Source organism: Bombina bombina, chromosome 1 (assembly GCF_027579735.1).
Source record: "Bombina bombina isolate aBomBom1 chromosome 1, aBomBom1.pri, whole genome shotgun sequence".
Lineage (NCBI taxonomy): Eukaryota > Metazoa > Chordata > Amphibia > Anura > Bombinatoridae > Bombina > Bombina bombina.
In genome coordinates, this window is record NC_069499.1 from 139,718,165 (window position 1) to 139,790,253 (window position 72,089).

Sequence of the window (72,089 nt, forward strand, 5' to 3'; positions counted from 1 at the left end):
GGACTATCAGTCCTTAGGCTGTGACAGAAGTGTCTCGGATATTAGCTTGGGCTAAATCCAGCTCCTATCTAAATTCTGTGGTTTTCCCAGGTATAGATATTTGGGAAGCGGATTATCTCTGTTAATCAAGCTTTACTTCCGGGAGAATGGTCTCTCATACCCAGATGTTTTTCAATTTTTCAGATGTGAGCATTTCTAGAAATAGATCTGTTGGCATCTCATCTGAATAAAGAACTTCCCAGGGGCCTATTAAGGTCCGGGGATCCTCAGGCGGAAATAGTATATGCATTGACATTTCTTTGGAATTATCTTTTTGCCTATTTCTTTCCGCCTCTAGTTCTTCTTTCAAAATTCTTATGGAGTATTTGTTTGTTCTGCTAGTGGCTCCAGCATGGCCTCTCAGGTTTTGGTATGCGGTTCTTATTCGGATGGCCAGTTGCCAACCTTGGACACTTCCGTTTAAACCAGACCTTCTTTCTCAAGGCCCATTTTTTCCATCAGGATCTCAAATCATTAAATTTGAAGGGATGGAGATTGAACGATTGATTTTTAGTCATAGAGGTTTCTCTGACTCATTGATTAATACTATGTTTCAGGCTCGTAAATCTGTCTCTAGAAAGATTTATTATAGAGTCTGGAAGACCTACTTTTTTTGGCATTCTTTTAAAATTCATAGAATTTTATAATTTTTTCAGGTTGGTTTGGATAAGGTTTTGTCTTCAGTTCTTTGATAGGACAAATCTCTACTCTTTCTGTTCTTTTTTCACAGAAAGATTGCTAATCATCCTGATATTCATTGTTTTTTACAGGCTTTGGTCCGTATCAAGCCTGTCATTAATTCAATTTCTCCTCTTTGGAGTTTCAATTTGGTGCTGAGTGCTTTACAGGCTCCTCCGTTTGAAACTATGCATTTTCTGTACATTAAATTACTTTCTTGGAAAAGTATTGTTCCTTTGGTTATTTCTTCTGCTAGAAGAGTTTTTGAGTTATCTGCTCTTTTTTGTGAATATCCTTTTCTGATTTTTTTCATCAGGATAAGGCAGTGTTACTTCCTGATATTCATCATTTTTGGTTTTGATTCGTATCAAACCTGTCATTAAGCCAATTTCTCCTCGGAGTCTTAATTTGGTTCTGAAGGCTTTTCAGGCTCTTCTATTTGAGCATATGTTTGCTCTGGACATTAATTACTTTCATGGAAAGTATTGTTCTTTTTGGACATCTCTTCAGCTAGAACAGTTTTTGAATTATCTGTTCTTTCTTGTGAATCTCTTTTTTCTGATTTTTTTTCATCAGGATAAGGTGGTTTTTGCTGTTCTCATTTCAATTCTTACCTAAAGTTGTAAATTCTAACAACATTAGGGAGGACTTAATGTTTTCCTAAGACTTCTTTGGTGAGATTCTTACTTTCTTTGGATATGGTAAGAGTTTTTTGAAATTCTATGTTGAAGCTATTCAGATTTCAGATAGACTTCTAGTCTATTTGTTATCTTTTCTGGTTTTAGGAAGGTCAAAAGGCTTCTGCCATTTATTTGGCATCTTCCTTAACTTTTGATTCATAATACTTATTTGGAGTCGGGTGGATTCCTGCCTCGGAGGATTACGGCTCATTCTACTAGGTAAGTTTCTACTTCCTGGGCTTTTTAAGAATGAAGCTTCTGTTGATCAGATTTGCAAAGCAATGACTTGGTCTTCTTTGCATACTTTTACTATGTTCTACCATTTTGATGTTTTCTCTTCTTTAGAAGCAATTTTGGTAGAATGATACTTCAGGCAGCTTTTTCAGTTTGATTCTTCTGCTTATAATTTCATTTTTTTTCATTATAACAATTGAAACTTTTTTGATTTGGGTAGTGGATTAATTTTTCAGCGGAATTGGCTGTCTTTATTTTATCCCTCCCTCTCTAGTGACTCTTGCGTGGAAGTTCCATATCTTGGGTATTTATTATCCCATATGTCACTAGCTCATGGACTCTTGCTAATTACATGAAAGAAAACATAATTTATGTAAGAACTTACCTGATAAATTCATTTCTTTCATATTAGCAAGAGTCCATGAGGCCCACCCTTTTTGTGGTGGTTATGATTTTTTTGTATAAAGCACAATTATTCCAATTCCTTATTTGATGCCTTCGCTCCTTTCTTATCACCCCACTTCTTGGCTATTCGTTAAACTGAATTGTGGGTGTGGTGAGGGGTGTATTTATAGGCATTTTGAGGTTTGGGAAACTTTGCCCCTCCTGGTAGGAATGTATATCCCATACGTCACTAGCTCGTGGACTCTTGCTAATATGAAAGAAATGAATTTATCAGGTAAGTTCTTACATAAATTATGTTTTTATTAGCTGTCTTTCCCACCCCACACTAGAAGTGTTATTTCTTCTGCTGGATGCTGTTTATATAGCTTTATGTACCACTTACCAGAAACTTTCAAAATAGGTGTCTGTAATAACAGACACTAACAGCTATTTTAATGACAAAATAAAGGTAAAGGAGACATTTCTAAAGAATTCAATACACTCCAGCAGGTAAAATGGATCACTGGGAGCACATACATAAGGACAAAAATTACAGTACAATGTGATTTAATTTTTATTTTTAAAGGAACATGAAACCCATTTTTTTCATGAATCATTTTTTTCATGAATCAGAGCACAGATTTTCCAATTTACCTCTGTTATCAACTTTGCTTCATTCTCTTAGTATCCTTTATTAAAGGAGCAGCAATTTCCTACCGGGAGCTAGCTGAACACATCAATAAGCCAATGACAAGAGGCAGAGATATGATGCAGCCATCAATAAGCAACAAGCTTCCATGTCTTGAACCTACCCAGGTATTATTTTCAACAAATGATACCCAAAAAAAACCCCAAAGCAAATGAGATAATAGAAGTAAATTGGAAAGTTGTTTAAAATTGTATGATAAATCTGAGTAATAAAATAATAATTTTAGGGGTCATGTCCAGCTGATTCTCTGTTTCCCCCGAAGACGTTCCCAATAGGAAATAGCAAACATATGGATTTTCATTAACAAACAACTTACGTCCTTAACAAATATCCGGCAAAATGAAAGGACGGCTCCAGCCCATGTACTGGATTATATCACGGCTGATATAGACTAGCAAGGTTTGAGTTCTATTCCTGGTAAACATATTATAGGGATAGGCAAATAAGTCAAAATTAAACTTGCATGATTCAGATAGAGCATGTCATTTTAAATTCACTTATTTTTTCAAATGTGCTTCGTTCTCTTAGTATCCCTTGTTAAAAAATGAATACGCACATATCATACATTAGTAGAAGCTGCTGCTAATTGGTGCCTGCACACATTTGTCTCTTGTGATTGGCTAAATAGATATTTTCAGCTTCCTGTCAGTAGTGCAATGCTGTCCCTTCAGCAATGGATAACAAGAGAATGAAGAAAATTTGATTATAGAATTAAATTGTTTAAAAGTGTATGTTTTATCTGAATCATAAAAGAACATTTGGGGGTTTACTATCCCTTTAAGAGGGTGTTTAAGCGGTGGTTCCAATCTAGATTTGCAAAACCTACAAACTATGCTAATGAAATGGCAGTTTTAGATTTTGCAAGGGTTACTAGTGTTAAGATTACACACTCTAAATAATTGCAACATGCATATTTTCTACTGTAATGTCTCTTTACTGTCCTTTTAAATACATGATTACTCTAGTTGGTCCTTAAAGGGACATTAAACACTAAATACATTTTATAAGCATGGTATTGAAGTTATTCCCTGCCTCCCTCTGGACACGTGCGCTGCGTATTGAATTCTAGCTTACACTGCATGCAAGTGCTAATGTGTTTGTACATACTGTATGCAGTAACTTTTCTTCACATGTGGGTCATTTACTGAAATTTGACTTACAACAGTGTTTAAATGTATGTAGCCAAAAAGCTCAAGATTGGCTCAGCACTATGGTGGAAAATGGCTTAGCAGCAAAAGGGTCCCTTTAATAACATTCCTTAAAGGGAAATGAAACACACAAAACATATTTTGTGATTCAGATGGAACAAAAACATTTGAAAAAGGTTTCCAATTGAATTGTTTTATCAAATTGTCTTTGTTCCCATGATATTCTGTGTTGAAGAGATACCTAGGTACTGTAGGTGTCTGGAGCACTTAATGGCAGGAAAAAGTGCTACCATCTAGAGCCCTAGATAACATTCTTGCAAAACTGCGGCCATATAGTGCTCCAGAAATAGGACCTGCTTTCCAACAAAAGATACCAAGAGAACAAACAAAAATTGATTAAAAAAATAAATAAATTAGAAATCGCATGCTCTATCTGAACCTATCTTAAATCTGGGGGTACCTATTTTACAACACTGATAACTTTATGGAAACCTAAACTAATCTTTGCTTTTAAAACACCAGTACAGGTAGCCCTCAGTTTACGCCGGGGTTAGGTTCCAGAAGGAATGGTTGTAAATTGAAACCGTTGTAAATTGAAACCCAGTTTATAACGTAAGTCAATGGGAAGTGAGGGAGTTAGGTTCCAGGCCCCTCTCAAAATTATCATAAGTAACACCTAATACATTATTTTTAAAGCATTGAAATGAAGACTTTAAATGCTAAACAGCATTATAAACCTAATAAAATAATCACACAACACAGACTATATAATTAAACTAAGTTAAATCAACAAAAACATTTGCTAAACAGCATTATAAACCTAATAAAATAATCACACAACACAGACTTCACTTGCATTTTTCTGCAAACAGTTCTTTCTATGCATTCCAATCTGGACTGATTTATAGACAGGAAGATCTTGTTCCTTTGAAATCTGCTCGATAGCTCAGGTCTGGTTAAACTGATTAATTTCAGCTTGCTTGGCTTTGCTGCAACACAAGCGGACAGCTCCCCCTACTGACTATTTTAATAAATGCACTGCTTCTCAATGCTTTTCAACAGCAGTCACATGACTGGAAAAAAAGGTTGTTATTCTGAAACAGTGTAAATTGAACCGTTGTAAAACAAGGGCCACCTGCACATCTAACATTTATTTAGTGACCATTAAAACAAGTGATTGATATAGAATTTGTAACATATAAATTAGAGACAATTGAATAAATATCACATACAGTAATAAATTAACAACAATAAGTGCATAGCAGTTAGAAACATCAGCTAGATATTCTGGGGAAAACAACAGCTGGATAGAAAAAGGAAGTTGTTGAACTGAGAGAATGCAGAGAGTGCTGAAGGTCATAGCAGACCTGGAGATTTTTTTCTATATAATTATCATCTCTCCCTTCTTGCTCTTAACTATCTTTCTTGACTCCCTTCCTCCCTTCAATCTCTATTTTCCCCCTCTCCCTTCATTCTCAGGCCATATCTTCTCTTTATACTCTATGGGCAAGATTACATATTTGGCGCATGTATCAGCGCAAGTGCTGCAACCTGCGCCGCCCATAATTTCACTTCGCACATCGGGGTAACTCAGATAAACGAACGATGTCCAGAAATGAGCGTAAATACAAATTTCTGGAGCCGCTAGTGACTTACGGCACTTTAGAAACTTCCAGTGCCTAAGAAAAATAAAAAAAATATCAAATCTCCCAAAAATAAACCTGACACGTAAAACCCCTATATCCCCCATCAAACCCACATCGGAACTAATAAAAGTATTAACCCTGAAACTGACAACCCCCCAACAACGCAATATGCCTAATTAAACTATTAACCCCTATATCCGCCATCAAACCCACACCACAAGTAATAATTAAATTATTAACCCCTATATCCGCCATCAAACTCACATCGCAAGTAATAACTAAATTATTAACCCCTATATAACTGCCATCAAACCCACAACGCAAGTAATAATTAAATTATTAACCCCTATATCGCAAACTACCTAATGTATTAACCCCTAATCCGTCATTAACCCACATGGCAAAGTCCCTATTAAAACTATTAACCCCTAAACCGCCATTAACCCACATCGCAAACTAACTATTAACCCCTAAACCGCCATCCTCCACAATGCAAATAAATAATTAAATTACTATTACATAAATTAAAAAATACTAAAGTTACGGGGGGCGGAGCTAACCGCCGATGTAGATGGCTGCCTTTTTACAGAGCTCCTGACTAAGACTCACAAAAAGAGATCTATCTACCTAATTTACCAGCTGGAAGTGATTCATGTTAAGTCCTTTCTAGAGGGGATACTGTCTGACTGTATTTGGGAGCATACCAAAGCCTCTTCTATGCAAGACCTCAATATGGGACATGAGTGATATGGAGTCAGAGACGCCAAAGATGGCGACTTAAGCAACAAGCAGATTTGGGAAGAGTGATTGCCGGAATAGATTGGAGCGATCCTAATTGTGAATAAAGACAACTTGCCCTGACGATGGTGGAGATACTAGCACTACTCAGGGAGTTCTCTTCGCGGATGCAGACTAATTTTGAAGAGCTTACAACTACACTCAGAGCGGAGAGATGTGAAGATCCTCTTCAGAATGGGAAACCGCAAATTGATCTAGCCATTCCCCCTTCCACGGCAATCCCTTTCGAGTACCACTCGATCCAGACAAAGAGGGATGAAACTACTTTGAGCCCTGCCTATACTACTGGAATTCAGATAACCTCCGATATGCATCTCACCAGAGACCCGCTATACCTCAGCGCAGCCATCACATTGAATCCTCCTCAGTCAATGCTACTGTGGATACAGCAGGCATCCTGCCGCAGGATAGCACTGACATCGGTATACAGCTTTTGGCCGGCTTACCACTAGCAGTGGCTTTACATTTTGAGGCATTTGTCACACGTGCACCTGACTCTACACAATTATTGGCCTCTCTGCTGACCCATACACCAGAGGTAGCGCATATCACTGCTGGCTCAACTAAACCAACTGGTATCGGCTAAGAGATCAGATGAACTGACCACATCGCGACTGGCACAGATGTTTCATTTACAGACATGTGGTCTATATGAACTGGCAAGCATTCACAGCTTTATTTATTGTATGTGGCATGGTTCGATGAAAGGACGCAAAACTTGTTCTATGTGTTTTCCCTAAGACAGATGTTAACACTATATATGCCTTTTGTAGAGTGTTATGCTATTTTCCAGGCCCACAGACTTCCGTTAATGATGACATGTCTAAATTGTCTGATGTGATGTCTGCTAGGTACTGATTGAGATTACTTAATGTGCCGGGGGGCAGTTTCCCTCTGCCTTCTAGCACTTTATATATATAACTTGATATACCTAACTAAGTATACATATTAGTATTGGTTTTCATCTGTATAGAACTTGATTCCTCTTGGCTCCCCCCCTACAAAACCATACCCGGTATTCAACATATATAGATACCAGTATTCTTCATTTCATGGACAGGTTGTCAGTTTGCACAGATTGCCTTGTAAGACCTTGTATCATAAGCACATATACTCCTGTAACATCTATCCCTCAAAATTTGATGTCAATAATTTAATTTCAGGTCATATTCTCTACACAAATAACATAAAAATGAGGTCTCGTTATTCATCCATGATATTCTTGCTGAGCCTGTTATACAATATCACTTTTATGATAATGACATATTTCATAGCTATTATACTCCTCTGTTCTACTTGATGCTCAGAATGCATGCCCAGAGTTTCTATTTGTCTATTTCTTATCTATCTGTGTGGGTATATATGTTATATCTCATTGTTTTGTTTATATTGTCATTGGATGACTATTATATGTAACATTCCTTATAACCTCAATAAAAAAATATTACTTTAAAAATAAAAAAAAAAAGCAAGTTTAAATTAAGCTAAAATAACGGAAAATAAAAAAATCTAATATTATAGAAAATAATAAACATATTATCAAATATTAAAAAATTAAACCTAATCCCTATGAAAATAAAAAAGCCCCCCCAAAATAACCCCCCTAATCTAATGCTAAACTACCAATAGCTAAACAGCTCTTTAAAGTTAAAAATAAACAAAGTCCCCTCTAACAGTAAATGTTAGGTTTTTTATTTTAATAGTAATTTTAGTATTTTTTAATGTAGGTAATTTGGGTTAATTTAGGGGTTGTTAGGTTAGGGGGCTTAGTAATTTAATTATTTATTTATGTTGTGGGGGACGGCGGTTTAGGGATTAATAGTTGTAATAGGTAGTTTGCGATGTGGGTTAATGGCGGTTTAGGGGTTAATAGTTTTAATAGGGACTTTGAGGTGTGGGTTAATGGCGGATTAGGGGTTAATACATTAGGTAGTTTGCGATGTTGGAGGATATAGGGGTTAATAATTTAATTATTACTTGCGGTGTGGGTTTGATGGCGGATATAGGGGTTAATATACTTTATTAGTTATTGTGGTGGGGGATTGCGGTTGACAGGTAGCTAGATATTGCGCATGCGTTAGTTATTTTCAGGCAGTTACGGGAGTTATGGTGCTCCCATACTCAGTGCAAGGCTTGCTGCGGCTGCCTTTGTGTGGTGAGTTGAAAATGAAGTAAAACCTCCATTTTCGCACCACGTAAGTCCTTGCACTGAAAAGTGGATACCGTTTTGCGACGTGGTCCCATGTTAGCTTATGGGAGTAAATATTGCGGCCGACGGGTGAAATATACATGCCGCATTTATATGCGGCGCTGTATATTGGATACCAAAACCGCGTAAAAACTGGCGGTAACCGATAACAAAACCGCGTAAACCGCCGCATATGTAATGGAGCCATATATCTATATCTTTTCCCTCTCTCATATCTCTTCACTCTTTTTTCACCATTGTTTCTTAAAGGGACACTGAACCCAATTTTTTTCTTTTGTAATTCAGAAAGAGATTGCAATGTTAAGCAACTTTCTAATTTACTCCTATTATCAATTTTTCTTCGTTCTCTTGCTATCATTATTTGAAAAAGAAGGCATCTAAGCTTTTTTTTGGTTTCAGTACTCTGGACAGCACTTTTTTATTGGTGGATGAATTTATCCACCAATCAGCAAGGACAACCCAGGTTGTTCACCAAAAATGGGCCGGCATCTAAACTTACATTCTTGCATTTCAAATAACGATACCAATAGAATGAAGAAAATTTGATAATAGGAGTAAATTGGAAAGTTGCTTAACATTTCATGCTCAATCTGAATCACCAAAGAAAATTTTTGGGTACAGTGTCCCTTTAACTCTACCTTCTTCTCTTCTCCAATCTCTCTTTCTCTGCCCCCTTTGCCCTCTCCGAAGTAACAGTCTAAGGACTAATGGGGTCCCTACAGCTCAAGTGGAATAACATATTCTTGCACTGTCATGGCTATTTAATATCCCTTTAGATAATAGTTTTAGCACATAGCCCAAAATGTGTGTTTGTCAGTGCTGCAATAGGAATGTACATTCTGCAAATACAATGTGCTAACTTTGCTAATTACAACATGCCGCCAGACTTCAGACTCAAATAACTTTCACTCGCCACCGTGAAAATTTTGAGCCCTGATATAAATATATATATTGCAAGTAAAGTCAGATATTGGGTAATCCTAGCATTACCCGGTTAATGCTAGGATTACCCAAGCGTCTGTGGGTAAAACCCAATGTAATATCATAAATCCCCTCAGACTGATCGAGCCAGCACATCAAACATATATCCGATGCACTGTAATTCCCCCATCTTCACTAGCCTTTTTGCCTCCGTTTGGTGGGTTCAAGGGGGGCTGATTTGAATTTCACAGCTACTTGGGTAATCCTAGGATTACCCGGATTTCGGACTTTACCCGTAACATATATATATATATATACTGCTTTATAACTGCATGTGAGTTTGGGTCTGAATATGATATGCATACCAATTGCTTATTCTATTTACTGCTGTACAATTTAAGTGTTATGAGGAAAAGCAAGTGATATACAAAATAAAAATATTTTTTTGTTGATGGAAACCACTGTTTAGTGTTTAATAGTGTGCTTTACTAGGAACACTTTATATCAATGAACAAGTGCTGGGTTAATCTATGCTGGTACAGGAGGGAGTGAAAGGGAGTGATTACAGACTCACCATACTATGTGATTAAGTTAACAATAGCGTCATGGCAACAAAATAACCTCTGGCAGCTTTCTACCTTTTCAAGGGAGCGGACCTGGCCTCTTGTATCAGGTTAAACCCGCATTTCCTGTCTGACAAGGAATAGGCACAATCACGTCTTGATTTAAGATTATTGTCTTTTAAAATGCAACATAATTATACAAATTTCTGCACTAACTATCCATGAAAAAAACGTCTTTTCACACCATAGAACATGGCAAAGCAAAAAATGTATAATTCTCTTGTAATGTAAGGGGTAATTTTAGTATAGTTATAAGATAAAAAGCAGTGCCTGATCGATTCCTTTTCTGACTTTGGCCAGGGAGGGTCTTGTGCGCAGGCGTGGTGCATTTATTCAAGGCCACTCCGCTCCTGCCGAGGGTGTGGGAGTAGATAATTGGCCCCTTAGAATAACTAAGGGCTACATTACAAATGGTGCAGTATTTTTTCCTCGCTAATCGCGTAAACTCCACTAGGATTTACATTTTTGCATTTGTCAGATTGCGTTCGTATTACAAGTTCCAACAAAAATCATTTTGCTCTAGCGTTAACACGAATAGCGTGAAAAAGTGAACTTTAGTTTTCGCGTGGGCATGCATGTATTCCATCATAGAAATCAATGGAGAAAAAAAAAAATAGTTAAAAAAACAAACATCTATCTATATTCACATATAGCAAATGTGAAATATTTACAGTAAATACATAGTTAAAATATGGATAGTGCATAAATATGTTTTATCATGTTTTCAGCTACTTAGTGGCAAAGGGATATAATGCACTTATATATATGTCTATATTTGTGTACATATATATTAATGTTTATATGTATATATATGACTGTAAATACATATATACACATATAAATACATTAGTATATATGTACACAGATATAAATATATATATATATATATATATATATATATATATATATATAGACTCCAAGTAAGTGCACTCTCACTCGCCAACCCTAACATAGACCAGGGTGCTTAGCAGGATATTCAGTCAAGATAAGGATAAGCACTCACTGGATTTAAGTACAATAACTATTTATTGGTAGTGACGTTTCGGGGCATTCACCCCTTCCTCTGAGGAAGGGGTGAATGCCCCAAAACGTCACTACCAATAAATAGTTATTGTACTTAAATCCAGTGAGTGCTTATCCTTATCTTGACTATATATATATACATACAAATAAATCTTTAGCAATGTATATGTATGCGTCTCAATGTTAAAGCCATTTGCCTGCCTTTTTTTTATACCCGAGATCTCCAATCTTTGAGCCCTTATAACTTTTTTGTGCAAAAAAATATTAAAAATGTTTAATTAGACAGTGTTAATATGAGTGTGACTGTACTTGTATGTAATGTATTTGAAGTGTTTTGTACAACTTTATTGTTTCGGAAAACAGTCAACCACAGCTCACTAGATGGCAGCACTATTTCCTGTCATTTAGTACTCAGGCATGTGCACGCTACCTATCTAGATATCTCTTCAACAAAGAATAACACGAGAATGAAGCAAATTTGATAACAGAAGTAAATTGGAAACTTTTTAAAAATTGTATTCTCTATCCGAATCATGAAAGAATTTTTTTGTTTTTATGTCCCTTTAATATTGTACTCTTAGGCCTAGATTTAGAGTTGGGTGGTAGCCGTGAAAACCAGCGTTAGAGTCTCCTAACGCTGGTTTTTAACGCCCTCTGGTATTTGGAGTCAGTCATTAAAGGGTCTAACGCTCACTTTCCAGCCGCGACTTTTCCATACCGCAGATCCCCTTACGTCAATTGCGTATCCTATCTTTTCAATGGGATCTTTCTAACGCCGGTATTTAGAGTCGTGGCTGGAGTGAGATTTAGAACTCTAACGACAAAACTCCAGCCGCAGAAAAAAGTCAGTAGTTAAGAGCTTTTTGGGCAAACGCCGGTTCATAAAGCTCTTAACTACTGTGCTCTACAGTACACTAACACCCATAAACTACCTATGTACCCCTAAACCAAGGTCCCCCCACATCGCCACCACTCGATTAATTTTTTTAACCCCTAATCTGCCGACCGCCACCTACGTTATACTTATGTACCCCTAATCTGCTGCCCCTAACACCGCCGACCCCTATATTATATTTATTAACCTCTAATCTGCCCCCCACAACGTCGCCACCAGCTACCTACAATAATTAACCCCTAATCTGCCGACCGCAAAGCGCCGGCACCTACGTTATCCTTATGTACCCCTAATCTGCTGCCCCTAACACCGCCGACCCCTATATTATATTTATTAACCCCTAATCTGCCCCCCACAACGTCGCCGCCACCTGCCTACACTTATTAACCCCTAATCTGCCGAGCGGACCGCACCGCTACTATAATAAAGTTATTAACCCCTAATCCACCTCACTCCCGCCTCAATAACCCTATAAGAAATAGTATTAACCCCTAATCTGCCCTCCCTAACATCGCCGACATCTAACTTCAAGTATTAACCCCTAATCTGCCGATCGGAGCTCACCGCTATTCTAATAAATTTTTTAACCCCTAAAGCTAAGTCTAACCCTAACACTAACACCCCCTAAGTTAAATATAATTTAAATCTAACGAAATAAATTAACTCTTATTATATAAATTATTCCTATTTAAAGCTAAATACTTACTTGTAAAATAAACCCTAATATAGCTACAATATAAATAATAATTATATTGTAGCTATTTTAGGATTAATATTTATTTTACAGGTAACTTTGTATTTATTTTAACCAGGTACAATAGCTATTAAATAGTTAAGAACTATTTAATAGCTAAAATAGTTAAAATAATTACAAAATCACCTGTAAAATAAATCCTAACCTAAGTTACAATTAAACCTAACACTACACTATCAATAAATTAATTAAATAAAATACCTACAATTATCTACAATTAAAACTAACACTACACTATCAATAAATTAAATACAATATCTACAAATAAATACAATGAAATAAACTAAAGTACAAAAAATAAAAAAGAACTAAGTTACAAAAAATAAAAAAATATTTACAAACATTAGAAAAATATTACAACAATTTTAAACTAATTACACCTACTCTAAGCCCCCTAATAAAATAACAAAGCCCCCCAAAATAAAAAAATGCCCTACCCTATTCTAAATTAAAAAAGTTCAAAGCTCTTTTACCTTACCAGCCCTGAACAGGGCCCTTTGCGGAGCATGCCCCAAAGAATTCAGCTCTTTTGCCTGTAAAAAAAAACATACAATACCCCCCCCCCAACATTACAACCCACCACCCACATACCCCTAATCTAACCCAAACCCCCCTTAAATAAACCTAACACTAAGCCCCTGAAGATCTTCCTACCTTGTCTTCACTATGCCAGGTTCACCGATCGGTCCAGAGTCTTGATCCAAGCCCAAGCGGGGGGCTGAAGAGTGACGTCCATCCTCTGGCTGAAGTCTGGATCCAAGCGGCGGCTGAAGAAATCCATCATCGGGCTGAAGTCGGAAGTCCATCATCGGGATGAAGTCTTCTATCAAGCCGCATCTTCAATCTTCTTTCTTCTGGAGTGGAGCGGAGCCATCTTCTTTCCAACCGACGCAGATCCAACCTCTTCAACCGACGCCTACTCGCCGAATGAATCAGCCAATCAGATTGAGCTCGCATTCTATTGGTTGATCGGAACAGCCAATAGAATGCGAGCTCAATCTGATTGGCTGATTGGATCAGCCAATCGGATTGAACTTGATTCTGATTGGCTGATTCCATCAGCCAATCAGAATTTTCCTACCTTAATTCCGATTGGCTGATAGAATCCTATCAGCCAATCGGAATTCGAGGGACGCCATCTTGGATGACGTCCCTTAAAGGAACCTTCATTCGTCGAGTAGGCGTCGGTTGAAGAGGTTGGATCCGCGTCGGTTGGAAAGAAGATGGCTCCGCTCCGCTCCGCTCCAGAAGAAAGAAGATTGAAGATGCGGCTTGATAGAAGACTTCATCCCGATGATGGACTTCCGACTTCAGCCCGATGATGGATTTCTTCAGCCGCCGCTTGGATCCAGACTTCAGCCCGAGGATGGACGTCACTCTTCAGCCCCCCGCTTGGGCTTGGATCAAGACTCTGGACCGATCGGTGAACCTGGCATGGTGAAGACAAGGTGGAAGATCTTCAGGGGCTTAGTGTTAGCTTTATTTAAGGGGGGTTTGGGTTAGATTAGGGGTATGTGGGTGGTGGGTTGTAATGTTGGGGGGGGGGTATTGTATGTGTTTTTTTACAGGCAAAAGAGCTGAATTCTTTGGGGCATGCCCCGCAAAGGGCCCTGTTCAGGGCTGGTAAGGTAAAAGAGCTTTGAACTTTTTAAATTTAGAATAGGGTAGGGCATTTTTTTATTTTGGGGGGCTTTGTTATTTTATTAGGGGGCTTAGAGTAGGTGTAATTAGTTTAAAATTGTTGTAATATTTTTCTAATGTTTGTAAATATTTTTTTATTTTTTGTACTTAGTTAGTTTATTTCATTGTATTTATTTGTAGATATTGTATTTAATTAATTTATTTATAGTGTAGCTTTAGGTTTAATTGTAGATAATTGTAGGTATTTTATTTAATTAATTTATTGATAGTGTAGTGTAAGGTTTAATTGTAACTTAGGTTAGGATTTATTTTACAGGTGATTTTGTAATTATTTTAACTATTTTAGCTATTAAATAATTCTTAACTATTTAATAGCTATTGTACCTGGTTAAAATAAATACAAAGTTACATGTAAAATAAATATTAATCCTAAAATAGCTACAATATAATTATAATTTATATTGTAGCTATATTAGGGTTTATTTTACAGGTAAGTATTTAGCTTTAAATAGGAATAATTTATATAATAAGAGTTAATTTATTTCGTTAGATTTAAATTATATTTAACTTAGGGGGGTGTTAGTGTTAGGGTTAGACTTAGCTTTAGGGGTTAAAATATTTATTAGAGTAGCGGTGAGCTCCGATCGGCAGATTAGGGGTTAATACTTGAAGTTAGGTGTCGGCGATGTTAGGGAGGGCAGATTAGGGGTTAATACTATTTCTTATAGGGTTATTGAGGCGGGATTAGGGGTTAATAACTTTATTATAGTAGCGCTCAGGTCCGGTCGGCAGATTAGGGGTTAATAAGTGTAGTTAGGTGGAGGTGACGTTGGGGGCGGCAGATTAGGGGTTAATAAATATAATATAGGGGTCGGCGGTGTTAGGGGCAGCAGATTAGGGGTACATAGGGATAATGTAGGTGGCAGCGGTGTACGGAGCGGCAGATTAGGGGTTAAAAATAATATGCAGGGGTCAGCGATAGCGGGGGCGGCAGATTAGGGGTTAATAAGTGTAAGGCTAGGGGTGTTTAGACTCGGGGTACATGTTAGAGTGTTAGGTGCAGACGTAGGAAGTGTTTCCCCATAGGAAACAATGGGGCTGCGTTAGGAGCTGAACGCAGCTTTTTTGCAGGTGTTAGGGTTTTTTTCAGCTCATACTGCCCCATTGTTTCCTATGGGGGAATCGTGCACAAGCACATTTTTTGAGGCTGGCCGTGTCCGTAAGCACCGTTGGTATCTAGAGTTGCAGTGGCGTTAAATTATGCTCTACGCTCCCTTTTTGGAACCTAACGCACTGAAAACCCAGCCATTCTGTAAACTCTAAATACCAGCGATATTTAAAAGGTGCAGGGGGGAAAAAAACCCGCGTAGCTAACGCACGCCTTTGGCCGCAAAACTCTAAATCTAGGCGTTATATTCTTATTGAGGGCCAGATTACAAGTGGCACACTAAATATTTTTTCGCTCGCGTGCTAACACTGCTAACAGTTAACTTTTAGTGTAGGCAGGATAGTGTGCGTATTACAAGTTGTAAATAAAAATTTAGCGAGCAAGTTACTTCATTGGTGCCACTAATGTATTTCTGTTAATCTGTTTCTGCACGGTCACCCTCTGGTAGAGGTGTTGCCGTTTTTATTAATATCTTCACCAATACTTAATGACATGTTTTTCTCTTTTCTAATATGCTTATAACAAGCTGGGCACACTTTTATATTTATAGTTGTAGAACTTCTGGTTCTTTCCTTTTTTATGCGTATGGAGGACGTACTTTTGTGTTCACCTTCCCTGTGTGGGAATCGTATATTTGCACCAAATACAATATGTTTGCCATCATTTTTTTATGCAACTATCATTACTGAGTGCTGAAATCCCTGTCTGTTTTGAGTTTAGGTACTATTACTTTCTTATATTCTTTTTAGTTTATAAATAGATTTATGTGATTTAAAGGGTCTGCACGATCTATATAATTCATTCAAATACAATTTATTTTCCTTTCCCCACTTTATATATATATCCATCTAGATTATCATTCGGGAAAAAGTTGCTTTCCACTCCATATTACTAGTCCAGTACTAAAAGTTCATATATATAGGCATCTATTTATCAAGCCGTCAACTTACTTGCATTCAACGGCACCGATACGCTCGCCTAAGATCGCCTAAAATCGCTGCCGCGGACCTGAATACGTTCTCCAAAATTATCAAAAAAGCTGTCAAAAAGCCGTGCACCAAGTACGGTCCGATGAGCAGCGGACTGTTGTTAACTAACAGTCATCGATCTCGCTGCTCTTCGGCTTTTCTACAGCTTTATTGTTACCCTGTCACTAAACACTGCCACTATACTATACTGTTACCCCCTATACTGCCGCTCCCGGACCCCGCCACAACTCTAATAAATGTATTAACCCCTAAACCGCTGTTCCCGGACCCCGCCGCAACTCTAATAAATGTATTAACCCCTAAACCACCGCTCCCGGAGCCCACCCCAACCTACATTATACTTATTAACCCCTAATCTTCGTTCTGCCCCCTACACCGCCGCCACCTACATTATATTTAGTAACTCCTAATCTTCCGCCCCCTACACCGCCGCCACCTACCTACATTTATCAACCCCTAATCTGCCGCCCCCAATGTCGCCGCCACTATATTAAATTTATTAACCCCTAAACCAAAGTCTAACCCTAACCCTAACACCCACTAACTTAAACATAATTTAAATAAATCTAAATAAATATTACTATCATTAACTAAATTATTCCTATTTAAAACTAAATACTTACCTGTAAAATAAACCCTAAGCTAGCTACAATATAACTAATAGTTACATTGTAGCTATCTTAGGGTTTATTTTTATTTTACAGGCAACTTTGTATTTATTTTAACTAGGTACAATAGTTATTAAATAGTTATTAACTATTTAATAACTTCCTAGTTAAAATAAATACAAATTTACCTGTAAAATAAAACCTAACCTAAGTTACAATTACACCTAACACTACACTATAATTAAATAAATTCCCTAAACTAAATACAATTGAATACAATTAAATAAAATTAAATTAAATTACAATTGAATACAATTAAATAAAATTATTAAGTACAAAACCCCCCCCAACTAAATTACAGAAAATAATAAAATAATTACAAGATTTTTAAACTAATTACACCTAATCTAATCCCCCTAACAAAATAAAAAAGCCCCCCCCCTAAAATAAAAAAAAGCCCTACCCTACACTAAATTGCAAATAGCCCTTAAAAAGGCCTTTTGCGGGGCATTGCCCCAAAGTAATCAGCTCTTTTACCTGTAAATTTTTTTTATAAATCCCCCCTCCCAACATTAAAATCCACCACCCACAAAACCAACCCTACTCTAAAACCCACCCAATTCCCCCTTAAAAAAACCTAACTCTAACCCGTTGAAGATCACCCTACCTTGAGAAGTCTTCACCCAACCGGGCCGAAGTCCTCAACGAAGCCGGCAGAAGTGGTCCTCCAGACGGGCAGAAGTGGTCCTCCAGATGGGCAGAAGTCTTCATCCAGACGGCATCTTCTATCTTCATCCATCCGGCGCGGAGCGGGTCCATCTTCAAGACATCCGACACGGAGCATCCTCTTCATCCGGAGTCTTCTTCATCAATGACGGTTCCTTTAAGTGACATCATCCAAGATGGCGTCCCTTCAATTCCGATTGGCTGATAGAATTCTATCAGCCAATCGGAATTAAGGTAGGAAAAATCCTATTGGCTGATTGCATTGAAGTTCAATCCTATTGGCTGATCCAATCAGTCAATAGAATGCAAGCTCAATCCTATTGGCTGATTGGATCAGCCAATAGGATTGAACTTAAATCCTATTGGCTGATTGCATCAGCCAATATGATTTTTCCTACCTTAATTCCGATTGGCTGATAGAATTCTATCAGCCAATCGGAATTGAAGGGACGCCATCTTGGATGACATCACTTAAAGGAACCGTCATTGTTGAAGAAGACTCCGGATGAAGAGGATGCTCTGCGTCGGATGTCTTGAAGATGGACTCGCTCCACGCCGGATGGATGGAGATAGAAGATGCCGTCTGGATGAAGACTTCTGCCCGTCTGGAGGACCACTTCTGCCGGCTTCGTTGAGGACTTCCGCCCGGTTGGGTGAAGACTTCTCAAGGTAGGGTGATCTTCAAGGGTTTAGTGTTAGGTTTTGTAAGGGGGGATTGGGTGGGTTTTAGAGTAGGGTTAGTTGTGTGGGTGGTGGGTTTTAATTTTGGGGGGGTTTGTAAAAAAATGTTACAGGTAAAAGAGCTGATAACTTTGGGGCAATGCCCCGCAAAAGGCCCTTTTAAGGGATATTTGTAATTTAGTGTAGGGTAGGGCTTTTTTATTTTGGGGGGGGGGGCTTTTTTATTTTGTTAGGGGATTAGATTAGGTGTAATTAGTTTAAAAATCTTGTAATTATTTTATTTATTTTCTGTAATTTAGTGGGTGGTTTTTTTGTACTTTAGATAATTTTATTTAATTGTATTTAATTGTATTTAGTTTAGGGAATTTATTTAATTATAGTGTAGTGTTAGGTGTAATTGTAACTTAGGTTAGGTTTTATTTTACAGGTATATTTGTATTTATTTTAACTAGGAAGTTATTAAATAGTTAATAACTATTTAATAACTATTCTACCTAGTTAAAATAAATACAAAGTGGGGGGCGGAGCCAACTACCGAGCTGGTCGGACGTGTTCTGGTGCAGCTCCTGGGCCCAGGATCCTAATTTAGGGTTTTTTTCCACATTCTGCAACAACCCTTGTAAAACCAAAACTGCTGTGGATAGACCCAAGAGCTGGTTTCTTATCACTATGAACTTTTAGGGACCCGGAGAGACTGTATCAGCCCGCCACCACTCTCTACTACTACAAAGCAGAGGGAGAGAGCCGCCATCTTGAGGGCGCTACATTCTATTTGCAGGCCTCTTGCTGCCTATTTAGCTCTGAGGGAGCTGAAATTCTACTTCTCCTCGAGGTTCCCTATCTAGCTTGCAATATGCAGACTCTGTCCCACTTCCTAGAGGAACTGAAGCACCTACTTGAAGCCCACCATGCTAGTTTGGCAAGCGAGCTGTACGCAGCTCCTGACAGCAATGGCGGCTGTCAGTCCCGGCAGGCCGACCTCACTGAGCCTGTTTCCCTTGAACCCATGGAGGAGCGAGAGGTTGACACAACGAAGGGAAAAATCTACTACGATATGTCTACTATCCATGACATACAACACGGTGGAGCATTGCAGGAGGGTGAGCACTCACTAGATGTAACCGCTGAGAGGTCTAACGCCGCGGCAGGAGTAATACAGCAGGACACAAAGCCAAGTCAACTGAGCTCTGCGCAGAGAAGGGGAGCGGTAACCCGACAGAACTTACACTTATACCTTGCTCCCGAACCGTCCTCTTTCAGCGGTGGCCCGAGAGCGGCTTCAGAACCTTCGTTGAACTTACCTTTTACGCCGCCGCAGTGGTCCTGTTGGCACGATATTTCTGAGGTACAGGGTGAAGTGGCAGGACTTTGGGTTGAGACATCGATAGGTAAAACCGGTATAGGTTAAAGAGAACACGCTATCTTCTAACCCACCTAAAACAGAAGCTAAGTGGTTAACCCTGGATGTACTCCCGCATTGGACTGCCTCCCCTATTACTTTGTTCCCTTACATGTGACAGTAATTCAGTTATATCACTATAGACAGATCTGAAGTTATGTCAGTAAATTCAGGGGGAAAAAATATTGTCAGATCTGTGATAATCTACAGGTCTCTATCCTAAGCAAGCTCCTCGTGGTTCAACAAGCACTAATTTTAGTACTAATTAGCCATTGAAAGTATATATATATATATATGATGTCAACAAAGAGGAATTGACTAAATTGGATCATATTGGACTACCTCTCCTATTACTTCTCTCCAAAAAATGTGTTAACAACTAAGTTTTACTATTATAGAAGGATCTGAAACTACGCCAGTAAATTAGAAAAAATATTGCCGGGTCTGTGATAAACCACAGATTTCTATTCTAAGCATGCTCATCGTGATTCAGCAAGCACTACTTTTAGTACTAATCAGCCATTGTATGTATATATCCATATGTTATCAACAAAGAGGTATTGGCTATATAAGTTTAGAGACATTACACCCCTGAAGATCATTGTTTGTTATACTGACTGGTTTTTCGTGCTAGGGTAACCAATTTATGATAAGCTAAGATTTAAAATATTTGTCTGGTTGCCACAGTAGCTAATGTTTTTAGATGTATTTATCGTAGGCATTCTTGTATTCTATTCACATTTACAGCATGGGCGCTGCCAGCGGCCGAGGCTGCGCCCATACATCTATCAAGTCACACCAAATAGCTGCTATATATTGTTTTACTGCTTCATCCCTCTTTCAATAATGATGCAGCTCTATTGTTGTACTATAATTTACACAGAGGGTGCCGTCTGCTCCCTCGCCAACCCTTATTCAAGGTCCCATATTATTTTGGAGACAGCCCTTTACAGTCCAGTATGTTTTACACCATAAGGATCCCACTCTAACTTGTATAGTCTTTCTTTGCATATGTGCAGTACCGCATCCTAGCCAAATTAGACCACATGAGGTTCTTGTGTAACACATCTAATGTTAAACCAAAGAGTATATTATAGTCTTAAGGTTAATCCAAATTGATATACCTACGATTGGGAACCTGTCAGACCTGTTGAGAGATCAGAAGTCCCAATTTATTAGTCACTGGGTCTGACTGCTTGGTTTTCATATACCTCTCTAAATCCTCTACTGTTTTAATTTTAGACAGAGTGCTAATTCATAACCTGCTGGTTCGTACATAGATACACTGAGATTCATAGATTTTGCTACAAGCCCAACACAGTGTTTTTAGAGCAGGCAGGTCCTGCACTGCTATCGCCAATTATACCTTCACTGTACACCACTATTTGAATAGGCTCTATAAGCTATGCCAGCCCTATGAAAATTGAACTTAATGCTCCATTGTGCTAAATATCATATCAGACCAATATATATAGTATATAAGTTGCTTGCTACATATCAATTGCCACCTTTACACCCCTACCCACACATCCACACCATTTCATGATGCGCCTCCTAGCTCGGAAGAATTATTTTTGCGGTTCCTCTAGCCAATGCTGCAGCCTACCCTACTACATACTAAGCCTTTACTCACTTAGCTCACACAATCACCTCCAGTAGTCAGTGACCATGTATAGCATTAGCTAAGTATGCAATATGCCTACTGAACACATATAACCACCTCCGCTCCCCCCCCCCCATAATACACCTCCTAGGATAGGAGGGTTAATTATGCGGCTCATCTAGCCTATGCCGCACCTTCATTACTTTCCTACAGCAACCCTTGAAGTACATAATGTATGATGACCATTTTGCCAGCTCCTTATTATGATTATTGGGATGCCTATTCTTTCTCAGGAAATCAACCAACTGCATTATTATGTACAATATTTGATATCTCCTTATACTACTAATGCTTAGGTAAGAATTCCTCCCCTAAAGTGTTAATAACTTTCCAGGGCACATGAGTGGCCCCTTGGGTAATTGGAGGATTTATTGTTTACTTTTGAAAAATGAGGTTCTTACTATAATTCATACTGTAACATTTATGTTGCTCTAATGCTTTTTGCTTTTATTGTTGAGATATTATTGCAATGTAACAGTTCGCAATATGTTACTTTTCACATTGTATGCATATGATTATATTATTTGATAACCTCAATAAAAAATTATATTAAAAAAAAATAAAAAAAATAAATAAATAAATAAATACAAAGTTGCCTGTAAAATAAAAATAAGCCCTAAGCTAGCTACAATGTAACTATTAGTTATATTGTAGCTATCTATTTATTTTACAGGTAAGTATTTAGTTTTAAATAGGAATAATTTATTTAATGATAGTAATATTTATTTAGATTTATTTAAATTAGATTTAAGTTAGTGGGTGTTAGGGTTAGGTTTAGACTTAGGTTTAGGGGTTTATAAATTTATTATAGTGGCGGCGACGTTGGGGGTGGCAGATTAGGGGTTAATAAATGTAGGTAGGTGGCGGCAGTGTAGGGGGGCAGATTAGGGGTTAATAAGTATAATGTAGGTGGTGTGGGCTCCGGGAGCGGCGGTTTAGGGGTTAATAAGTTTATTTAGTTGCGGCGGGGTCCGGGAGCGGCGGGATAGGGGTTAATAACTTTTATTTAGGTGGCGGCAGTGTAGGGGCGGCAGATTAAGGGTGTTTAGACTCGGGGTACATGTTAGGGTGTTAGGTGTAAACGTTCCCATAGGAATCAATGGGATATCGGGCAGCAGCGAACATAAGCTTTCGCTGCTTTCAGGCTCCCATTCATTCAGGTACACTGGACCGGAATAGTGCAGAGCGTACCTGGTAATTATTTGATAACTAGCAAAAGTAGTCAGATTGTGCCGAACTTGCATTCGGAACATCTGTAATGACGTAAGCATTGATCTGTGTCAGACTGAGTCCGGCGGATCGTATGTTACGTCACAAATTTCTACTTTTGCCGGTTTGTAGGATTTGATAACTAAGGGGAATCAGGCTCGCCACAAATACGCTGCGGAATTCCAGTGTATTTGCAGTTGACGGCTTGATAAATAGATGCTATAGTGTAAAATCAACTTTCCAAATGCTTATTTTTTTGAGTAAATAGCCAAATATAATGTTTGTTTTTTTTTTGTTTTTTTTTGGAAATTATTCCAATGCCTACCTTTTTTATATGGCTAGAAACAATAGGGTCGATCCAGTGTCTGTTTACCAGATTTAGTTCTGTTTATTTATAAATATACTAGTCCTAAAGCACATGTACATGGGCCATTTTTTGCAGTACAGCGGTTCCACCCCTTGCTCTCTCTCTATCCTCCCTCTATTTTGCTCTCTCTGCCCCCTCTCTTTTGCTCTCTCTCCCCCCTCTCTTCTGCTCTCTCTCCCCCCCCTCTCTCTATGTTGCTCTCTCTCTCTCTCTCTCCTCTCTTTTGCTCTCTGTCCCCTCTCTTTTGATCTCTCTCTCCCTCCTCTCTTTTGTTCTCTCTCTCTCCCCCTCTCTTTTGCTGTCTCTCTCCCTTTCTTTTGCTCTCTATATTCTTGTTCTCTCTTTCTCTCTCCCACCTTTCTTTTGCTCTCTCCCCCTCTGTTTTGGTGTCTCTCTCCCCCTATTTTGCTCTCTATCCCCCCTCTTTTGCTCTCTCTTTCTCTCTCTCCCCTTTCTTTTGATCTCTTTCCCCCCTCTCTTTTGCTGTTTCTCTCCCTCTCTTTTGCTCTATCTCTCCCCCTCTATTTGCTCTCTCTAACCCCCCTCTTTTACTCTCTCTCTCCCCCCTTTTTTGCACTCTCCCCCCTCTCTTTTGCTGTCTCTCTCCCTCTCTTTTGCTCGCTCTATCCCCCTCATTTGCTCTCTCTCTCTCCCTCTCTTTTGCTCTCTCTCTCTCTCTCCCCTCTCTTTTGTTCTCTCTATCCCCCCTCTTTTGCTCTCTCTATCCCTATCTTTTGTTCTCTCTCTCCCCCTCTCTTTCTCTCTCTATCCCTCCTCTTTTGCTCTCTCTCCCCCCCACCTTTCTTTTGCTGTCTACCCCTATTTTGCTCTCTCTATTCCCCCTTTCTTTTGTTCTCTTCCCCCCTCTCTTTTGCTGTTTCTCTCCCTCGCTTTTGCTGTCTCTCTCCCCTCTCTTTTGCTCTTTCTAACTCCTCTCTTTTACTTTCTCTCTCCTCCCTTTTTTTGCTCTCTCCGATCTCTCTTTTGCTGCTCTCTCTATACCCCCTCTTTTGCTCTCCCTATCCCCCCTCTTTTGCTCTCCCTATCCCCCCTCTTTTGCTTTCTCTATCCCCCCTCTTTTGCTCTCTTTCTCCCCCTCTCTTTTGCTTTCTCTCTCTCCCCCCTCTCTTTTGCTCTCTCTCTTCCCCTTCTCTTTTGTTCTCTCTATCCCACCTCTTTTGCTCTCTCTATCCCCCCATCTTTTGCTCTCTCTTTCCCCCCTCTCTTTTACTCTCTCTCTCTCTCCCCCTCTTTTGCTCTCTCTCTCCCCCTTTCTTTTGCTCTTCTCCTTCTCTTTTGCTGTCTCTCTCCACCTCTTTTGCTCTCTCTATCCCCCCTCTTTTGCTCTTTCTCTCCCCTTTCTTTTGCTGTTTCTCTCTCTCTCTTTTGCTGTTTCTCTCTCTCTCTCTTTTGCTGTCTCTCTCCCCCTCTCTTTTGCTCTCTCTCTCCCCTCTCTTTTGCTTTCTCTCTTTCCCTCTCTCTTTTGTGCTCTCTTTCTCTCCCCTCTCTTTTGCGCTCTCCCCCTCTCTTTTGCGCTCTCCCCCTCTCTTTTGCTCTCTCTCTCCCATTCTCTTTTGCTTTCTCTCCCCTCTCTTTTGCTCTCTCTCCCCTCATCTTCCCCTCTCTTTTCCCTCCCCTCTCTTTTGTTGTCTCTCCCTCTCTTTTGCTCTCTCTATCTCCCCTCTTTTGCTCTCCTTCCCCCCTCTCTTTTGCTGTGTCTCTCCCTCTCTTTTGCTCTCTCTATCCACCCTCTTTTGCTCTCTCTATTCCCCCTCTTTTGAGCTCTCTCTTTCACCGCCGCCTGGCCCCACCCATGTCACTCCCAGCCCTGCCCACATCATGTCTGGCTCCGCCCCGCCATGCCCGGTCCCGCCCCCTGTCACACCCTGTTGGCCCCAGATGCCAGGAGGTTAGTCTGTTGAAGGCCAGGTGTGTTTGTCCTCACGCAGTCTCTACTGAGAATGACAGCTTCGGACAAACCCCCTTGGCCTTTTATATTATAGGATATATATATTTTTTTTTTCATGTGAAAATAATAATAAAAAAATACCTATGTTTACGGGATGTGTTTTTACATTTCATTTTTAAAATGGAGCTACATAATGGAGCCCAGTAACCTTTTATCACTGTCAGTCCTTGTTTGTACAGGTAGAGTTGGACTCCAGCCCTTACATTTTAGTGATATGTCTGATATTTAGCTCTAAAATCTGGCTTGTGTGCGTCAGCTCAGCAGTTTCTCCTTGGATCTGTAAAAGATACTTTCTAATTTTTAATATAATATTATCTATTTCATTAGAGCATTTTATATTGAAACAAATGCTCTTTCCACAGTATGCTCTAGATTACAATGGGAGCGCAAAAACATTAGCTCTGTGGTGCGCTAACATCATAAGTTAAAGGGCCACTATAGTCGAAAAGTTACATGCTCTAAATCGTAAGAGCACATAATTTTTTTTTTTTTTTACTATCAACCCTGGTCTACTGTGTATATAACACCCACAAACGGGTTAAACACATAGTAGATGTTCAAGTGTGCTCAAACAAATGTCAGACATAATAGGGAAACAACTCCCAAATGATCCACAGATCCTTCTCTACCTATCACTACCGAAACTCAACGTGGCCAGGGCACTGCTGATATTAATGATAAACAGTGCAAAAACCTCAATACCAAAACACTGGAAATCTGACACCACCCCCACAGAAAAGGAATGTGAGGTACAAGTGGAAAATGTACTACATCTAGAGAGGTACCACCACATCCAAACAGGCACTATAGACATTTATGAATTAAAAATGACAATGTGTAACCAACACACAGCCAAACATCAAAAAAGTAGAGAATAAGACAAACAAAACAGGTGGGATCATTAACCACACACTCATAACCGAAATCTATACCTACCCTTCCCACACACACAACACCACACCCCTGATGTTTACAGCTTTTATTGTGAGGGGACCAATGCAAGGACAATTACTGCAATTTCAACTTTACCAGTAACATAATGTGGAAAGTACAAATAGTAACCCCCAATAATCTCAATAAGAATTTACGTCCTGGATAATCCAGGGACCTGGACCGAACAAATCCAAGGACCTGGACCGAACATTGGATAATATCATTTATCATGCATAATTTACGTGAACCTCTCTGTTACACATTGAAACTATACTATAACTCAATGTGACGGGTTTTTTTTGTTTATGTTATGCTAATATACCAAATGAAGAATCTTTTGAAATAAAAAAAAAACACACAGTAGATGTTATGCTCGGGACCCAAAGTGCACTGCTAATCCTGAGCTCAACTTGCCGCTAATCCAATCAGGATCTTGGATAGCGTGGGTGTGCTAAATACCTCATATGGTAGGGCCCTCCCAGGAAGCATAATTATAAATCTAAGCACACTGATCCACTATGTTATGTTGGGTCTCATTTTCTGGTTCCTGAGTAGAAGGTTTTGACCTGGGTAATGTATTCCTTTGTGATGTGTTTTAGATATTTTTTACCTGTTATGTTGCCTAGAGCCATTCCAAGTTGACATACAATATAAGGGAATGCATTGCCTTTTTTAAAAGAACTATGAGACTGTTGCAGAAGAGCTTCCTGCCCAGGTAGAACCATAATTTACTAGACTTGCCTGATTAGATTGATAAGCTACTCTATGGGAAGAAGCCCTCTGCAGCCAAACTGGACTGCTTTCTATATTTATGCCAGAGGGTATGACATCTGTTGTACCCCTTGGTTACAAATAGCTTAACAAAATATCTACAGGACAGGGGCAACCTGACAAGACTGGTAAACAACTTTTCACTGGGGTAATATACTTACATATACAGAGCTATTCAGACGTTCACTTAACAATCTACAGTAAATGTTCCAAAAATGCAAAGATTCATATATATTCATATATAATGCATTTAAGCAGTACATTTTGTGACCCTTTGGTATACTGACACAATGGGCTCCATTTATTATAGGTTGGACAGACATGATTTGTTACAGCAAATCATGTCCGCTGGACCTCGCATACAATGTCTGAATTTAACATTACACAAGCAATGCTGCCCCCTGTGAGTCGTTCGTCACCAATATTCTGCTAGCAGGGACTGTCAATCAACCTGACCAGATTGGGATGGTATGTCTGTCCTAAATATAGGTAAATATATAACGTAAAGAAAAGATACACCATAAAGAGCACTCGCTTGAGCTACTAATCAGAAGAGAAGGAAACAAGGACGATGTAAGGACAAAGATAAAATATAACCTTTATTAGTTAAATAAATAAAAGAAGGGGGGATTTACTCTTCAGTTATAAGGTAAAATACAAAAATAAGTAATATCATACTACCTATTCTCTAAGGTTAATAAGCGATGTCCGCCAGACTTTAATAAATTGACCCCCTAGTCTTAAAATCCTTCAGTTATACTGTAATCTTTTAAGGTAATATTATATTATCTCCTGTTTACTATTTTTTGGGTTGTATTTTATTATCTCATGTTTACCATTTAAGGTAAATTTTATATTATCTATTATTATTGTTATTTTTAAGGTATTATCTAGGGCCTGATGATCTATAGCTCTCCACTCTGGTGAGATTATCTAAGAAGTCTCATTAGTACTGAGAAGTCCCTCAAATAATTTTGGAACGCCAACATTTAGCTTGATAGCTGTTTATCTAGCTATGCAAGGTTCAAGATGTGAAGGAGAGACATATACATTACAATATAATTCTCAGAAAAAGATTGTGTGTGATTTCTCTCCATGCCAGCATATCAGCCCCCCCCCCCCCCAGTATTTACTATTTTCAGCTAATATTATTTCATATTTCATATTTTTGAGCTAATATTATTTTATTTTGTATTTATTATTTTGATGTTATATTATATTATTTCCTGTTTTCTATTTTTGAGATAATATTATGTTACCTCCTGTTTATTATTTTAAGCTTATGTTATATTATATATTGTTTACTATTTTTAGTTAATATAGTATTTAGTTCTTACTATTTTGAGTGTCACCCAATAAGTATGTAGGCTTTCCTTTTGTTCTTGGCAATTCTAATCCCGTAAAAAAAGAGTAAACATTTTTTTTTGTGTGTGTGTGACTGGCTTGTATTATTTTACAGTGATATTATATTATCTATGGTTTATTATTTTTAAAGTTAATATATTATTTAGTGTTTACTATTTTCAGCTAATAAGTATGTAAGCTTTGCTTTATATTGCTTTATGACCCCATACAAAAATAACACATATCTTCTGTTGTTTGACTGGCTTGTAGCAGCAGCACTTACTATTGATTTAACTTTATTTAAATGTAATATGTTGTCCAGTTGCTCCTCTGTTTCCATGACAATGTTCCCCCATTAAAAAAGTGTGTGAGCAGAATTTCAAATGACCCCATCAGTAAATACATAAACATTTTTTGTGACTAATGATTTGTCTGAAATATTTATATATATATATATATATATATATATATGTGTGTGTGTGTGTGTGTTTACAAAGAGAATAAGAACTCAGCGCTAGTAGTGTATAAACCTAAAACCAAATACTGATACTCTAAGCTCTTTTTTTGCTGCCCAAATCCAAACACTAGGGGCGTGATCCGATATACGGCGTAGTTTTCGGCGCAAGCAAGGGAACGCACGTGCCACCCGTAATTTCACCTCGCAAATCGGGGTATTACATATACTGCGCCGTTAGATGCTAAACTGGTGTAAGTAGGACAAACTGGCGATCTTCCGAAAAGTGCGCAAATACACATTTTACTCGTCGCAAGTAACTTACGCCTGTATTTTATCCACGTAAAGTCTCAATAAAGAGTAGTTTTATGCAAATTAGGCTAACACTCGTAAAAATCAACCGCGACTTCATCTAAAAATGCGCCACATAATTACGCTATTCAAAAGTCATATATAAACCCATGCGCAGCCGCCATTTTCTTCAGTGTGTTTGGATGGTTCGTTGAGCTACAGCACACTACACTGGAGTGGAGGATTAGTCAGAGTAGAGAGAGAGGCGCAAACAGAGGAGTTAGTTAGGTCGTATTGTTGGTTGTTTAAGCTTGTACACTTACACATATTTTTACATATTGCACACATATTGCATACATACATATACAAAATACACAACACTTTTTTTTTATAACACCTCACATATTTTAATTCAATTTTACAGTGTGATAGGCTGAGTGTTTGGTTGTGATTGTGTGTGATTGAACTGGGAGTGAGTGTGTGAGTGTGTGTAGTGTGAGGATGACAGGGAGAGGCAGGGTGGAGGGGAGGAGGGGAGAGGAGTGGCAGAGAGAGGAGTATTGTAGAGAACAGGAGGAGCAGTGGGGTCCCCGTCAGGGAGTAAGTGGAGTGGGGAGAGGGAGAGCTAGAAGGGATGATGGGAAGGGAGATGCCCGAGAGCCCCAGAGACCAGGCACATCTAGAAGAGGGACAGAGGGTGCACATGGGCCCAGAAGGGGGGAGGAGGGAGAGGATAGGGAGGAACCCACACCAGGGACATCACAGGGAGCAAGCCAGGTGTCCACAGAGGATGAGAGGATGAGATGTCCAAACTTCTCATTCGATGAGAATGTTGCCCTAGTCCAGGCCATCATGGACAATCACAGTGCCCTCTTTGGCCAGGAGAAGGGCAAAGGTGTTGCCAAAAGGCGTAAAACAGCATGGTTGGTGGTAGAAGATGCCGTCAACAGTGTGGCCCCGCAGAGGAGGACTGTTGAGGGCCTTAAAAAAAGGTGGAATGACTGTAAGAGGCGGGTGAAAGAAAAGATGGGGAGGAAGCCATGCACCAGAGGGAAACAGGTGGTCCACCCCTGGACACAGAATACAACACTTGGCAGGAGATGATATGTAGGTCCCTGAGTATCACAGCAGTCTGTGGACTTCCAGGGGCTTGTGACTCAGGGGCTGCAACCACAGCACATCATGCTGGTGAGTAACATCCCACACACCAGTATGATATGTATTTGAGATATAACATCCTTTAATGTCACACATTCATGTACACAATAAGGAGCATGGTATTTGGCCTACTAACAAAAACATCTACAATTATATTTGACATTAATGCTACTTAACACAATGCAATTCATGATATGAGGTGGAATAGTGCAATACTAACATGTCTCAGAGTAACACAGTCCACAAGCCACATGTAGAGTTTTCAGTAAATGGACAGTATAGCCATCACAATACATTTAGCTCAGAAAGCAGGTTCTGTGCCTACATCAGGCTAAAGTAAATTGTGTGACCATAGTGTCACTTAAAGAACACATTTTTTCCATCATTGACATGTACACATAACTATTGTATGAAACACATACCTGTATACTGTGCAGATTAAAATCCCTCATATCACAAATCACAATGTGCACATGCATGTTATAGAGTTTGACATGAGAATGAGTATAGGCCCTAGCATGTATCAATGTACATTGTATGCCCACATGGACATATATATGACTGTACTAATCCCTCTCATCATTTGACTCCTCCACAGAACCTCCTGTCGCGAGGATGCAAACAGGCATGCCGCCACCTCCACCACCACCACCACCAGTCACAGGCATGCAGCCACCACCACCAGTCTTCAGGCAACCACGTGAACATTATACTCCCAGGGATGAGCAGGGTTGGATGGCTTCAGTTGAGGACCCGGAAGTAATGCCACCACCATTGACATATGACCCCTGGCAAGATTCCTGGCCAGAGGAATATTCTTCTTTTGGCTTTGAGGGGGAGCCACGTCAGCCACAAAGGGTCCATGTCTTTACCCCCCCCCCACCTCAGGGCAGTCATGGCTTTTACACACAGGGTATGTCACAAGAGGTGCCAACTGGACAGGCTGAGTGGTCACACACTGGTCATCAGTGGGACTATCAATCCACCCTGAGAGCTCCACCATCCTCTTCCCTTGGGAGAGCTCCACCATCCTCTTCACTTGGGAGAGCTCCACCATCCTCTTCCCTTGGGAGAGCTCCACCATCTGCAGATGAGCATATAGCTGAAAGTACTCAATCACCAGCAGATGCAGCTGAAGGTGTCTCACAAGCACCAGCAGATGCAGCTGAAGATGTCCCACAAGCACCAGCAGATGCAGCTGAAGATGTCCCACAAGCACCAGCAGATGCAGCTGAACCTGCACCTCAAGCACCTGGAGCCCTGCTGCTCAAGAACCTGTGGATGCACTGTATTCTCCCCTGGGTGAGGAATACATTTCACTCCAGAGCAGGCTCATAACAAGCTGCAAGAGCAGACAAAGAGGCCAACAGAGGTTTCACAGGAGCCAAGAGAGGTTACACAAGCATAGCATAGAGCTGCAGAGGGACATGGCAGCATCATTAAGTGTAATTGTTCAAAACCAGCCGCAGATGATGAGAATTCTGTCTGATATGCAGATGCAGATGGACAATAGATGGTGGGAACAAAATCAACTCTTGGGTGTGTTGGTTGAGCACTTTACACACCAGCAGGACACTGCCTCCAGCCTATCATTTGTGGCCAGCACTCCAGCAGAAACATCTGAATCTTCACAAACCAGGAGAACAAGGAAATCCACTACAGTCACATCAGCCCCCTCATCCAAGAAGCCTAAAAAGAAATAAATATTCTTATAGTTCACCATAAATCTTGTCCTCTGTTATTTACCATATAATTGTCATCCACATCCATGTGAGGGGTGTTTTAGTACACTAATATTGTTAAAACATATAATAAGGCCTGTGTGTAAATGGCCCAAAAAAGGTAACATTATCATGTTTATGACATATTCATGTTCTATAAACCACATCACATACTTGTGTATTACGGGTACATATAGTAATATTCACTTATAAGATGTAAATCAAGGTTTCTCACATCCAATAGAAATTGACACATGGGTATATATATATATATATATATATATATATATAAACATCCATTTTCATTCTTCTTAATGATAGTCAATAAATCATAGTGACCTAAACATGAATTAGACAAATGAGATATTTTCAGTAATTAGGGTGGTTAAGGGAAGGGGGGTGGGATGTAGTAGTTTCACTTACATGCAGTGGAAATCCGCAGTAAGTCATTCTATGACCAGCTGCAGCAGGGGCAGCAGCAGGGGCAGCACCATGACCGGGGGACCTCAGCAGCAACTATAGATTCAGCATGTATAGACAGAACAACAGGGGCTTGTAGGGCTTCCAGCACCCCTTGTGCCCCATGATGCACCCCTTGTGCCCCATGATGCTGCCTCTCTATGGAAAGTAGGGGAAACATGGTGGCTAATGAGGATGTGCATTGGCGGGTTTTTTAGGCTTCCTGTTGAGAGGTTGTGCTGTTTGTGATTGGTTTGACACACTTGCAGGGGCAGGAATAATAAATGCTTGGAAGAGGTTTAACTGTTTGAGATCAAGCGGCTGATATGTATGTTTTTGAGCATGCATTTGTTAGGCCTTCAGAGAGTTACGTTGGTTTTTTAGTCAGTGCAAGGGTTACTGCGCCTGCAATTTGTAGCCAGATGAGAATGGAGTAGATTTTCTGAATTCTGCGCGCGTAAGTCCTTACGCTGTATATTGGATACCAAATTGCGCGTCTTTCTATGTCAGTCTATGGGTAAAAAAAATACGGGCGAAGGCTGAAATATACGCGTTTAACTTGTATGCTACGCCGTATATGTGATACCAAACCCGCGCAAAAAACGGCGTCGCCGGCTTTTGCGGGTGACGCTGCATATCAGATCGGGCCCCAGGAGTGCAAGGGCCCCCACCCATACAAACCTACTGTTAGAAAAGAAAAAAGTGTGAGTATAGAGGATGGAAAAAGTCACAGAAAAGCATCACTTAGAAGATATCAGCCTAAAAAGCTCCAGGAATAGATAAAGCAATGATAAAATAATGTCTATATCTGAAAATCTCAGTTGATATATTCACAATGTGTTCCTCTATAAAAAAGTAAGAACATTGCACTTAGATAAAATCAATTAGAAACGGTTAAAAAAAGGGTAAAGTAAAATGTCCAGCAGAACATAAAAACCACAGTTAATACATGTAATAAAAAACAAAATGTAGAGGGTACTCAAATATAAATATAATAGGATATGTTCAATAAATCAATCCCAAATGTGTCTCAATTAATAAACAGAAATAATCGTGATAAAAAATAAAATATAAAGATTTAATGTTGGAACCACTAATATGGTTAGAGCTACGAAGTTTGTCCCACATAAAGTACGAAATAAAAGTGAGCCTGAATTTAATGAAGGTGGTGACTATGTTGGTCTTTTTAATGCTTTGCTTTTTAATTAATTCCTTAGGATTTGAGTGGAGAATTATTTAAACGGCTGTAACTGGCAATAGTAAGTTAGCCTTACTTATAATTTAAAACTTTGGCCTCTTATTTATAGATTTTTGCCCCATATTTGTAGATTTTTTATTTATTTTTTTACTTTTTTTTTTGGTCTTTTTTTTACTTTTACCACTGACACTATCTTGAAAAAAATTGTTTGCCAATAACAAGCTACCTACAAAAAGAGTTTGACTAACTTAAAGCAGTTTATTCATTCAGGTGTGAACAGTTGATTCAAATATTTCCTTCATTTATATCAGTCTGTTAATGTTCCAGTTTCTGTAAATAGACAAACAAATTGCATGTGATTGTCAAGACTGGAAAGACTATTAAAGAAAGGCTCTGATACTGCTATGTGTGACTTGTATTAAATTACCTTGCAAAATCCTTCATGTTATCTCTGCAGTATAGAAGTATAAAAGATAATAACCATTTGACCCACCTTATCTGCTACTTTCCAACCAGGTCAAAATTCTTGGAATTTCATTAACACTTTCATTACTGAGCTATTTCACGCTCCATGTTAAGCTGTTACATTTAGTCTTTTGCACTAGTGCATTTTATATTTTTCAATATAATTTCAGTGGCTTTTCTCTAAATTACCCATAAAAATAATATTTTTTTAATCCAGACCATTAGTATTTTTTTTTTTTTTAGTAAACCTTAACTTTGCAAAAATATATATATACTCTCTTTAGAGGATTTACTTATACTAATCCCTTATAATCCGCTTTATATAGACAAAATGCAAACGACAAAGAGAGTATAAAAGATTTCAAAGTAAATACTGATTTATTAAATATGTTTATAAAATTCAATAATGTTGATTATTCTAGGTACTTCATATATACATTTGTAATATCACATATACCACCGGTGGTTTCACAAATGATAAAATAATAATAGCAAAAAATATATAAAAGACAATGGCTAAAGATGCCTAAAATAAAGTCCTCCTCATGTATAATCTATCCTTTAGGATATTAAGTTAAAATATTAGTTTCACTTTTTTGTGTCTAGCAGAAAAGAAACAATGTTGTATACTTAGCGTGTGTTCACTGATATGTCCGTTATTTTTAAAGCAATTTTATGCTAAACAGTGCCCAGTAGCTACTTTTGTTTAAAATCACTATTCCCACTTATCCTATTTGTTGCGCTATATTAGCCGCTTCTTTTAGTCCACAGTATTACCCCAATTGTAGGTCGAACTTACATCGGCATTGTTAAAGCCTTGTTGTCACCAATCTATTCTGGCGTGTTGGTCTCCCTCTTGGTGTAATCCTTGGCTTCCTCCTGTGTTTGTGTAGTGGGTATGTGTACAGCGCCTATGGCCAAGGTTATGATATAGACGGAGATAGCTGACTATAAAGTCAACGTGCGTGTGTAAACTTACACAAAATTATACAAGATTATTCAAAATTATCCGTTAATACCCATAAACATATATATGAATTGTATAAAAATCTGTTTAATAACTATAAAGTAGAAATGAAAAATAAAATAACATAAAAACTATTCATGGATCCATGAGTATAAAAAATGCACAATAAACATTAAAATTCTCGGTTAAAACAATGGTATGTGTTAACAAATGTTAGTTAGACCTGATGGTAAGAAACTACTCAGAGGTCAAAGTGGTGATCTGCTACAATGAGATCTTTTGTAGATAAAGAAAGTCAATATGGAAATGACAAACTGATAGTCAGACAAATGATGACAACAAATGGTACAGTCAATGATATCGAGCAAAAAATGATGATTACATGAAGAACATGATTAATGTTGAAAAAATGAAAGTGATTTCAAAACTTCAAAATTGTATTGTGAAAAAATATATTTTGGAAAAATATAATATATTGTGAAAAAATAGTGAAAAATATATATAAAAAGTTGATGATAAAATATTAAAAATGTGATATTGAATAAAGCAAATTGGAGGTTGCAAAAATAATGTTACAAATCCCAATGCATTGAATCCAGTTTTGATAATTGTATTCCCATAAATGTAAACAAAATCACTTGTGTAGTGTGTAATCCAGTGATATGAAAAAATTAAAAAACCTTATGTGCTTGATGAAGAAGATCTTCAAAAGATCCTTGGTGTCCTATTAGTGTCCCATTATCCTATTATTCGCATAGTCTTTAGAAGTCCCTGTAAGAAATATATACCAATAGTGTAATCTGTTTAATAAAGAAAAAATATACGGAGTAGTGCTTACCAGTAGGTCGACGCCTTTCAGCCCTTCACTCAGGCCTTTATCAAGACTGGATTTTTGGGTATTGAAGGCCCGTTTAAATACCTTTTGAGAGTGGGCTTGTCAATTGACCCTGATCAGGAACCGGATGTACCAACCCGGAAGTGTAAACCGTTTCCTATTTTGTTTTTGATTTTATTCTAATTGCTCTAATGTTCTAGATTAACTTAAAACTCTTTAGTATTTATTTTCTAGAATGTGCCTTTATTTCCAATTGTTTTTGTATCACTTGTAACTCTGAGTATTACTTTATTTGTTCCGATTTCTTAGTTCCAGTTTCACTTACGTCACATCATGAGCCAGCCAATCAAGGCTTTACTATAACGGCTCAGTTATCCAGGCACGGAGTCTCACTATTTGTTTACATCACATGGTGTATTCCATGTGCGTGAGAATTCATCCAATTGCTGACAAGTGCTGCGTCTGATCGTGACTCATGGAGCTGTTGCAGCTGATATATTTTATGCACATACGGAACTACTGTGATCTAAACTAATCTAATGTTACTGATGTTTAGTCAAGATGGTCGGGTCTACTACAGCTGTTATACTTTGTACATATGCATTTGCACTTAAAAATAAACTAAAATAAAATTTGTAAATAATAATAAAAGAAAAAAGAAAAAATATATGGTCTGATTTGGTAGGATGGGTATTTATATTCGGAGCAAATAAAGTATATCGATCATTGGAATCAAGTGTCTGCCTGCATTGTTTGCGATCAATTTTGAATTTATTCGCTAATCTTGTGTGATTTATTCTGAATGAGGTTAGATATTACAGGTTAAAGACGTGTTCACCAAAAAAAGTTGCTTCACCAAAAACCGTGGATGTTGGTTCAATTGTGTAGAAAGAACCATTGCTTAGGATAGATTGTTATGTTGGGTCATTTGGTACAGATTAGTTATTTAGTGGTGTATCTTCAAACTAAGTAATTTGACTGTCTATTTTATATAACTAATACCACAGAGATTTAGAGGTCAAAATAGTATTACTAGAAATGTATACTCTTAAACTGGATATTTGTGAAATGTTCCCATTGATTAGATCACATAATCACGGGTATTGCTTAACTTTATCTTAAATGTATAGGAGGAAATTATATCAGCATAATTGTTATACTTTGGCATCGAGGCACGTTGCTTAAGTTATATAGCTATCTTGTTGGGTAACTGACATAACAAGGAGTGGTTAGCTTGAGTTTGTGCTAAAGATTATATGCATGGTGGAATGGGTAGCCTTCACATGGATTGGCTAAAAAAGTTTTTTTTTTTTATATATTGTCACTCCGCTTGTGCTTAACATGACAATGTATAATGAATGAGTACTTATATCTAAGATACTCAATTAGAGAAATAGGCAGTGTTGGCAATCTTTGATGTGGGAGGATCTATATATGAGGTTTACTTGCATTGGTCATTAGACCACATCTTATTCTGTTGGACTTGAGTTGTCTGGAAATAGTCTCCTAAAAATATTATACATACTAAATGTCTAGAGGTGGTCTACTACCATTCGTGTACAACCTCTATGTTGACCAACCAAATTCTTTCAAGATGACAAGAGGTGCCTATATCTTATGGATTTGGCTAAATCCATAAGATATGTTCCAAAATTGTGTGTTCACTACAAAACGGGTTTAGATAAAAATATGAATTTTAATTAGAATTTAATTCTAAATTCATAATTATCCAAATACATCAACGAAATAAGAGGAAGACTGTATTTAATGCTTGAGCGGAATTAATTCCATGAAAGATCCCACTAGGAAATTTAAATTTATTAAAAATCCCAAAAATTACAAAAATTCTTAAAATTTTCCAAAAAAGGAGTGGGGGGGGGGGGGGTGTGTGGAATTTATAAGAATGAATAGTCTCGTGGACACATTTTGTCCTGTAGCTTTTGGGGGAAATTTTGTTTTAATTGTCCATTAGATAGCTCACATCTGATTAGTAGGGTTAAACATATCATCCAGTGATTTACCCAATACAACAAATCTAGCAAAAATTTTAACTTGTATTACACATTTTATATATAAGAAGGGATTAAAAAAAAATAAAAAGGAAAAAAGGGAAATTAAAAAGGGAATAAAAAAGGAAATAAAAAGGGGGCTAATTACGACTTTGCCTGTGCATTTTTCAGCATTCAGCCAAACAAGTTGGATGGTGATTGATCCTCAATGTATTTAAAATACATAGCATTGGAAGTGAGATTTAGATGGTCATTATTCTTCAATCACTATTTAGTGTCAGAAATGAGCTAATTTTTCTTTATATAAAGTTTACAGATATTGAGTAAATGCTAAATACCAGGAGATATTATATCCATAAATTCAGGAGGTGAGATAAGTCTTCCTTATTGTTTAGACCTTTAGGATGTAGGCAGTCTAATAAAAATATCCATTTGGATTCTGCCTTTAAAAGTTTTTTCTCATAGTCACCCCCTCTCCAGTTCTTTCTGACCTTTTGTATGCCTTTAAATTTCAGATCTTTTATGTTACCTTTGTGTTTAGTTGAGAAGTGTTTATATAAGATTGTGTCCATACTTAGTTTTTCTATCAACAATATGTGTTCCCTTAACCTATCTTTCAGACTTATTGATGTCTGTCCGATATATTGGAGTCCACATGAACACTCAATGAGGTAAATTATCCCACGATCTTGGCATCTGATTAGGTTTTTAATGCTATATTGTTCCTTCGTCTGGTATGATTTGAATGTTATAGGCCTAGATTTAGAGTTCTGCGTTAGCCGTCAAAAACAGAGTTAAGGAGTCCTAACGCTAGTTTTGGCCGGCCGCTGCTATTTAGAGTCTTGTAGGTAAGGGTCTAACGCTCACTTTCCAGCCGCGACTTTTCCATATCGCAGATCCCCTTACGTCAATTGCGTATCCTATCTTTTCAATGGGATCTTCCTAACGCTGGTATTTAGAGTCTTGGCTGAAGTGAGCGGTAGACCCTCTACCGACAAGACTCCAGCTGCAGAAAAAAGTCAGTAGTTAAGAGCTTTCTTGGCTAACGCCGGTTTATAAAGCTCTTAACTACTGTGCTATAAAGTACACTAATTAAACGGAATTGCTCAAGAATGACAGATTATCAGGATCAAATAAAGATCTTAGAAAGGAAATTCTTAGAAAGAGAATATAGTCCAGAAGTAATCAATGAAGCTAAACAAGAGGTAGATAAGAAAGTAAGGAGGGACCTCTTAGAATATAAAACAAAAGATATCAAAGAAAATCGAGATGAAATTAATGTGCCCTTTATAACTGAGTTCAGTCATGACAACCTAAACATCCAAAGAGTTTTAAAAAAACATTGGCACTTAGTACAAACTGATCCCATCATAGGGGGAAAAGTGGGGGAAAACCCAAAAATAATATATAGGAAAGCACAGAATTTGAAGAGCCTACTAGCTCCCAGTCAATTGAAAAGCATAAAGAAGAAAGACACTCAAAGGTGCCTAGACGGAAATCCTTTAAATGGTTTTTTCCCCTGTTTTAGATGCCGGGCCTGTAAATTTAGTAGTAAACAAAAGATTTTAAAATCAAAAAGTGGAAACTTTACTTTCAAAATAAGAGACACAATTAGATGTCAAGATAAAGGCGTTATTTACGCCATTCAATGTTCATGTAAAAAAATTTACATAGGAGAAACAACCAGAATGCTCCGTGAAAGGATAAGGGAGCACCTCTCTTGCATAGATAGGGGTAACCTTGACCCTTATATCTATCGCCACTTTAGGGAAGTACACAACAACAACCTTAAAGATTTTAATTATTGGGGAATTAAAAAAGTTCACCCCGACTGGAGAGGGGGAAACTGGGAAAATAAACTCCTAAAGGCAGAAGCTGAAATTATATACCTAATGAATACCCTCCAACCTGGAGGCTTGAACTCTGAGATAGACATTTCCCCCTTCTTATAAAAGTCTCTTACAATATGCGAACATTTTCCAGGTTAAATCAGCCACTTATATAGAAAATACTCACATACATTAAATAAGCAATAACATTTCAATTTATCTTGGGCAAAGATAGTACAAGCCCTATATAAATTCATTTTTCTAGTAATTAAAAAGGAATTTTTATCCCCCTAAAATAAATAAATTAATTGAATAAGCCATATTTTTACCCACTAGCAATAACTCTAGTTATGGGATTGATAATTTCTGATTTAATTGTACATCCATTTTTAAATTGTTAATTTATAAATTGTTGAACTTACTATCCTTTGTTGAAAAGGAATATGTATATATCGTTAATTTTTACCCACTAACAATAATTCTAGATATGGGAATGATGATTCTGATTCTTATATTTTCGTTTCGTCCATTTTTAAATTGTTACAAATTTATAAATTGTTGAACTTACTATCCTTTGTTGAAAAGGAATATGTATATATCGTTAATTTTTACCCACTAACAATAATTCTAGATATGGGAATGATGATTCTGATTCTTATATTTTCGTTTCGTCCATTTTTAAATTGTTACAAATGTATAAATTGTTGAACTTACTATCCTTTGTTGAAAAGGAATATGTATATATCGTTAACATTTACCCACTAACAATAATTCTAGATATGGGAATGATGATTCTGATTCTTATATTTTCGTTTCGTCCATTTTTAAATTGTTACAAATTTATAAATTGTTGAACTTACTATCCTTTGTTGAAAAGGAATATATATATATCATTAATTTTCACCCACTTACAATAATTCTAGATATGGGAATGGTAATTCTGATTCTTATATTTTCGTTTCAGTTTAGGTAATTTTAAGTTTGCACGATCTAAATGTATATTATCTAATAAAGGCACTTTAGAATTGAAATATATAAGTTGAATTGTGTGAATGCTAATAAAGCAGAAATGATAAGTTCTCTTCCTTGTGTATCATGTAACTAAATAACAACACAGAAACAATCATTACCAACTTAAATAAAGTCCACCTTTACATTGGAAGCCACACAGGTGTTGATAGAAATTAAAAGGAAATGAAGGAACCAATCAAAACACATTCATACCTTTAAAAAGCCAGAAGCTAGCAGGATAAGCATTCTTGATAAAGCCCAGAAGGGTGAAACGCGTTGAATGGGACCTGCTACACTCTACTAAACTTCATTTACTACTGTCACAAAGCTGTGTGACCCTGCAACTTTAAACTTTTCTCCTGACCCTGCAAGTTAAAATCTACCTTTGGTAACTTCAGGGAATACGGTGTTACTGCTAAACACTGACCAAAGATTTCTTCAAACCTTAAGAAGTCTGAGGGAACCCAGATGAAAACAATATTTGGGCTATAAGAAGAAAGGAAAACAAAAAAAAGGATAACTACATCACCAGAACGGATCATCACCCCTGACCTCTGAATCAAAGAGAAGGTCAGGTGACTTATCAGAAGCACCAGGAACAAACAATCTGTGAATCCCTCACAGTGAAGATAATCAGCGGTTGCAACCAGGACAGATTAAGGTACCTCTACACTAATTTGCACTACGTTTTTTAAAACACGCAAACTGAACTTTAAAGACATCAAGGTATTCATCTGTTAAATTAACCATTTCCATTAACCACGATTGCTTTGGCACCTAAATCAGAATATTGGCTGTTTTTTGCCTTTTTAACTATCCAGCACACCTGAGCCAATTATATGTCCAAGGAAAGTAACTGTGTAACTTTATAACTGAATTTGTTACTGAAGAACTGTAAAGCTATTAGGATTGATACATTTGTGCCTTTTAAATATTTAATTCACCATTTATCTTAGAAATTTGTTGCTTGCCATATGTTATCTATAGAATTAATTCCTTTATACCTGAAATTCTAGGATTATATGGTTCTAGTCTGTTTTTATAAGTGTTGTATAAGGGAGACGTCCCTTTATTAATTAGGAAAAGCATTTGCTGTTGTTTTTATGTGTTATAAGAATTTTTAAATAAAATAGATTGTATAAAACATAAATTAGATTGGTATCATCATTTCCTAGCTTTTTTTTAGCGCTGCTAAATAAACCCCATTTTTTCTTCTTATCCACCATTTAGTTCTCTTTGAGGGAAGAACTTTTTTAGCAGCAGGAATCCACCTTTAGGCGCTCCTATCACACTACACATAAAGTACACTAACACCCATAAACTACCTATGTACCCCTAAACCGAGGTCCCCCCACATCGCCGCCACTATATTAAATATTTTTAACCCCTAATCTTCCAACTGCACACCGCCGCCACCTACATTATCCCTATGAACCCCTAATCTGCTGCCCCTAACATCGCCGACCCCTATATTATATTTATTAACCCCTAATCTGCCCCCCCCAACATCGCCGCTACCTTACCTACACTTATTAACCCCAAATCTGCTGACCGGACCTCGCCGATACTCTAATAATGTTATTAACCTCTAAACCGCCGCACTCCCGCCTCGCAAACCCTATAATAAATAGTATTAACCCCTAATCTGCCCTCCCTAACATCGCCGCCACCTAACTTCAAGTATTAACCCCTAATCTGCCGACCGGACCTCACCGCTACTATAATAAATGTATTAACCCCTAAAGCTAAGTCTAACCCTAACCCTAACACCCCCTAAATTAAATATAATTTTAATCTAACTAAATAAATTAAATCTTATTAACTAAAGTATTCCTATTTAAATCTAAATACTTACCTGTAAAATAAACCCTAATATAGCTACAATATAACAAATAATTATATTGTAGCTATTTTAGGATTTATATTTATTTTACAGGCAACTTTGTATTTATTTTAACTAGGTACAATAGCTATTAAATAGTTATTTACTATTTAATAGCTACCTAGTTAAAATAATTACAAAATTACCTGTAAAATAAATCCTAACCTAAGTTACAATTAAACCTAACACTACACTATCAATAAATAAATTAAATCAAATAACTACAAGTACCTACAATTACCTACAATTAAATAAACTAAACTAAATTACAAAAAAAAACAAACACTAAATTACAAAAAATAAAAAAAGATTAAGAAAAATGGGAAGGTACGCATTTATGTGGATTTAAAATGCTTGAATGAGGCTGTAAAGAGAGAGAGATATGTATTGCCAACATTGGAAGATATAGCTCCAAAGTTGTCAGGGGCCAAATTATTTTCTACACTTGATGTTTCCAGCGGATTCTGGCAGATACCCCTGGACTCAAAGAGCCGCAAACTGACTACCTTCATCACACTGGTAGGTCAGTTTTGCTTCTGCAGACTCCCTTTGGAATATCCTCTGCCCCAGAGATTTTGCAAAGAGAGAGGAGTTCCCTCCTAAGAGACCAGGAGGCCACTGTAGTAGTTATGGATGATATCTTGGTGTATGGGTCCACCCAAGAAGCGCACAATCAGTGGTTCCATTGTGTACTGCAAACCATAAAAGAGTCTGGACTGAAGCTGAACAAAGAGAAATGTCACTTTAGCAAAACGGAACTGTGTTACTTTGGCCATATCATTGGCGGAGATGATATTAAGCCGGACACTAGTAAAGTTCTTGCTATTGAAAAAATGAAAAGCCCTTTCGATATACATGAACTGAGACAAATACTGGGCCTTGTGAATTACGTGGGCAAATTCCTACCGGACTTGTCCTCAGTGTTATATCCTATTACCGCATTGTTGAAAAAGGATGCTGCTTGGATCTGGGGACCTCCGCAAGAGGAGACATTTGCACGAGTCAATACCATGTTGGGGTCCGCTCTTGTGCTGGGGTTTTATGACCCTTCTAAAAAGACTGTGGTTAGTGCTGATGCTAGCAGTTATGGGCTAGGAGCCGCCTTCTGCAACTAAAGGAGGGCAAGTTACAGTCCATTGTCTACTGCTCTTGTACCCTGACAGCCACAGAATCGAAATACGCCCAAATCGAAAAAGATTCTTTGCTGCAGTTTGGGCCTGTGAGCGCTTCCAACGACATCTGGTGGTTTTAGAGGGGTTTAGTCTGGAAACCGACGACAAATCACTGGTTCCTTTGATAAACTCCTATGATATTGACAAGATGCCCCTGAGATGCCATAGACTCCTGATGAGGCTACTGAGATTCAATGTTTGGGTAGTGCATGTGCCGGGGAAGCACCTGGTAGTGGAAGATACATTTTCCAGGCTCCCGCTGGATGCTGTTGAAGAGTCCTCGACAGAATGGGATGTGAAAGTGTATGTGGATTCAATACTGGCATCCAAGTCCATCTCTCTAAGGAAATTAGAGCAGATAAGGAGAGAGACACGTTTAGACACAGATCTTTGCGAAGTTATAAATTACATAAAGAGAGGATGGCCCGAGAGCCGAGCAGCGTGGATGTCGCTGAGCGCTTTCCAGTCAGAGAGGGCGCATCTCACAGAACTGGATGGTCTACTGCTGTTCCACGATCACATTGTTATACCTGTCAGCAGGGCTGCCGTCAGGGGGTGAAAGGTGTGACTCCAGACAGGGGCCCGGTGAGCCAGAGGGGCCCGGCCTTGGCCCTGATAGGGTATTGGCAAAGGCATCTTGGTTTGGGGTTTTCATGGGGTCCACCTCTGACTGCCACTCACTGCCAGCCGCACCAGAAATTTAGTGCAGTGCAGCTCTGCCCTTTTTAAGGCAACATGGCTGGAACTAAAAGTTCCAGAATTCCGTGCAGCAATGGCCTTCAAATAGGAAGTGGAGGGAGGGGCTCCCGTGCTTTGCATGGAAGCTACAGCAGGGACCTGAGGAGTTGGAATCCCTGATCATCCTCAGGTGACACATGTCATTATGTCAGACTTGCAGGATGGGAGCTCCGTTTGGGTAGGATTTACATTTAATCTAAATTAACATTTTATCAAGAATTTTTTAAAAAAATATGCTATATTCTATGTGAGTTGCTAACATGGATCATTTACACAAATAAGGAGCAGTATAATTTTTATTTGGATGTAAGATCTCAGTTTTAGTGAATGGTGATAGCTCCCTACTTACAACACACTAGGAACATCTGACAGTCCATCAATATATATTGTTTGCTGTTTTATATATGTCCTGTTGTGCTATGGTCTCCTGTAGTATATACTGTGTGTCTTGTTGCACTTTATATGATTTGTTGTAGTATATATATCCTGCTGTACCATATATACGGCTAGATTACGAGTTGTGCGTTATGGTAAAAAAGCAGCGTTAAGAGGTCCCAACGCTGCTTTTTTACGCCCGCTGGTATTACAAGTCTTGAAGGTTTAGGGGCACCGCACATTTTTTTGGCCTTAACGCAAAACGACTTACGTAAACTTCGTAAAGTCTTTTTTCTATGGGACTTCCATAGCGCCGGTATTACGAGTCTGTCCTGGGAGGCCAAAAAGTGAGCGGTACACCCTCTCCTGTCAAGAGTCCTAACGCATTTAAAAGTCAGTAGTTAAGAGTTTTATGGTACAACGACGTAGCATAAAACTCATAACTAAAGTGCTAAAAAGTACACTAACACCCATAAACTACCTATTAACCCCTAAACCGAGGCCCTCCCGCATTGAAAATACTAAAATAAAAATTTTAACCCCTAATCTGCCGCTCCGGACACCGCTGCCACCTACATTATATTTATGAACCCCTAATCTGCTGCCCCAACATCGCTGACACCTACATTATATTTATTAACCCCTAATCTGCCGCCCCCAATGTCGCCGCCACCTACCTACACTTATTAACCCCTAATCTGCCGCCCCCAACGTCGCCACCACTATAATAAACATATTAACCCCTAAACCGCCACACTCCCGCCTCGCAAACATTAGTTAAATATTATTAACCCCTAATCTGCCGTCCCTAACATCGCCGCCACCTACCTACATTTATTAACCCCTAATCTGCCGCCCCCAACGTCGCCACCACTATATTAAAGTTATTAACACCTAAACCTAAGTCTAACCCTAAACCTAACACCCACTAACTTAAATATAATTTAAATAAATCTAAATAAATATTCCTATCATTAACTAAATTATTCCTATTTAAAGCTAAATACTTACCTGTAAAATAAACCCTAAGCTAGCTACAATATAACTAATAGTTACATTGTAGCTAGTTTAGGATTTATTTTTATTTTACAGGCAAGTTTGTATTTATTTTAACTAGGTAGAATATTTATTAAATAGTTATTAACTATTTAATAACTACCTAGCTAAAATAAATACAAATTTACCTGTAAAATAAAACCTAACCTAAGTTACACTAACACCTAACACTACACTATAATTAAATAAATTAACTAAATTAAATACAATTACCTAAATTCTGCCCGGCTTGGATGAAGACTTCTGCCCATCTGGAGGACCACTTCGCCCGGCTTGGATGAAGACGTCTCCCGGTAAGTCGATCTTCAGGGGGTTAGTGTTAGGTTTTTTTTAAGGGTGTATTGGGTTGGTTTTATTTTTTAGATTAGGGTTTGGGCGGTAAAAAGAGCTAACTGCCCATCCAAATGCCCTTTTCAGGGCAATGGGGAGCTTGGTTTTTTTTTAGATAGTATTTTATTTAGGGGGGTTGGTTGTGTGGGTGGTGGGTTTTTCTGTTGGGGGGTTGTTTGTATTTTTTTTTACAGGTAAAAGAGCTGATTACTTTGGGGCAATGCCCCGCAAAAGGCCCTTTTAAGGGCTATTTGTAGTTTAGTTTAGGCTAGGGTTTTTTTATTTTGGGGGGCTTTTTTATTTTAATAGGGCTATTAGATTAGGTGTAATTAGTTTAAATTTCTATAATTTGTTTATTATATTCTGTAATGTAGTGTTTTTTTTGTACTTTAGCTAATTTAATTTAGGTAATTGTATTTAATTTAGTTAATTTATTTAATTATAGTGTAGTGTTAGGTGTTAGTGTAACTTAGGTTAGGTTTTATTTTACAGGTAAATTTGTATTTATTTTAGCTAGGTAGTTATTAAATAGTTAATAACTATTTAATAACTATTCTACCTAGTTAAAATAAATACAGGGACTTCCGTTGGGGGAGGAGTCATGCAGTTTACCTGTATGCCGGTGCTGTGAGAGGACGCCGTTTCAAACAGCTCCCCGCTCTCCGCCACTTGTCTGGATGCTTACCCAGGCATTGAGTGTGGCGCTCTATGGGGTTACGACCCTCTCGAGAGCTTGAAGTCTAGAGGAGCCATTCGGCTGCGACTGCTCGGCAGTCTGCTTATGCTGTTAATCTTTCCCGCTAACCATTCCTGTGAAGGGGTAATTGAGGCCGGTGGAGGTGAGCTGTGGGAACCGCTCCGTTTACTCAAAGGGGATCTAAGGAACCGGCGGCTGGCAGGGCAGTGGAGCTGCATCGTGTGCTTGCAGGTGCAGTGGTAGCTGTTATCATCGGAGATCCGGTGCCGAGGCTGGTTACGCCCCCAGATGCTCCCTGGTGAGCTGTGGGGGGAAATTCAGGATCGTTACTACTCTCAAAGAACCCTGGAGTACATCAAAATTATCAAAAACAGGTACAGAGCGGAGTAACAGTGGGCTGAGACTCGCAATCAAGCCTTGGTAAATCTTTTTCCACGCTCAGCTGTCTCCTGGTGCTGTCTCTGAACATACTGCCGGTGGAAGGTAAATCTCAAGCCCTATGCAAGGGTCGCTGGTATAGTGATCTGCTATCCCTTTAAAGTCGGTGCTTTTGCTTTTGAAACATCTCTCCTGGAAGAGAAAGCTTTTTCCGATAAGGGTGCAGGGACAGGCTACAGGGCTGATGGTATTGTGTGAGGACGCTGATCCTCGGTCTGTTTCCCTATTTTTGATGTGATGCTGGGTCCCAGAGCCTTTCTAGTTGTATAAAAGGCTGATCTGTCGTTTTGTGGGATTTATATGAATCTCACCCAAATAACCAGTCTTTTTCTGCGCTGACATTTCCTCTTTACCCAATATGTGAATTTGCTGGTATAATCTTGCTCTGTTGCCATCGTGCCAGCCCTGGCAGACAAGTGCTAATGATTCATGGTGGTTGTGGATTACTGATTGCTAAAGGGTGAGATCAGAAAAAGTGCCAAAAAATTAGTCTGCATCTGAGAAAAGCCTTTAATTGGGGTATATGCTCTCTTAAGCGCAGCTTTCTTTACCTTAAGAAAAGCACAAAGGCTAATATTCTGGATAAAGACGCTTTGCAGTTTTCATGAAGGACTGTTTTTTCATGTTCTGATTGTATCTTTGATGCTTGTCACATTTTGCTGTTTGAAATTGATGCTGTAGACTGTATCTCAGGTGGTGGCTATACTAATAAGCTGCTTAGTCATATGTATGGTATAATCCTTTCTAAGAGTAGGTAGATGTCTAATTTATGATAAGAATATGATTGCTCTACTCCTGTTATAAACTTAAGTGAAACCGCTACGCCTGTATTTTGAGGGTTTATTAATTGCTAGGAATAGTATATATATATATATATATATATATATATATATATATATATGGTGAATGGTAGGCTGTTAGGCTAAACATACTCTTTTTCTGGTATATTATTTTGGCAGGGATAGAATAGACCCCCAATTAAGGTTGTTGTGTCTATAAGGTTATCCATTAAAATAAAACCTGAGTGTATGCCCTTTAGGGTTTTAGTTTGTATTAAAGTAACTCAATAGTTTCTTCCTAGGATATTAACCCAGCTCGGATTGAAGGGTCAGTTTCGGATACTTGGTGGCATTTATATGTTAAGAAGGATACCCCTCGGGCTTTTCTATACTACAAGATAATATCCACCTGCATTCTCTGGGAGTTTACACTTATAGGAGCTTTTATAATAGGTTGGATTACTGATTTCGTGTGTCACTTCGCCTTAACTCACTTATTTTAAATTCTACACAAGAGCACTATCTTTTTTTTTTTTTTTTTTTTGTGTTTGTTTTTGTTTGTTGTTTCACTAATTGTATGCCCAGAGGCATACTCTTATTAAATTAGATTTTCATATGCACGTGCAGGGGCTATGTTCTCCCGGATCTTTGCTTCTACTATTTTCTTTGCACGTTTGATTTATTCACAATTTTCACTCACTAATTTATGGATAAATTTCTATCCCAGGGGAAATCCTCCTCTCCTAGAATGCCGAGCAAAGTTAAAGACAAAAGAGCTAAAGTACCCGATCCGAGCTTAGACACCACAGTAGAAACTATGACTAACCCTGCTGAAACGCATTCTTTGATCTCTCAAATGTCTGAATTATTCTCTCCACAATTTGAAATGATCAAAAAAGAGTTGGGTTTAATTTCGACAGAAATCACTGTATTATCAGCAGAAGTAAGACAATTTTCTCAAAGAATGCAGGAGGCAGAAAGTAGGATTTCTGACTTGGAAGACCAGGTTAACACTCAAGGAAGTATAATTACCCTGCAGGATTCTAAAATCTCAAATTTACAAGGGCGGCTCGATGACCTCGAAGACAGGGCGAGAAGAAACAATATAAGAATTGTGGGTCTCCCAGAATCCCCTGAGTTTGAAGATTTGCTCCAGTTCACCTCTGTGGTGTTACCTCAGAGACTGGGAGTTCCACAATCTTTGTTACCTATTACGATTGAGAGAGCCCATAGAATTGGTCCTAAAAAACTCTAGAGGCAGGGCAGGGTAGAAATAGAATGTGTATATGCAAAGTATTAAACTTCCAGGATAAGATTGAAATAATGAAATTGTTTAAAAAATTGAAGGACCCCTTTATTTTTGGTAATAGCAAAGTCCTCCTATTTCAGGACTTTTCAGCTGAAACCTCGCAGAGAAGACGGACAATGGCTCCCCTTTGTACTCAGATTATTAATAAAGGTATACAGGCGCGAATGATTTATCCCGCTAAAATAATAGTTGAGTACGGGGGATCGCGTCAGGTCTTCTCGGAGGCGAGGGAAGTTAAAGAATTCCTTATAGATAAATGAGAATGATAGCGTTTTTATATAATAATATTATATTTCTGATGTGCCTAAGGATGTTGACTAGAATTATTGTCAAAATTTTGTGTCTTGTATGGTATAAGCAAATATTTTTTTTATTTATGTTCCTGCCTTTTGTTTGCCCAACTCCCCTTGGTTCTTTTTGGTTCTTTTTGGTATGTTTTTTTTCTGGTTGCCCTTTTGTTCCTCCCCTTTTTTTTTTTTTCTCTCCCTTCTCCCTCCAGGTCTGCTTGGTATCTAGTGTACTTTAGTACTATAGGTTATGGAGCTTAAAATAGCTTCTTGGAATGTAGGAGGGATCTCGTCACCTTCTAAACGTAAGCTTATTATTAAACTCCTTGCAAAGAATAATCCTGATATTTCTCTTCTCCAAGAAACCCACTTGGAAGAATTAGAAGCTAAAAAAAACTTAAGATTAAATAGGTAGGGGAGGTGGTTACATCTGCAGCCAGGGGGAGGAAGTGTGGGGTAGCAATTTTGTTAAGAAAGTCTCCTGATTATAAGATTATTCAGTCTGAGATAGATCCAGAGGCCAGATTTATTATTCTGCACATTTACATAAACAAGATCAAATTTACATTGTGTAACATTTATGGTCCCAATAAATTCAATTGTGAGTTCTGGGATAAAATTAAAATCAAGCTGTTTCCTTATGTTAATGAGAATTTAATAATCGGGGGAGACTTTAACATGACTCTATACCCAGAATTGGACAGGCTCTCTACTAAAAATATGTCGGAGAATAAGAGAAGTTCAAAGTATTTTTTGAGATTCTGTCATAAATTACAGGTGTATGATATCTGGCGCAGGATGAACCCGGATGTACAAAATTTTACCTGTGAATCGAAGGCGCATAGAACTTTCTCACGTATAGATCTTTTTCTGGTTGCTGAGTCTCTTTCAATTGGTAATTTGGAGGCTGGAATTGGGGAGATCTTGATCTCGGACCATGCAATAATCTCTGTCTCATTGCTTCTGCAGGATAGAAAGGGCAATAAGAACCCTAGATTTTTTTTATCCACGGTTTCTTTCCGGTAACCCTAGATATATGTCCTGGTTAAAGGAAAAATGGAATGAGTATTCTAGGCTTAATTCTGCGTACCTTCATAAAATTGAAATCTTCTGGGAAGCTAGCAAGGCAGTTTTAAGAGGAGAAATAAAGGGGTATTTGAATGTTAGGAATAAGAAAATGCGTGCCCGAGATGTACAATTGACTAATCACGTAAGAAATGCCTTCCAGAATTATCGTTGTCAGCGGTCTAGGAACAACTGGATTACATATGTAAATGCTAAGAAGGAGAGAGACTCCGTGTTATTGCAAAAATTGCAGGAAGAGGAATTAAAAATTAATTTACGGTTTAAGAGTTTTCATGGTCGTTCAGCTAAAAGCCTAGCGAGACTAGTCAAAGCTAGGGAAAATACAGCATACCTCTGATGTGGAAGAGATTTCTGGGACCTTCTACGATTTTTACCAACAATTATATGCTGAAGGAGATTTTAATCTTGATAATGAATTGAACTTCTGGTCTTCGATTTCGGTACCTAAAATTCAATCTGAAGATCTGGATATACTAAATGCTCCTATCTCGGTCGACGAGATAAGTAGTGCAATATCACGGGCTAAATCAAATAAAGCAGCAGGACCCGATGGGTTACCTTCAGAATTTTATAAAAGTCTATCCGAGCAGGTTATACCAATCTTAGAAAAACTATATAATAACTATTTTGTAACGAGTGATGTAGTTTCCTCGCTTTTTTCAGCGGCTAATATAGCATTGATTCTTAAAAAAGGGAAAAACCCAGAGGATCCGGCCTCCTATAGGCCCATATCCGTCCTTAATGCGGATTATAAAATCCTCGCATCTATTATTTCGCATAGATTAGTTTTATGTATGGAGAAAATTATTCATCCTGACCAAATGGGCTTTATGCCATTGCGGTGTTCCTCCAAGAATATAAGGAAATTAACAACTTTAGTTGATTATATTTGGAACTCAGACCAGTTTAAGGAGAGGTCTGACCTTAAGGATATCGCGGTACTTACCCTCGATACAGTCAAAGCTTTTGACTGCATCTCTTGGAAACATATGTTCTCAACCCTGTCCAAATTTGGTTTTTCCGGCAATATTTTTAATTTTGTTCAAAAGATATATCAGAGACCTGTCTCCTATCTACTTGTCAACGGCGTGATCTCCCCCGAGATTATCCTGCATAGAGGAACAAGACAAGGGTGCCCATTATCGCCTCTTCTTTTTAATATCGTGCTGGAACCTCTGGCAATCAAACTGCGTCAAATTCTTCCGGGGATCTCTTTGGGGGGCCTAAATTTGAAAATATTACTCTATGTGGATGATATATTACTCTTTTTAAATAAAACGACGATTACTATTCCGAATGTGATCAATACTATAAATTTATTTAGTACATTTGCGGGCTATAAAATCAACATGGAGAAGAGTGAATTGATGTGGCTAGGGAGCCGGGAGCGAGAAGCAACCCTTGACAATTTTTTATAAGGTGGATGCTGTTAAATATCTTGGGCTGGAGATCAACAGAAACCAGAAACTCTGGTATCAGGCCAATTTTAGCTGGCTATTTCAGAAAGTTCAAGAGGATCTAAAGATATGGGTGGCATTTCCTCTTTCGCTTTCAGCCTCGGTCAATCTGATTAAAACGATAATTTTCCCAAAAAATTTATATTATCTTCAGAATCTACCCCTTCTGATTTTAAACAAAGATCTGAAGAAGTTGGCATCTTGTTTTTCTAAGTTTATATGGAAATCCAAAAAGCCACGACTATCTCTTAATCGGCTTGCTCAAAAATACACAAGTGCTGGGTTGGCTTTGCCCAGCATTAGATTTTACAACTATGCTTCTCTGTGTAAGATTGTTCTTGATTGGATATCTCGGTCTGATTTAGTTACTACATTTGATCTGGAATCATATATGGTTGAACCCTGGTCCTTGAAAGCTTTAATTCATTGTGCTCCCCGTTCCCTCCCTCCAGAGGTTTCTTCATTTATTTAATTTAAGAATATTTTTACACCATGGTATAGGTATTGTAAACTGCTTAAAATTGATTCTTCATTTTCTGAATTTTTACCTATTAGGGGGAGCCCTATGTTCCCTCCAGGTATAGACCAGAAATGTTTTTATGAGTGACAGGTTAAGGGGCTAGAATATGTTCATCAACTACTTAACAATGACTTACAGATGCTTCCTTGGGAAATAATCAGGGAGCAGTTTTCACTTTCTAGACTGAATCAATTTGCATACTTTCAGATCCGACATTTTGTCAATAGCCAGAAATGGTACTCTGGCGAGAGATATGATTGGTCCGAGGTCAAGATCTGTGTCAGAAAATTAATTTTGGGTGATGCATCAATTTCTCTAATCTACGATATTATGCTGACTAAGCAAGGTATGCTTGAGGAAGATAAATTGATTAAACATTGGCGCCCTTACATTCCCTCTATAGACTTTGAGAAAATAAGTAATAGTCTCGCGAGAGTTGCCAAACTTTTGTTGCCAGTGAATTGGAAGGAATCTCATTTAAAATTATTGAACAATTCCTACTTATCTCCGGCTCTATTGGCCAAATTTTACCCTGATAAAAATTTCCAGTGTGAACACTGTGCATACATTCGGGCCGATCTTTGCCATATGTTGTGGGTCTGTCCAAAGATTGCTCAACTATGTTCGAAAATCCAATTCTGGTATAATAGAGTCTTTGTAAATTCTATTCCCCTCACTTTTGAAGATATAGTGTTGCTTTTTCTGGAACCAAGAGGGGATATAAGATTACATATCTTAAACACTATTATATTAACAGTGAGGTATAATATTTTTTAAAAATGGATAGCGAAGAGCTCTCCTAGTTTGTCTCAAATCTTAAAAGATATTCAAGCCCAGATCATTTTTGAATCCTTTCATTTGCAACTAGTATCTGAAAGAAAAATCAAAGAGTTCTTGGAAGGCTGGGCTCCGGTTATCAAGACATATCCAATTGGTATACAGAGACAGATCTTAAGGCCTTTTGTGGCCTCGGTAAGTTTTGCAGAAATGGTCTTACTGGGGTTTTTTCCTGATACCTGGATTAGAAATAATAATATGGTAGAGTAGCTGCGGTCGGGAGTTGTTAGACCTGATATGGTCTGAGCCCAGAGGATCCTGGAGGAGAAGGGGGAAGAAGTTAATATATAATTATTATTTTATTTATTTATTTATTTTTTCCCTTTTTTTCCTTTTTTTTTTTTTTTTTTTCCTTTTATTTTTTTTTAGCGAAAAAAAAAAAAAAGTAGCCACTTTTTTCGTAATTTCTACTGGATGTTGATATAGTTTCTGGGAATGTTTAAGTTTGTCCCAGTATGAGCTGTTGCGTCTGTTCCTTTTTATCTTTGCTGTCATGTGGCTATAACTAATAAAGATATTTAAAAATAAATAAATAAATAAATACAAACTTGCCTATAAAATAAAAATAAATCCTAAGCTAGCTACAATGTAACTATTAGTTATATTGTAGCTAGCTTAGGGTTTATTTTACAGATAAGTATTTAGTTTTAAATAGGAATAATTTAGTTAATGATAGGACTATTTATTTAGATTTATTTAAATTATATTTAAGTTAGTGGGTGTTAGGTTTAGGGTTAGACTTAGGTTTAGGGGTTAATAACTTTAATATAGTGGTGGCGACGTTGGGGGCGGCAGATTAGGGGTTAATAAGTGTAGGTAGGTGCCGGCAACATTGGTGGTGGCTGATTAGGGGTTAGTAAATATAATGTAGGTGGCAGCGATGTTGGGGGCAGCAGATTAGGGATTCATTAGGATTCATAAGTATAATGTAGGTGGCGGCGGTGTCCGGAGCGTCAGATTAGGGGTTAATAAGTATAATATAGGTGTCGGCGATGTCAGGGGCGGCAGATTAGGGGTTAATATGTGTAAGATTAGGGGTGTTTAGACTCGGGGTTCATGTTAGGGTGTTAGGTGTAGACATAACTTTTATTTCCCCATAGGAATCAATGGGGCTGCGTTAGTCAGTTTTACTCTGCTTTTTTGCAGGTGTTAGACTTTTTTTTAGCCGGATCTCCCCGTTGATTCCTATGGGGCAATCTTGCACGAGCACGTTACACCAGCTCACCGCTGACTTAAGCAGCGCTGGTATTGGAGTGAGATTTGGAGCTAAATTTTACTCAACGCTCACTTTTTGTCTTTTAACGACGGGTTTTTGAAAACTCGTAATACCAGCGCTGTATGTAAGTGAGCGGTGAGAAAAAACTGCTTGTTAGCATCGCATAGCCTCTAACGCAAAACTCGTAATCTAGGTGATAGTTTGTTGTGGTATATGTCCTGTTGCACTTTATATGGTTTGCTGTGGTATATATGTCCTGTTGTGCTATATATGGCTTGCTGTAGTATATATGTCCTGTTGCACTATATATGGTTTATTGCAGTATATATGTGGTAGCCCCTATGGGAAGAGAGGTGATGCTAATGATGAGGGGGTATTGGGTACCCAGAAGCTTAAAATGTATTGTACTGTGTGATTGTATACCTATTGGCCCCTGAAAAGTAAATGCAACCCCATACTATAAATAAACCTATCTGGAACTCCCTCCACAATGTAATGCATTGCTTACATAACCTTTCCACTGTAGCCTCTCCACTAATTATTAAAACCAATCCTAAAAATATATTGGCCATAAATGTGAACCTCAGTCCTTAACTTCCAATGAAAGAAAGCTAGGGCGGCTCACTTCAACATCACTTTATTCACGACTTAAAAATGACCAACAAGGGCAAGAACAGCATACAAAATGTAGTATTTAAAAACACAGAAAAACGAAAGCGACACACATCCCAGGAAAGGATGCGTTTCAGGATTGCCCCGTACTCACAGCTAACTGGGAATGGACGCTCGCTACATATTTATTAGTAAATCTATTAATAACACCTGGTTCAAACATCAATTACACCTGATATCTTAAAGAAGAAATACATGTTATGATACGACATACACCTAAGAATATAATCACTGAATATTACAATTCATTTCAAGATTGTTACAGTGGAAAATGCAAACTAACATGGCTTTAGATCAAAGGGGTAACAAAATATCGGACTAGATATTGCTATGATATTCTACTCAAGAGTGATTTTACGCAAAAGGCTTTGAGAAGGACATAATGCAAAAACACACCTCCAGGGCTTATTAGCGCTTAAGCAGTATACCCTTTTAACAGCAAAGCTATAGGGAGAAGGGAAGAAGACAATAGTAGTTAGAAAACACTCCTAAAATTCATAAGGCACGAACATCATAAGGGCCGAGACTATTACCAATAGAGAGACCAAGATATTTGAGAATTTCAGCTATCTTCTATAAGGCTTTAGACTCAGAATCTTAAATACATAGTATATCTTTGTGAAACGTCACAAGGGCACTCAGTCCTTAACTCTCATGTCCAAAACCCAACTAGACAATTTTTAAAGTAAAAAAAAATATTCAAAATAACATCTTAAATAATCTCACTCCTCAATACATTATAATAAAAAAAAAAAAAGGAAAAGGGAAAAGAAAATCATATAATGTTGGAGTATTCATCTGTAGATATTGCAACAAAGAAGGGGGAGCATCTTTTCATGGTTCCATGCCCCACAGTCTGCTTCATTTTCATGGCGCAATGATAGGTAAATATTTCAAGGTTTCAAAAGAGCCAAGTGACCACCTCAGTGCTGCATTTATGTGGGGTCAGACAGAATAAATTAGTTTGGTGAAACTATGACATACTGAATCTGATATTCATCTAGAGGAATCTCAGGGCTGCCTTGCACATTAGAGACAGGAAAAGTCTAGGTAACGGATGATAATGTCCTGCCCTGATAATCTCATCTTTTTCTTATTTTGTATTTTTGTTCATACAGGGGCGAGGCTAACGGGGTGAGGAAAACTCATTGTTAACATAAAAACATGTGGTTCTCCATACAATGTTTAATTGTGATTATATTTTCCTTTTTATTGTATGTATGTGTGTGTATATATATATATATATATATATATATATATATAGGTGTGTCTAAGTTTGTCTGTGTCAATGTCTGAGAGCGTGTTTCTGTGTTTTTGTGTGAGTTTGTGTGTATCTGGAGATGTTTGTGTTTGGTCACTTGGCTAAAAATTGCAAAGGGGAGGGGAGGGGCCAGATCAACGGTTTTGTCAGGTGCCACAAAATTTCTAGTGGCAGTCCTGCCTGTCAGCATGCGGCAAGAAATGTTAGGCAGAATCCATGTTGGCCATTTGGGAATTTTAAAGTGTAGAGAAAGAGCAGCCATTGCGGTGTGGTGGCCTGGAATCAGCACTGACATCACAGAATACATTTCAAGATGTGCCTTTTGCCGGGAACGCCGGCCTACATAGAGGAGAGAACCTTCTAATATCTATCCCGCTGCCTGTGGACCCTGGCAGAAGATTGCTGCAGATCTGTGTGAACTCAACGGAAAGAAATATCTAGTTGTTATGTACTACCACTCCAGGTATCTTGAAATCGCACCACTAGGTGAGGCAACCAGCATGGCTGTCATCACCCACCTTAAAAGCATGTTCTGCAGGTGGGGTATACCGATGGAGTTAGTGAGTGACAATGGGATGCAGTTCACTTTCATGGAGTTCTGTTCCTTCTGTAGAGAATATGATTTCCTTCACTCTACCTCCAGTCTGCATTACCCACAGGCCAATTGGATGGCTAAGAGGGCAGTCCAAACCACCAAGTTTGTTTTGAAGCAACTAGAACCCTTTTTGGCCCTCATAGCTTAATAGAGCAACTCCTATACAAGCCACAGTATATAGCCCTGCACCGTTGATGTTGGGGAGACAGATCTGTACCACGTTACCTTCTGTGGGTGAATTCAAGCCTGCCTCCCCTGTTCCCAGGGAGGATGTTCAGAGGAAGGATGAGGAGGCGAAGCAGAACTACAGATTCTTTTATGACAGGAGACACTCTGTGCACCCTCTGCCAGAGCTGAAGCCAGGTCAGAGTGTCAGAGTCAAACTGGATGGTGAAAAGAGGTAGAAGACACTGGCCACAGTAATAGGGCATTCCCCAGAGCCGAGGTAATATGTTGTCCGCACAGAAAGAGGGACTATCGCACGCCGAAATAGAAGACACCTCCAGCCAGTACCTGAGGGATTAGGAGCTGAGGATTTGGGACCACAGCCGGTGGAGTCCTCAGTCATAAAAGGTGTACCCTCCTTGTATCAAGATTCCAGTGGGGATACTTCATTGCCTCCATTGGACTCACAACCACCTTCACAACATTGAAAGACGGCTCTTGCAAAAGGACTTGTTGTGAAGCTTCCAGCTCGTTATAGAGATTAGCACTGTAGTTAGAACAGTGGCTAGAAGAATAGACAGAATCTACCCCGATGTCCAAGTTAGGATTGTATTTTCATCTTATGTATATGTTTTTTTGTTTATATATTGTATTGTTGTCAGTTAAACCCCAAAAAAAAGTATTGTTCTGTAAAAGGGGGGAGATGTGATGAGAGCGAAATTAACATCACAGGAAGAGGGGGCACGGCCGGGGACCATGTATTACAGACAGTACTTGTAAGGTGTATAATCCCACGGGGGGGGTGTCAGCGCAGGCCAAAGCCTGGGGCCTAGTGTACCACCTGAGGCATATGTAGATTATCTGATAAGGGCCCCTTAGAATGACTCAGACCACGCAGCATTATGATCGAAAGCCAATTCTGTTTATTGCACAGTGCAAGCCTTTCTTATAGTGACATACAGGGTTAAGGGGATGACACGTTAGGACCGTGTCATCCTACACAGTTATACAGAGCAATTTACAAGGAAAAACTGGAACATGAGTTTCTCATAACAATATTTACAGAGTCATAACAAACTACCATCTGCAGAGACAACCGAGTGTCTAAAGCCTCTTGTTTACATTATCTTATTCTATCTTACTTCTAGGCATTAGGCCAGGGTACATTGGCAAGGCCGAATAGCTAAAGAAACTCATAACATGCATATAATTCTCACTGCATAATACCCCAGTATAATAAAGTCTATTCATTACAAAATGGCTGCGAGGAACAAGATGGCTGCCATCAGGTTCATATTACCCCTAACATACCATCCTTTTATTCTAACAGAATAACATAAAAATAGACAGGCATAGAAAATTAGTAAAGCCTTATATTATGGTAACAGAACTCTATAAGAATACTAAAGAGAAAAATATTCGCATGTCGTGATATACTTTTATAGGCTAATTGTCACTGCATATAGGTACAGTCCCTCCAATACCTTCCATCTATCCTCCAGCCCTCCCAAAACTACCGGTCTACCAGCACAGAGACCCAACCAGCCCCCCCATCTACCCCCAAACAACGCTGCATCTTCTATCTCTCCACCTGCATTGCTAGCACCCCCCCCCAATATGTCCAACAGTTCCTTTTCCACAGTAAAGCATGACATAGCAACAGCACAACTGTCTCTAGGTGGCCTCTGAATACTTTAAGAACAGTCTTTGTCCATTTGAGAGCGCTGCACCTTGACACTTTGCTATAATACAGTTCTCCAATAGTTCATTTGCAGTAGGGGTGCTTATCCACGGTTCTTCCGCAGGGAGATACTGGAAATCTGATGGTTTGTTCATGGGGTAGACAAGGCAACCAGTGGATACCCATGGCAAGCAGACACTCGAGTCACAGGGAGTCTAGGAAGCAAACAGAAACAGTACAGGATGAGTACACACCGCAATACAATCACAATTATGTCCAAATAAAACGTCACTTTCATCCTATGTCATTTAAAATCAAACAAAACATTGTTGATATATAATACAACCTAAATACATTGACATTTCTCAGAGAATAATTTACAACTTCTCTATACACTTTTAAATGATACTTCATGAATACTACGCAAGTGAAAACCTGTCAGACTTCCTCAAGGGCCTGAATGTTTATGCTAAAACTTATGCTAAGGCCTGCCCTGTAGTAAGAATGGAAAAAAGAAAACAGTCAATGAAAATAAATGAATTTCTTTACAATATCACTTTGAACTTCTAAAAAATAAAAGAACCTTGTGTTGCTTTATTCTGGATGGCTGCTATCTATAATGCTTATAATTCTCCAACCATGATCCTAATATTCAACAATCTCATCTGATATAAACACTACTAGTTTACTAATTATTTTATGCAACCTAAATTCTCTCACACTCCTATATGAGGAAAGCATACAAACAGAACATCATTTAAAACTACAAGCTCTTTTAAAGGTAAACACATCTTTATGGTAAGAATTACTCTCTTTAACAAACATCAGGAATGACCAAATTCACTTTGCAGATACCATACTAATTAATAAAAGGGAAAAAATACCTTTGCTTTCATAAACTATAATTATGCTATTCCCTGAAACATTTCTCTGTATATTTACTATAAACTTCTAGCTTAGACGTGTCCTCCTTATGTTCTAAAGGGTGAAGGGTCTAAAATATTATTCTATGTTGCAGCATTTTCCTTAAACCTATTTTCTATACTCAGTGGGCCATTCAATAGGGTACAATGCTGCGAAGTTCACAGTTACATTTATCTAAAGAGTTACTATGTTAAGCACATAAACTACAATGTGCACTAATACCAATGAAGCATATGATTTCTTAGACCAAATATGATCAATAAAAATAAAACAAATACAAGAGAATACAAAACAAGCAATATAAGGAATGGAGTTAAAACAATACTCCCCTAATTTAATTGGTTGACCCTGTAACAGCATAACAGGACTTCCATATCGAGCGGTAAGGCACAGTCCAGAGAAGGATAGTCTTTATGTCCTGAAGACACACATCAGAGAAAACAGTCATGGATTACCCAGAGTCCAGTTCTGGGGCTGGTACCAGCATGCAAAGCAAAGAATGGATCCAAAGATAGTTCAGTAACTTTTTTTACTGCAGTATGATGGTTAAAACAAGCTTGACAAAAGGTCTTTCATCTTTATCTTTTCTTTCTTTAAAGGTTTACTTGCTTTCAATCTTTAATCTTTTGAAGAGTGCACTTATGGAATTTTGCCTGTACAGATTTTACCTAAATATGGAAACTCAAAAATAATTCAGTTAGTGTGTTTCAATCTCTGAAGACAGCATACTCTCATCCTGCAAATACAAATATAGTGTTAAGAACCACCTAGAAAAATAAAACATTTTAGGCATCTGAAATTAACACAATAACATTGTACGAGGAGATTCAAAACGTTTTAGGTTCACCTCCTAAAAGCCATCACCCCCATTACATAAAGATATTCATCAATACTCATCAATACTTCCCCCATGTTTGCGTAAAACATCTCATGTGACACGCAAACACAAGATAACAAGAAACTAAACGATAAATCATGCACTCCACTCATGCAGAGACAATTCTCAATAGCAAGCAAAATGAAATACACTTCACAATTCAATATGCTGTCCACAAAAGAGAAAAACATAACAAACAATGAAAACCAATCGTTCTTGTCTTACACAAAACGAAACATTAGCTGCTGACACAAATTTCAAACAACCACAATTAATGTAGAATGCAACACATATTCTGACATTCGCTGAAATGCAACACACTCAGAACATGACAAACAATTAAAAACATCCACTATGTACAAAACTTTAATATCACACAAAGAAAGCAATCACAGCAGATGCCCAAGAAACTTAAGTTGCAGATTGCACAAATAAAATTGCGCTTATTTGGGAAAGATCAGATAACCACAGTAGCCACTGTTAAAGGGACATTCTAGGATAATTGAAAATTCATTATTCAGATAGGACTTTTAATTTTAACCAACCTTCCTAGATTAAACCAAACATAGGTAGGCTTATATGCTAATTTTTTAAACCTTTGAGGACTGCCTCTTATCACAGGCTGTATAAATCTCATTACAACACCAAGAGACAGAATACACGTAAGCCATATAAATAAAACCAAAACTGTGAACAGATAAATTAGCTAGTTATATAAATGCAGTAGAATCAGATAAACTGTGCATCATTTGTTTTAGGGGTGTTTAATTCTAGACACCTTATAGACCACGGCTTAACTGTTAAGCAGCAATCAAAGTCATTGCAATAATAGTGGTAGACTATTTAATAACCAAATAACTATATATTTTAAAGTGTCACTGAAATCACTTCATTAAATAATATCTCATTTATTTATTGAACGCAGTGGGGGTTATTTTAAATAACAAAGAGTTATATCTGTGAGATACAGTTTGACAGCCACAGAAATAAAATTATCATTTTTTAAGCTATATTCTATGACAGAATATAATATAAATACTTGTTTCTTTGTAGTGAGCAATTTATAGTTATCATTTTTTATAACATAGAACACCAGTACTGCCGCTTTAAATGTACAGTGCAAATTGTTCTCTCTGTAACAAAGCCAAACACAAGAGAGAAACTTCTTTTCTTTTTTTTTTTTAAAGAAAACCAAAACATGCACAGTGTTATCAGTCTTTCTCAAGGATAGTGAGGCAAGCTCAAAGTTTCATTTTTACTTAAAGGAGAAACACTGTTTACTGCTTAAAAATATAAAATTCACACTAAAACTTGATAAATGCTAATTAGTTTAACCACAACAAAATTATTGGATTTAATATTGTGTATAATTGATATTCACCATTCTGCAGTTGTCCAGCCAAATATAACAACCGCATATAACACAAAAAAAAATAAGCTTTCTGAAAAAGAAATACTAATACAATTTCCCCTTTAAATTAATCCCAATGATCCTTATAATAAAAAAATGTATACTGACATTCATTAAATAGCCTAAACAAGCATAAGCAGCATAAGAACGCACTCACAGTGGGATGCAGGCTAATTAAAGGGACATTTTAACCAAACGCAAAAATAATCTTTAATTGAAACTGCTAACACAGTGAAATGTACTAGTGTTAGGCTTACAGTAAACCTCATCGTCTTTTATGTAAATATTCCCTTAAATTCTCAGATGTTATACCAGTTTTCCTGTATCCCTTTAAATATTTTCTCTCCTGTTTTTTCTGGGGTTTTTTTTTTCTTTTCTGTCCTCTAGTCTCACGGATCCCTCCACTAAAATTGTAGACAACTTATCACTTCAGTTTGCATTACAGAGAGAATTAAGTTATGCTGCAAAAAAATATCTGCTATCTGAACAGCACATTTAAAATAAATATATACAAAGAAAGGTCTCTAAAAATATATTTAGCAAACTACTAATACAGGGTTATTGCACTGGTTCTTTAAATAATAAAATGACAATTTTCTATTGCTCCGTCTACGCACTGAGCTCTGATTTTCCAGACAAATATAAGATAATATGCCGCTTGTATAACAAGTCATGGACAATACATTAATAGCAACACCTTGTTACAGTGAACCGTCCCTTTAAGGACTAACCATTCATCACGCAAATTACATATGTATATCCTAACCATAATTTAGGCTGCTTGTATGATTTACCACACCAATTTCACCTCTGTACTGTAGAATGATCTGCAGATTAATTTACTTGCAACAAAAACGGACGCACTTTTAAATAAACTTTCAATTACAGCTTATAACTATATTTCACCGTGTGCACCAACGCCGTGCACAGACCTTACAAATACAACATACGTTAACCCATTAATCATACCAGAAACAGTTTCATATTTACCAGAGCGTGACAAAAAATCACACACACCATCGCACTTTCAAAGCCACTTTCAAAGCCGTTACTTCACTTACAAAAACAATATAATATCTTTACATGCCGCAAAACAATTATCACTTAAAACTAAAACTGCATATGAATACCACATACTTAAAACATGCTGGTGACTTTAAAATACAGGTATATAAAATAACATTACAAAATATCTTCTTAAAACGTCTGATTTCCCAACAGAGAAACATAAGGAAACATTCTTACGATACAGACACACAAGTTCATTCCATCTCGCATACCAGAGATTCACTCCCTTTTTCCTTTTCTCAGAAAAACATCTAATTTATAGCGTACGACATACATATAAAATTTACCAGATTACCCTATCACCAAATCCAAAATGTATTCTTTATTTTTCCGAAACCCCACAAAATGGCCACTTTTGCAGGGTTTGAGACAATCATTTTCAAATAATACATTCTGTTCCTGGTCCAAAGTAAATCTGTTATACGCATACCACAGTGAGAACCTACAGACCATCACACATTATGCATCTCAATATACAAAATTTCAGTTTTGTTACTGCAAGCAAACAAAAAAAATCTTACAAACGGAGACAGGATTTCTTTTCTCTCTTTTTTTTTTTTTTTTTTTTTTCTTCTGAGCTATGTGCGCGCTCAGTGGTGGCCCCCCTTCTTTGCCTGCTACATTCTTTAACACAGAGATTTCTCTATTTATCAAACAGCAGTACTTACTGACAGTGTTTTAAAAAAATATTTCTGTCTTTTGCAGAAACTATTAACTCTTCTTTTCTTTTACCTTATACATGTAATTTTCTCTGTGCAATCTTATCTATGAGCAGTTCCCCTTTCTCAATACAATAATAGCCACAATAATAACATGCACAGCCACTTAATATTTTCTACGCACAGCATCATTTTATATAGCAGCACCACACAAATAACCAAAGCAAAGCAAGCATCAGATATCAACATGAGCTTCAGGTGGGTAGCAAAACTCTATTATGGGAATGAATATGGGAAACTTCAACACACGTGAGACTCACTCACTCTACTGCCACGTTCGCCCGGAGTAGCTTATCTTAAAATTTCCCCGTCAACTGGCATACATATATTACTTGCGCACTTATCACCGACAGGACTCACAATACCTGTCGTGTCCCAGCACAGTACTGATTACCTGTCTGGAGGGGTATCACAACTGCCGGCAGGACTATAACCTCCGTAAACCTGTGCTTCAACCACAGGAACCCCTTTAACCTTATATCATATATTACACCTTTTTTTTTTTTTTTTTTTTAAAACACAAACAACTAAATTTAGGTTCAGATTCACAGAAGGAAAGCATGGTAAAAGCACTCATACTTACGCACTGCGAATCCCACAAACTGCCACCAAGAATTGTAAGGTGTATAATCCCACGGGGGGGTGTCAGCGCAGGCCAAAGCCTGGGGCCTAGTGTACCACCTGAGGCATATGTAGATTATCTGATAAGGGCCCCTTAGAATGACTCAGACCACGCAGCATTATGATCGAAAGCCAATTCTGTTTATTGCACAGTGCAAGCCTTTCTTATAGTGACATACAGGGTTAAGGGGATGACACGTTAGGACCGCGTCATCCTACACAGTTATACAGAGCAATTTACAAGGAAAAACTGGAACATGAGTTTCTCATAACAATATTTACAGAGTCATAACAAACTACCATCTGCAGAGACAACCGAGTGTCTAAAGCCTCTTGTTTACATTATCTTATTCTATCTTACTTCTAGGCATTAGGCCAGGGTACATTGGCAAGGCCGAATAGCTAAAGAAACTCATAACATGCATATAATTCTCACTGCATAATACCCCAGTATAATAAAGTCTATTCATTACAAAATGGCTGCGAGGAACAAGATGGCTGCCATCAGGTTCATATTACCCCTAACAGTACTCAAGTAGAGAGCAATTGTTATTGCGCAGCATGTTATATTAAGTTCTGCAATAAAATGTGTTATACCCAGATTATGGTGTCCTTCATCGCATGACACTATGGATTTGAATAATTTAGATATTTAAAAACATCTAGACAAGTGGATTTCCACAGCCCACATTTGAAAAATCAGGTTGAAATAAACAAAAATACTAATATGTTTGTGTGGGTAACATTGCTATTAAAGAAACATTAAAGTCAATGGGGCTGATCTGTTTCCGCACAAGCCTTCAGGCTTGCCGGAAACAGCAGTTATGAAGCAGCGGTCTTAAGACCGCTGCTCCTTAACTGGTCCGCCTGTTCTGAGGCTGCGGACATCAATCCGCCCGATCTCATGTGATCGGGCTGATTGACACCCCCTGCTAGCGGCCGATTGGCCGCAAATCTGCAGGGGGCGGCATTGCATAAGCAGTTCACAAGAACTGCTTGTGCAATTCATCAATGTCTGTAGGACATGATCCGCTGAGCGGATCATGTTGGACAGACCGATGATAAATCGGCCCCAATAAGTTATTCCCCATAAAATATCTGATTATGCATAACTAAAACACTTTACAATGTATTTTCAATATTAACTTTTTCTGTGGATTGCAGTACCTTAACGATTCTACATACTGCCCAGTGATTTGTTAATTTCTTCAGGAGCTTGTTTATAACTGTCCCTAATTGGTCACATAAAGAAATATAAACAACATTTAAGGGGCTTTTTCGTGGCCGGTAAAACAATATATATTCTTCTAATAAAATTGGATAATTTTAAATGCTTAGGAAACATTTCTTTTGCATGCAGATCTTTTGCAATGCAGTGAATAATTTCTAACAAATAGATAAAAAATAATGTTTATATTGCTTTAAAGTATTTCTATGTTAATTTAACAATTATTGTTATCATTTTATACGTTTCAAAATAAAAACGGCTCTTTGTGACAACTCACCACAATCCTGAAAAGAAAAAAGAAAACTACTGAACAGTGGGGTATCTGTTTTAAAGGACTAACTAGAAGGATATGTAACATATTTTCAATTTTCTTCTTTTAGATGCTAGAAGTGAAGCTGTCAGTCAAGGTGGGAAGTATTTACTTTGCAGCATATTCAGTGAAATTAACTAAGCCTGAAATGTGCCATTGCCAAAATGTACATATGTTTAGTATAACCAGGAGCTGAGAAGCTGCAGGAAAATAAAGCCAAATAAGCTTCCAAAGGTCCTTACATGATTTAATTGCTGTTAGCCAGACACTGAGTAACTGTTTAGTCTCACCACACATAGAAAATAGAAATTCCAATTTGGTGCTGTGAAAAGCACGTGGAAAATATCAGTCACATACCGACCGCTGCAGCCGACAGAGACAACTTGTCACTGAGATTCTAAACAAATGCATCTTTGAAGTTTATTCGCTTCATTTTATTTCTATTAACAATAAGAAATGTTATTTTTATACCTGCCGACAAATAATCCTATAACTGCAGCTTTCTTAGAATGGCTACAATTTAATTAAAACTTTTCATTTGTGGAAATAATTGATTATTGCTGCATTGTTGAAATAATATGTTGCTGGAACATTTGTCCATCTGTAATATACACTGAAACTAAGTAAGACTGAAAATAGGACATTTTTGGGGGGGTTTTGTAAATTCACACACATCAGACCAGATGCCCTGCAATTGTTTTTATCAGTCAACTACACTCATCAAAACCGCTAGCCCTGCAGCCCCTCTGTCAACCACAGTGCACATTAAACCACCTGACCTGCACCCCTCTGTCAGTCATATGATCATAATATACCTCTGTTCAGACCTCCGAGCCTGAAGCACCTCTGTGAGTCTTATGCCACATCTCGGGTTGAACAACCTTGGCCATGTTTTCCTGGAAAGTTATGCATTAGATAGGGTGGAGGGTGTGCAGGGCGGAAACCGTATTGTGCTGGACAACACTATTCATGTTCCTCCCAGCACACCCTGCACCATGTGTAACTCATAACTGTCCAGGAAAAAATGGCTGAGATGGCAACCCTAGCCACATCAGACCTCCCATCCCCATTGTAGCCCTTCAGTGAGTCATATACCTATGTCAAAACTCAGATAAGACTCTTGGCCTTTCAGCCTTTTGCCATAAAGGGACAGTAAACAACTTTTAATTATTTTCTGCAGTCTTGCAGTAGCAGAGTTTAAACATTATTAGAACAGATTTGCTGGTTGTGATTGGTTTTCAATGGTCAAACTCTACCCAACAATTTCCTTAATTAGAGGAGCAAATGTAGCAGCCGTCATATACGTTTCACACCTCCTCTTGTGGTGCACACTGCAGCTACATTTGCTGCCTTGTTATCACCTATAATGTTTTTATTTAGTAAGTAATAAAATCCAGTTTTTATTTTATTTAGGGCCATTAGTTGTTGACTTAGAGTTGATGGTTTTTTGTTAATTATTGCAGGGATGTGAATGATGGAGTTGGCTGGTGAGCGCAGCCATAACAGAGATGCTGAGGAGAAGGGTACTATATGCAGTATGCACGCTGGATCAAATGAGGGATTTACTGTTTTGCACTTATCACTGAGCAAGATTAATACGCTTAATTATCATTGAAAGCTGTTAAACATAGCAATGTGTTTTAGATTTCGTTTTTACTTTTGCTTTGGCCATGTATATTTCCTTCTGTTTTCTACAGATTTCCTTCTGTTTAATTAGGTTTTTATTTTTCACTAATTTGAACAGCTTTACCAATTAATTCAGTGACTTTTCTAATGGATTGGAATAGCTTTAAAAAAATAACCTTCCATATTATGTTTTCACACCAGATGTGTGACATTCCATAATGGAGGCCAGACTAGCCACATTCGCTATAATGCAAATGCAGACCAGGTGCAGAATTATGCTGAGGTAAACAAAACTGTTTGGGCACATTTGTCAAGATGATGATGGTACTGCAGGCTGTGCATTTTATCTGCAAGAAATTAGGTTACATGTATTAGCACCTGCTCAGGTTTTAACCTTTTTATAGAGGAAATATACATTAGTCTTAGATATGACCAAGACTTAGGTAAAGGAAAAAAATACATTAATTATTTAAACAAGTAAACATTTATTTCACATACTTGTAAAAGCAGACACACTAGGCAGCAAGAGCCTTTCTGTTACAAACCTCACAACATTTCTATTTGAAGGCCCAGTTCTAGCTGGCTGGGGAGGTCCCCCTGAAGTGGTGGGATCTAGGCAGACTGGTGAGGAGCTGATCTGTCCAGTGGATGGTGCTTGATCAATCTGGTTAGCAAAAAGTGTTCAGGGGGTGGGTTTAGGCATTCCAGATAGTATTTAGGTGATCTCAAGTTTCTCTGGGAAAGGAGCACAAAAAGAGAAGTAGGAGGGGCTTCAGGACAGAGTTATGAAATCGGGCTCATGAGATCCCAGTTTACTACAGCAAAATGGAGATGAATTTGGCAGTTTATTAAAATTTCTAGACAGAGATATGGTAATAGTGGCCCTCATAGTGCTAGTGATGTCATAAGACCCAAGGTTGCAAATAAACTTGGGCACCTATTATATCATGTGGTAAGGGTGTTAGAGGTATCAATTCAACCAAATGTACAATATGCTTGAAAAATACCTTCTGACAGTTTTATTGGTTAAGAGCTGCAGTGTTTTCCTTTGACCCCCTCCCCATTATTTCAGTCTCTCCGTTCTGCTGTCAAGAATTCACGCTCTACAGTTTTCTCTTTCTGATTTATCTGTATATACTGAAATGCCCTTTACTTCCTATTTATTCCTATATAAAGGGAAATAAAATACAAGCTTTACATATTAATTTAGCAGTGAATAGAATAACTTTACTTTGTCAAATAGGTAATGTTTTTCTTTTTACACTTCTTTCCCTGTCCCCAGAATAAAAAGACGATTGCCAGGCGTGTCCAGGCGGCCATGACAGGTTGCTTAACTAGAGGCTCCTTTTGTTTTAATGGATAATCTGCCGATTATCTGTGTAAAAACTAAGAATTCATGACTAAAACATATTGATGCCCTTTTGTGAAGAGCTGCTGCATCTAAAGAGGCTATTAGCACAGCAATAGCACTAACTGGAGCACTATTCCGGACAAACAATGAGGTGAGGCGGTGGCCTTGTAACATTACCCCTAAACCCCCCCGGTTTGCCGGGTAGAGCAGGTCTCTCTAACTACTGACATAAGATGGAGGAGAAGCATGCGATGCTGTGTGTCTTACTAGCAAACCTCGAAAATCAGATGGATAATGGATAATCAACGCCCTTATTCAGTCAATAAAAAGTGGCTTAACGGGAACAGAGACCAAACAATCTGCTAACCTGGGACCCGATAACGGTCTCCTACCTGCTGGTTACTCAGATGCATTACAGCCCTTTACTCCTCAAACAGAAAAGCCAAGAAGATCTAAATCTAGTCTCTAGTGCTGAGAGTATTGGCACGACACCATCCTCAATCAGTTTACCCTCGCCAGGCAGTCCTTAAATGAGGAAAACATATCCCAAGATCCGGCAGAAAGCTGCACCTAGCATTGCCGACATTGTCATCCCACCTCATGCTACCTAACGGGGAAGTGAAAACCAACAGCTCACCACTGGGGTGCGATCCGACATACGGCGCAGGTTTCAACGCAAGCGTGGAAACCTGCGCCACCCGTAGTTTCACCTCGCACCTCGACCTATCACATATACAGCGCCGGCAGTTGCTAAAGTGCCGTAAGTCAGACAAACTAGCGATGTCCAGAAATAAGAGTAAGTACAAATTTCTGGAGTCGCCAGTGACTTATGGCACTTTAGAAACTGCCGCCGCATAAAAAAACCAACTAAAGTATAAAATCTCCCGTAACTGTCTAACACGCCTCCCAAAAATAACCCGACACGTATACCCCTCTATCCGCAATCCCTCCTCTCACTCCTAATAATAAATATATTAACCCCTAAACCGCCGCTCCCGGACCCCGCCGCCAACTACATTAAATGTCTTACCCCCTAATGTGATCCCCCTACCCCGCCGCCACCTATAATAACTACATTAACCCCTAATGTGAGCCCCCTACACCGCCGCCACCTATATTTAATTTATTAACCCCTAATGTGAGCCCCCCTACACCGCCGCCACCTATATTATATGTACTACCCCCCTAATCTGACCCCCCTTACACCGCCGCCACCTATATTTAATTTATTAACCCCTAATGTGAGCCCCTACACCACCGCCACCTATATTAAATATATTAACCACTAAACCCTAACACCCCTAACTTAATTATTATTAAAAGAAATCTAAATAATATTAATAATATTAACTAAATTATTCCTATTTAAATCTAAATACTTACCTATAAAATAAACCCTAAGATAGCTACAATATAATTAATAATTACATTGTAGCTATTTTAGGGTTTATATTTATTTTACAGGTAACTTTGTATTTATTTTAACTAGGTACAATATCTATTAAATAGTTAATAACTATTTAATAGCTACCTAGTTAAAATAATTACCAAATTACCTGTAAAATAAATCCTAACCTAAGTTACCATTACACCTAACACTAACCTATCAATAAATTAATTAAATAAACTACAATGATCTCAACTAAAATACAGTTAAATACACTAATCTATATTACAAAAATAAACAAACACTAAATAACAAAAAATAAAAAAAGATTACAAGAATTTTAAGCTAATTACACCTAATCTGAGCCCCCTAATAAAATAACAAAGCCCCCCAAAATAATACAATTTCCCTACCCTAAACTAAATTAAAAAAGTAATCAGCTCTATTACCAGCCCTTAAAAGGGCCTTTTGCGGGGCATTGCCCCAAAGTAATCAGCTCTTTTACCTGTAAAAAAAAGAACAACCCCCCCATTACAACCCACCACCCACACACCCCTACTCTAAAACCCACCCGATTCCCCCTTAAAAAAAACTAAGTCTAACCCCCAAGGGGTCCTTACCTGTCCTGAAGACCGGCGGAGAAGGTTCTGTTCCAGGCGGAGAAGTCTTCTTCCAGGAGGCGACCTCTTCTTCCAGGAACCAGCCGGCATGGAGCGGAGGAGTTGAAGACCGATGACCGCGGAGCTGAAGACCGTCCTCTCTGGAACTGAAGATCGACGATGCTGGAACTGAAAATTGGCGACGCTGGAACTGAAGACCGGAGCCATGGAGCGTGGAGGATCCTCTTCATACGATCTCCGCCGTACACTGAATAGGAATTCAAGGTACGCGCTTAAAAATGGCGTCCCTTGAATTCCTATTGGCTGATTTGAGCTTTCAAATTCAAATCAGCCAATCGGATGAGAGCTACTGTAATTCTATTGGATATTCTAATCAGCCAATAGAATTACAGTAGCTCTTATTCTATTGGCTATTCAAATCAGCCAATAGAATTCAAGTAGCTCTCATCCGATTGGCTGATTTGAATTTGAAGGCTCAAATCAGCCAATAGGAATTCAAGGGACGCCATTTTTAAAATAAAAATAAATAAAGTAAAATAAAACCTAAGATAGCTACAATATAACTAATAGTTACATTGTAGCTGTCTTAGGTTTTATTATTATTTCTTTCATGTAATTGGCAAGAGTCCATGAGCTAGTGACATATGGGATATACAATCCTACCAGGAGGGGCAAAGTTTCCCAAACCTCAAAATGCCTATAAATACACCCCTCACCACACCCACAATTCAGTTTTACAAACTTTGCCTCCTATGGAGGTGGTGAAGTAAGTTTGTGCTAAGATTTCT